This window comes from Euleptes europaea, chromosome 6, assembly GCF_029931775.1.
Source record: "Euleptes europaea isolate rEulEur1 chromosome 6, rEulEur1.hap1, whole genome shotgun sequence".
NCBI classification, from domain to species: Eukaryota; Metazoa; Chordata; class Lepidosauria; order Squamata; family Sphaerodactylidae; genus Euleptes; species Euleptes europaea.
In genome coordinates, this window is record NC_079317.1 from 8,336,986 (window position 1) to 8,408,506 (window position 71,521).

Below are 71,521 nucleotides of genomic sequence, written 5' to 3' on the forward strand. Positions count from 1 at the left end.
TGTTGCTTTTCCTATTTCCCTTTCGAGAGCCACCAGCGACTCCTGGGCCTTAAAGGGAGAAAGCAGTAGATGGACAAACAGGTTAGAAAGCAAAGTTCCTAGGTGGCTGTTTAAGCGCTCATCGGTTCCCCAAAGGGAAAGTGACCCTCTTAAGAAACCAAAGCTTCACCTAGATCAGGATTGTCAAACTCAATTGTGATGAGGGCCGGATATGACATAAATGTCACTTGGTTGGGCCGGGCAGTGCCTCGCCGGCCCAGATCGGGACTGTGGGTGGGTGGGTGGTGGCCAGATGCAACCGAATGGACAGAAAAATGGCAGAATATGCAACTATGGCTAAGTTAGCGTCTTTAGTGAATAACAGGTCAACCTCTGATTTTTTTAAATGAAAAATGGAAAGTATTTCTTGACTATATAGCTATTAACAAATCAAAATAATAGAATGTAAGAATTTGAGTAAGATGTGTATTGTCAGTTACACAGATATCACAATTCAAAGAAGGTATATTAGAATGGGGGAGGAGCCGAGGCTCAGTTTGTTGAGCCTCTGCTTGGCATGCGGAAGGCCCCAGGTTCAATCCCCGGCTTCTCCAGTTAAAGGGTCCAGACAAGTAGGCGATGAAAAAGACTTCTGGCCTGAGACCCTGGAGAGCCGCTGCCGGTTTGAGTAGACAATACTGATCTTGTTGGACCGAGGGGGCCTGATTCAGTATAAGGCAGCTTCCTATGTGTTCATATGTGTTCAATAGAAGTTATAAAGCAAGTTCCAGTGTAATATAAGAATTTGATGTGTATGTTTGAATGTTTTGCTTTACTTGTTGGAAAAATAAAAACGTTTAAATAAAAATAGAGTTGGTGGGTGGTGGCTGCCTCGCAGACCAGATCTCTCGAGGGGCCGGATCTGGCCGCCGGGCCTTATGTTTGACATCCTTGACCTAGATATTCTCTGCCTGCAGGCCAGCCGTGAAGGCCACCAGCTGATTCTGCATAGATTTGTGTCTGTTGCTGTGATGGGGGGGGGCACGTATGTTTGTTGCTTCCATATTGAAATGTCCGGGAGGGGGGCAGTGTGATCCAATGCATTTTGTGAACGAAGACACACGCAAACACACGCTTGTCAGGACCTCTCCTCTGCAAGAGCTGGCACACCCGGAGGATTGTTCCCTCCCTGCAATATAGATCCAGTGTTTACTTTTGCCCAGAGCAAGAAGCAAGATTCCTGCAGATTCGGCTGGCAAGCAAAGGCGCTTTCCTCCAGTGCAAAAGAAGCATTCCCATCACTCACGAGGTTCTCAAATCTTGCGAGAATCCTTGAGAGGAAGGAAAGTGCCAACCCGGCTTAGGTGGCAGCAGGACCCATATGTGGCTCCGGAACCACCAGCTGGGCTGCATTTCTATTGCCAGCCCAATGATAAGTGTGCCAGTTCAGCAGCATGAACTACAGAGTATCCATGTTCACACTGGCTCTGTCTCGCTTCCCTTTTTCCTCTCTCTGGGTCCACGCAGAGCATCTTTCAGGCATTTAGTTATCGCAACAGCCAGGAACATTTCTGTTCAACTGGGAAGAGCAGAAGCGTGGGGGCAGAGAAAGAGAAGAAGACGTAGAGGCTCAGTTCAGAGGTCACGCAAAACAATTTCGTGGATTTTTAACCAGGGTTAGTTTGTGAAAGTAGGATTCCGCTTGCAAACGATCACTCAAATCCTAGTTTGCATCAACAAATGATGGTTTCTTCACCTTCTGAATAGCAGCCTGAATAGCTAGCTTGTCAGAGCTTTGGAGCTAGGCAGGGTTGGCCACAGTCAGTGCTTGGAAGGGAGACCACCAAGGAAGTCCAGGGTTGGTACACAGAGGCAGGCATTGGCAAACCACCCTTGTCTCTTACCTGGAATGCCCCATGGTCGGGGCGGCCATGAGTCAATTGCGACTCGCTGGCACATTCTTCTTCCCCTTTTCTTTCACCCTGGCGGGTGTCACCCAGGAACAAAGCCAGGATTAAACATTAATAGACCACATGTTCCTGACTTGGATAGCTCAGGCTAGCCCAATCTTGTCAGGTCTCAAAAGCTAAGCAGAGTCGGCTCTGGTTAGTATTTGGATGGGAGACCTTCAAGGAATACCAGGGTCATAACGCAGAGGAAGGCAATGGCCAACCGCCTCTGAACGTCTCTTGCCCTGAAAACCCTACAGGTTGCATAAGTCAGCTGTGACTTGACGGCACTTTAAAATGTAAAGGTCCCCCGTGCAAGCACTGGGTCATTCCTGACCCATGTGGTGACATCACATCCCAACATTTACTTTGTTTACGGGGTGGTTTGCCAGTGTCTTCCTCAGCCATCTTCCGTTTACCCCCAGCAAGCTGGGTACTCATTTTACCGACCTGGGAAGGATGGAAGGCTGAGCCAACCTTGGGCCGGCTACCTGAAACCAACTTCCATCGGGGTCAAACTCAGGTCGTGAGCAGAGCTTGGACTGCAGTACTGCAGCTTACCACTCTGTGCCACGGGGCTCCTAGAACGGCACTTTACACACACAATAAACCGACTTCAGATCCTGGTTTGATGTACCCTAACTAACCAGAGTTAGTGGACTCACCTATATCCTGACAATCACACTACCCACAGCTGGTTTAGACAAACCAGTTTCGTGTGATGTCTGAACTGAGAACAGAAAGTCACTGCAAGTTGCTGGATTTTGTATTGGTTGTGTGGTGCTCTGGGGAACCTTACAACCGAAGGGTGGGGTGGAAAAACACTTGGTGGGCACCAGGAAAGGTGTAGGCGTTGGGGACCCCTGACTTTATTCGCACAAGGTTGAAACAAGTTTCCGTTTAAGCGAACTGCTCACCTTCGGCAAGTCGACAGCTACGTTCTGCCTCTCACTCTGATCAACTTTCAGCTTGGATAACGTCTCGTTCAACTGGGTTTTCAGCTGCAAAAGACAAGACAGGGCCAGTTGAACGCAACCTCTGCGGGTCACAGCACTGCTCAGGACACATTCAAGAGGACAGTTTAAAATGGGGATTAGTAAGATAAAAAGGGAAAAAGTTTGGTGGAAGGAGGTTCCACCTGCAGAGTTGACGAAAAGGACGAAAACAACTACAGAAGTCTAAAATAGGGGGGTTAGAAACAGTGAGAGGGAACGTAAATGGCTTCCAAATGCCTTGCTGGTGTCCCCGGAGAAATCACATGAAGCTTTTTCGCAAGTATTCTTCCGCTGCACTAGTTTGAGGTCCTATTGGCCCACAGAACGGCCAGGTGACTCAAGCCAATGACATTCACTCTCTGAGACACTCTTCCCAGGACCTGGGCAGGCTCCCCAATTAAAAAGAAAATTGAATCATAGAGTTGGAAGGGGCCATAGAGGCCATCTAGTCCAACCCCCTGCTCAGTGCAGGATCAGCCTACAGCATCCCTGACAAGTGTTTGTCCAGCCTCTGCTTAAAAACTGCCAGTGAGGGGGGAGTTCACCACCTCCCTAGGAAGCCCATTCCACTGTCGAACAACTTTTACTGATCCTGAAGAGAATAGGTATGCATCATGACTAGTATCCATTTTGACTAGCAGCCATGAATACCCCTCTCCTCCATGAACAAGTCCACTCCCCTCTTAAAGCCTTCCAAGTTGGCAGCCCTCACCACATCCTGGGGCAGGGAGTTCCACAATTTAATCATGCGTTGTGTGAAGAAACACTTCTTTTTAATCTGTTTTGTATCTCTTGCCCTCCAGCTTCAGCAGATGACCCCACCTTCTAGTATTATGAGAGAGGGAGAAGAACTTCTCCTTGTCCACTCTCTCCATACCATGCATAATTTTATAGACCTCTATCGTGTCTCCCCTTAACCGCCTTCTTTCCAGGCTAAACAGCCCTAAGCGTTTCAACCGCTCCTCATAGGGCAGCCGCTTTGGCCCCCTGGTCATTTTGGTTGCTCTTTTCTGCACCTTCTCAAGCTCTGCAATATCCTTTTTTTAGGTGCCGCGTGCCGTGAAAGCTGTTTTCCGGAAGAAAGCATTGAGGCAAAGAAGGGGAAAAGAAAACGTAAGCGTTTGTTGTTATTATTCAGCATTGATTGTTATTATTGAGAGGCAGACAGACTGAAGAAGTATTTTGAATTAATGATAAAAAGGAGCCGAAGCAGTTAGCAGACAGAGAGGATTCAGGAAGGTTTCTCCACTCAGGAATATAACGTGTTCAGTGGAGGGTGGAGGCCTCTTACCACATTTAACTCTTCATTCTGCCTTACTGCTTCAGAATAAGAATCATCAAGTTTTTTCTGCAATTCAGTCAAGAGATCTTTGAGCTGAAATGAAGTTGTCAGAGGCTTTAGGACCGGCTGCCCTGCGTCCCGCCCCCTTTCCCCGCATCCCGACTTCCGTTCGGATCACTACATCCGTCTGCTCTGATGTCACAAGCGCAACCACGTGCTAGTTACTCTGCCAAGCAAGCATTTGATTACCGGGCCGGCCAAGTTCACACTTGAATTTGGTGGGGGGGGGAGAGAGAAAAGCAAAACGGCTGCTGCATCTGGACATGGTGTTTACCTCTCGGACTTCTGAAACGTATGTTGACCGCTCAATTTCTGCTTTGTCCAGTTCCTGTTCCAAGTGTTCTCGCTCCTTTTTAAGCTACCAACAAAACCCCCAAAAAACAAAACACCACAATTTACACATGTGTTCTCTTTCAGATATTTTCATCTGTCAACTGCAGGTGAACCTTTTTGAACAAAGCTGCATCCCTCTCTAACTCTGAGGCCTAAATTTCTAGTTAAACTTTACTCATTGATCAGAATCTGAACCAATGGATTACACTCCCTTATGTTTTTAAAAAATATATTATTTGATTTATACCCCGCCTTTCCTTGCAGCTGGTGGGAGTTGTTAGATCTGACACCAACCTCCCTCTCATCAGAATCAGCATTGCTGACTGATCGTGTTGCGACCCTGCCGGAGCCGCTGCGCCGGTGAGCGGGACTTCTCCTGTCGATGCCCCGCCCGGCTGAGCCCAACCTTTTGCAGGTAGGGTGTCCTCGGCCTCAGACCACTCAGAGGAGAAGGATGTCCCTTCCTCCCCTGAGCTGGCCAGCTTGCTAGCTCTCTGGAAACAGGGAGCGTCAGTCACCAGCCATCCTCATTGGCCTCCACCCATGCTGCTTTATTCCCTGCCACCACCTGTGCTCCCACATGCGCCTCTAACCGAGGCTATAAATGACCCCTCCCTCTTTTCTCTCTCTTCCCCCGCCCTAACCACGACCTTCCCCCGGCTGCTGGGGCGGGAGTCGAGCCGGTTCGCCTGCCGTCCTGGAGCCGCTGGCCCCCTCTGCCCTCCTCCCAGCCAATGGGCGGGGCCTCTGGAGCCTTCTCGGAGCTCCTGGTCGCCAACCAGCCTGGGTGTCCCGTAACTCTGAGGCTGACGTTGCGCCCCGCTTGCTGGGCATGGTGCGCCCCCGCCTCTTCTCCCGCTCGTCAGCTGGCGAGCGGGGCCGTCGGCGGTCACGGGGGCCTCCAGCCCGTTCGCCGGGCCGCGTGGAGGAGGCTCGGGCCTGCCTCCGCTTGCCGCCCCTCCCGACGCTCTCCCTGGTGCGTGGGGTTTTCCCGGGCCCTTTCCCTCCCTCTCGAGGGCTGGGGTTGGGGAACTCGGGGCGGAACGGGAGCCCGGGCGATCGGGACAGATGGCCATCTAACCTCTTCTTTAAAACCTCCAGGGAAGGAGAGCCCACCACCTCCCGAGGAAGCCTGTTCCAAGATTTGGGGTGAGAAATACGTTACAGAGTAGATGTTAAGTCAACCCTAAATAAAACGAAGCCAACTTACCAAATCAACTTCTTTGATTTCTGCCTTTAATCTTGCTACCTCGTGCTCCAAAAAGCTGACCGATGAGCGCATCTGCAGTTAGATGAGCGGAAGAGACACATTTAATCGTGGCTCACCCAAACTCTGGGCTAACTAAAGCTCAGACTAGCACAGGGTCAGGTTGGAAGGTCCACACAGCAATGAAGGGGTGTCGCTTAGAGGAGGACAGGGAGCTGTTCCTGTTGGCAGCAGAGGGTAGGACTCACAAGAATGGGTTTAAATTGCAGGTGGAGAAGTACTGGCTGTATATTAGGGGAATTTTTTTACAGTGAGAGTTGTTCAGCAGTGGAATCGGCTCCCTAGGGAGGTGGTGAGCTCCCCCTCACTGGAAGTCATATGAACACATGAAGCTGCCTTCTACCGAATCAGACCCTTGGTCCATCCAAGTCAGTATTGGCTGCTCAGACCGGCAGGTGCTCTCCAGGGTCTCAGGCAGAGGTCTTTCCCATCACCTACTTGCCTAGTCCCTTTAACTGGAGATGCCGAGGATTGAATCTGGGACCTTCTGCATGCCAAGCAGATGCTCTACAAACTGAGCCACAGCCCCTGGTCTTTAAGCAGACTTTAAGCAGAGGCTGGACAAGCACTTGTCAGGGATGCTCTAGGCTGATCCTGCATTGAGCAGGGGGTTGGACTAGATGGCCTGTATGGCCCCTTCCAACTCCATGAATCAATGATTCCATATCTGACTGTCTGCTTCACATTCTGCAGCAGTTTGAACAAACTCAGCATTTAAACCACCGGGGAGGGGGGGCATTTTCTGTCAGCAAAGGACATCCCCTGGATTTGTGAGCATCTTCCTGCAGTGGGAGGCTGGCAGGAAGCCATCCCTCTGAAAACAGGGGTTCCCCTTTCAGTAAAATGGCTAACAGCTGTGGAGACACCTGGTAAAACATGCAGAAGGTTCCAAAGTTCAGTTCCCGCCTCCTCCACTTAGAAGCTTCTACAGCTTTTAATGTTTAAAAAGCCTCCCCCCCCCCGCTTCTCTGGGAGTTACACGTGCTTTATGATATTATCACACGACACTCAGAACGAGATCGATCCTAACGTCACAAAGACTGCCGACGCAAAACTGCTCAATGCCATTTGCGGAAGCTAGAGAGACAGAGAGGATTATATTCGGTGCTTTGGAACACAGGCAGGATAATGCTGCCGCCGTCGTCTTGTTTGTGGGCTTCCTAGAGGCATCTGGTTGGCCACTGTGTGAACAGACTGTTGGACTTGATGGGCCTCGGTCTGATCCAGCAGGGCCTTTCTTATGTTCTTAACTCTGCAGGCAAACTGCTTGAGGGAGCCGAAGCAGCCACTGGGATGCGCCAAAAATACCTGCTGGAGTTCCTTCTGTGATTCTTCAATTTTTATTTTCCATTTGCTCTCCTCCTCTTCCACGCTCCTTTGTAGCCTTTGCAAGATGCCCTCCTGAGAAAAAAAAGAGAGAGAAAAAAAACAGAATTTCAGTTAACTTGATGCTCCCAGGAAGCTGGAGGATGACAATTTCACTGGGTACCCAAGGCTTTGCCCTACCGTTTCCGCAAGAACGGCTTTGTACTTTTCACATTCCTGCTGCAGCATGATATGCAACTCATCCGCTTCCTTCAACTTCTGCTCCATTATCTGTTAAAGAGGAAAAGACAACATCTGAGCAGAGGACACACTCTGGCAGTCTTCAAGCAGCGGTTGGACAAACACTTGTCAGGGATGCTTTTGCACTGAAGCAGGGGGTTGGACTAGAGAGCCAGCGTGGTGTAGGGATTAAGAGCAGTGGACTCTAATCTGGAGAACCGGGTTGGTTTTCCCACTCCTCCACATGCAGCCTGCTGGGTGACCTTGGGCTAGTCACACTCTCTCAGCCCCACCTACCTCACAAGGTGTCTGTTGTGGGGAGAGGAAGGGAAGAAGATTGTAAGCCCGTTTGAGTCTCCTTAAAAAGGTAGAGAAAATAGGGGTATAAAAACCATCTCCTCTTCTTCTTCTAGATGGCCTCTTCCAACTCTATAATTCTGTGATTCTAGGGCAAAGTCCCCATAATGGGAAAGGGGCTTCATAGGGCTTCTCTGTGCGAGCAAGTTCCTTAGGGACCAAAGAGCATGTAAATGTTAAGTGCTCGATTTCCCTCCAATCTTTTCATTTGGTCAATAGCTCGGATGAGCGGCAGGGAGTATTCATGGAATCTGAGACCACTAAATATAGGATGATGATGATGATAAAGTTTATTGTTTGTGGTTGAAGGCCATCACAATCTATCATACAACACTAAATAAAGGAAGAAGATTCCAGTCCAGTAGCACTTTAGAGACCAACAAGGAGCTGTGGCTCAGTGGTAGAGCATCTGCTTGGCATGCAGAAGGTCCCAGGTTCAATGCCTGGTATCGTCAGTTAAAAAAAAAGGATCAAGTAGGAGGTGATGTGAAAGACTTCTCTGCCTGAGACCCTGGACAGCCACTTCCAGTCTGAGTAGACAATACTGACTTTGATGGTCTGATTCAGTATAAGGCAGCTTCATGTGCTCAAAGATTTTTGGTGTGTAAGCATTCAAGAGTCAAAGCTTCCTTCATCAGATATGAACAGGAATGCAGACCCTTGGGATGCATCCCTGGGGTATAAGGGCTTAGGGAATCACCATTCCTATTTGGATCTGATCTCTAAGGTGCTACCAAACTTGAATCTTGTTCTTCTGCTGCAGGCCCACATGGCAACCCACCTGAACCTAAATGTGGGAAGGAGAGGATAAGAGGAATTATTTAGAAGAAGAAGAGTTGGTTTTTATATGCTGACTTTCTCTACCACTTAAGGGAGAATCAAACCGGCTTACAATCACCTTCCCCTCCCTTCAACTGACACCTTGTGAGGTAGGTGGGGTGAGAGAACTGTGACTGGCCCAAGGTCACCCAGCTGGATTCGTGCGTAGGAGTGGTGAAACAAATCCAGTTCACCAGATTAGCCTCCGCCACTCACGGGGAGGAGTGGGAAATCAAAGCAGGTTCTCCAGATCAGAGTCCACCGCTCCAAACCGCCGCTCTTAACCACTACACCACGCTGGCTCTGTTTTTTTTGTGTTTTTTTTTTTTTGCTGTTCTTATTTGAAATAAACAAGGCCCAAGGCCCCCAAAGAGGAACCCTGCTGATTTCAAAGGCAAAAATCATCCTGTGCTTAATTCTCCTCCGCTGAAACTGACCAAACTTGAAAAATGCTTTGCTTTGGCTGGGTCGTACCCATAATATTCCAGAGCACCCCATCAACCTCCCGATGATACGAATTCAAGGTGTACCTTCCCACGACAAACAAATCCTACAGAGACAACACTGCTCATCAATCGTTTCTGATTTGGAAGCAATGTGGACTATTCAAATCTGTGCTATAGTATCTGGTTTCTTCCCATCTCACCAAGACAGGGCTAGAGAATGACTGAGCCATGGGGCCTCCTCTCTGCCTCTCACGTCTTCTTCTTGCAGTGACAGGCTCATCTGGGCAAAACAGGCACAGCTCTGTTTCCTCTCTCTCTCTCTCTAACGCCAGCTGAATTCTTACTGCTACACAGAAAAGGCCTTTCTGCTTCTAATGGGCCCACACAGCCCGTTTCTTTACCCATTGGCAACCGCTACACCAACTCCAATGGCTCAGGGGTCCCCAACATTTTGAAGCCTGCGGGCACCTTTGGAAATCTCACACAGGATGGTGTGGGCAACCACAAAGTGGCTGCCACAGGAGGCAGAACCAACCACAAAATGTCAGGAAGTGAGGCTATGTGTAACGCTTCAACACGTCAGACACAAGCTCTGCTTATTAGGATGCCTTTTTAAATGAACCTATTGTTAACAAAGATTTCCTTGCACACACGCAGCTTACCTTCAGTCAAGCAGTGAAGTTTCTCATGTTATGGCAGCTGCTGCCAAAAGCAATGTGGTTTTTTAAAAAACTGCTCAATCAGATCTCCAACAGCCAATCAGAGGTCCGACTGAGCAAAAGCCTTTCTCAAAACACTTGGCCGACACCAGGAAAGATCTCAGTGGGTGGCATGGTGCCCATAGGCACCACTCTGGGGACTCCTGCCACGCCTATTCCAAGCTAAACAGTTATTGATCAATAGTCTGGGTGTCAAGCAAAATTTCAGCTTCTGCATCTCTGGGCTTTTGAGGCCATTCCCCCAAGTACAGAATTAGCTGCTTCCTCTGAAAAAAAACTTTCACAAAAGGTTTATTATATATACCTCCTTTTTTATATATATAAAAATGCAGTTTGCACCGACCTTCACATCCTCCGATCGAGGCGCCTCCTGCTCTGCCACTGCCTTTTCAAACCCTCGCATCCATTCTGTGTGGCTCTGCAGAAGACAGAACCTGTCAGTGAAAGCCAGCAGAGACCGCCTCTGCGGCCTTGCCAAGTTTAGAAGAAGGCAAATTAACTAGCTGTCGACGGCAGAACCCTAGTCAGCAACTCCCGTCTAATAGCAGCCCAAGCTCTTAGACCTGTGTTGCCTGTCTGGTGTGTTGCCTGTCTGGTCTCCAAGCCATAAAATAAAATGTGGGCTTCTTTGCTGTTACAAGCCCCCTGAGCTCACTTCTTTTGTTTGTGCACTGAGGACTCGATCCGGCACTAAAATATGATTCTGTTAACTTAGGCAGACCGTCAGAGGGATGGCAGGAAAGGATAAATCAGTGCTTGGCTCTCGTGGCCCTTTCTTACATCCCCAGGGTATTGCTGATTGTCACTTTGAAGAAAACAGAGTTTCACTTACTTGTAACTGTTGTTCATCTGGTGGTCTTCTATGCAGGCACACATTGGGACTGCGCAGGCGCAGGCCAGCCACGGATAAGATTTGTCAGCTTCTAGCAAAATCGAAAATGAGAGTGCTCCCCCTCCCCTCGGGGCATGCAGCCTTCCCGCCCAACGGTCACATGACCCAGGGGGAGGGAGCACTCTCCCCTCCAGTTCTCCAACCTGCCGCCACGGAACCACCCACGTGTATTGCGGAGAGGTCCCACAGCGGGGAAGGAGGGAGGGGTGTGTGCCTGCATAGAAGACCACCAGATGAACAACAGTTACAGGTAAGTGAAACTCTGTTTTCATCTGCGTGGCTTCTATGCAGTCCCACATTGGGAGAGTAGCAAGCTCGGTTGCCCGGATGGTGGGTGTGGAACAGTCACCGAAAGAATGACTGCAAGACGGCACGTCCCACTGCTGCCTCTCTAGGTGAATCCACGTCGACTGCATAGTGCTTCATGAAAGTGGAAGGGGTCGACGAAGTCGCCTCTCGACAGATGTCTCGGAGGTCAATTTTAGACTAAAAGGCGACGGAGGCAGCGTAAGCTCTTGTGGAGTGCGCCTTGATCATGTCTGGGCAATCCACGTGTGCTCTCTCATAAGACAGTCTAATGGCTGAGGTAATCCACCTGGACAGGGTCTGCTGGGAGGCTCGGTGACCCTTACGGTGGTCGCTACAGCAATAACATATTAATGTTTTCCCTGCAAACAAGGTTCTTTGTAATAAGAAGGGAGGGCCCTCCGTACATTTAAAAGTTTAGAGCCCTCTCTGCATCGGAAGAAGGGGTCGGCAATAACACGGGTAAGACAATACCTTGTGTAGAAAGAAAGCTCGGATTTCAAAACCACTTAATCAGCGTGAAACTTAGTAAAACGGTGAGGAACGACAAATAGCCGCTAAATCTCTGACATGACTGGCCGAGGTGATTGTGACCAGACAGGCAGTCTTATAGGATAGCAAAGAGAGTCCCCTGGTGGCCAAAGGCTCAAACAGTGCTTCATGAGTTGGGACAACATGAAGGGAAAGCTCCACTGAGGAACAGGTGGAGATACCCGGGGATAGAGGTTGATATGTCCCTGTAAAAAAACTTTTGTGAGTCTGGGTGTGAAAAAAACTCAGCGTGAAGGGCTGAACAGTAGCTGAGGGATTGAACAGTCCCGCATCGTTAAACATACGAGGTAGTCAAAAATTGACAACAGGAGAGAAGCATCTCCGGACAAACCATTGTCAGCAGCTCACAGGGAAAACGTTTCCGCTTGGCATCAAGAAAAATGTCTCGTGGACAACTTAATGGGGTGCAGCAGCACCTGAGCCACCCTATCTGACCATAGATTACATAGAATTCTCCATGCTGCCAGCTTGATTCTGGAAGAAATGTGAGAAATATCTTGAGGAGGAACAGTACTACCTTGAGTCAAGGCATTAGAATCGTGAACTGAGATCTCCTGGGCCGGATGGTGCCACCAGGATGCCACTTGTCCTGTCTGTTCAGATCTTGGCCACAACCTTGCCCAGCAAGGGGAAGGGGGGGATCGACCAAGTCATTTGGAATGCGTCCCCCATGGAGCTTGGGCTCTCCCCCGCTCTGGAGCACAATTGAGGACACGCTGAATTGTGCTGAGTTACAAGAGATACATTTGCAGGGTGCCCCAGATTAGGGAGAGATAACGAAGACAATGTGGGCCTACAGTGAGTTTGTGACAATCGTCAGGATGATAACTTACGAAGTCTACGAAAATGTTACTCGTGCCTGCAATGTGAATGGCAATGTCAGCGGAGCCATGTGTTATGGCCAGTCCAAGACTGGAATGGCTTCTGTGCACAGCAATGGACCTTGTGCCGCCCTGTTTGTGCTGGGCGGTGCTGTCCGTTGTGACCTGAACATGTCGATCCTCGAGGATCCCTGCAAAGGAACAGAGAGCAAGCCTAATAGAATGAAGCTCAAGAAGGTTAATGTGCAGGGTAGACTCTTGAGCAGGCCATACACCATGGGCCTTAGGAGCCGTACAATGAGCTCCCCATCCTGATAAGGAGGCGTCAGGAACAAATGAGCCTGTGGAGCAGGTGTTTGAAAAGGCAACACTGGCCAAGAGGACCACCAGTCCAAAGAGGTAATAACCGATGTAGGAATAGACAGGTTTTTGTATTGAGGGTCAATGTTCAGCTGGAATGCTGTCAGAAAACCGAGTGTGCAAGGGGAGCATCCGCAGACGAGCAAAGGCAACAACTGCAGTGGAGAAAGCCATGAGTCTCAAGTAGTGAATTTTAGGGGTCGTTTGGAACCTTTTCTAGAACAGGTGAACTAACTTCCAAATGGAGCGTATTCCCTGTAAGCTCTAGCTGTGGCCAAGTGCAGGTGGGTACCATGAATCTATGGCCTTAGAAGAGGTCAATGGAGACTTTTATAGTTGACCAGGAGACCCAGGTTGGTTAGGACAGAAAATAAAAACTTCCGCCTGACTAGAAAAGGCAAGCTCTGAGTAACCGACTATCGGCCAGTCATCTAAGTATGGAAAATGACACATCCCTGCAGGGCCAGGTGTGTAACTCCCACAGATAAGCACGTCATGAAGGTGTGAGGTGCCGTAGCATGACCAAGGGCAAACTGCATATCCATAGTGCTTGCCCTTGCAGAGAAAACGCGACAGAGTCCGCAGTCTTTGTGGATTGCAATGTGCAATATGCATCACACAAGCCCAACGGCAAACCACATCTGCTCATCTGGGAGTGGCAGGACCTTGGGTATTTAACCTATGAGCAACATATGAATTTGTGGATCTTGACTGCGTCGTCAAGTCCCCAGGTCTAGAGAGGGGTGCTCCCCCTCTTTTTGTCAACTAGGTAGAAATGGGAATAGTACCTGTAGCCCCAACCCTTAGAGGGGACCTCCCGGATGGCCCCTTTTTGTAGAAGTTCCCGAACCTCCTGTAGGAGTTGGGCGGGAGCCGGCAACGTAGTGCAAGCCAGAAAGAGTTAGGGAAGCAGAGTGTCGAGCTCAATAAAGCATCCATGCTTTATCATTTTGAGAACCCAATTATCATCAGTGATGGACATCATATACTGTAACAATCAGACAACCGGTCTGTGAAACGCACCTGAGCCACGCCTGCTTAGGTTTGTAGGGCGCTTGAGAGATGGGCTAGGACCCTTCCTGGGTCTAGGTGTGCCCAAAAACTCCCTATCCTGCTGGGAAGAAATGAGATTGGAGGTGGAAGGTACCTTGGTACCTGTATAGGCGGGATGGTTGAGACTGGCTGCCAAAGTATTTTGGCTATAAGCTGGCACAGTGGAGGCGATGCCCAAGGACTTAGCAGTTATCCTTCTTGAGACGATCAAGAAAGGCATTGTTTAATCACTGAAAAGCGAGGTGCCCTCAAAGGGTGGGTTCCCAATACGCGACAGAGGTGCCCTCAAGGGCAAAGTACTAGATACATAACCGAGTGTCATATGGAAGGGTGGACTGGTTAAGTCATGCATGCCTCCGAAGGACTATGGACAAGGCCATGACCTTGCTGGAAGGGTCCACAACGTGACTCGCTGCAATAAACTGCTGTCTATCAAGGGTCATGTTTGTGCTCTGAGCAGTTTAGTCTGATGGGCGTTGATCCTCCGGTAGGATACTAAATTGGAATGAAATTCCATCCCAGAAGGCATATTAGTATCTGGCCATGATTGCCATGAAATAGAAATGTGAAAACCAGTGGCACTGGAAGTATAAACTTTCCTGGGTAAAGCATCCAACCTACGTCCCTCCCGGTTTAGGGGCAAGGAATGTGAACACGATCCATATTTGCCCGACAGGGCTTCGACCATCATAGAATTTGGGACAGGCTACTGGTACGGAAAATCACTGTCCTCACGGCGGATCTTGTAAAGGTTCTCAACTCTTCTGGTGAAGAGGGAGCCGAAAATTGCCTTGGTCCGATTAGAATCGACGACCTCCAAATGCTTGTAACCACTGGAAGGGCCACCGGACCTGCCTCTGAGGAATGCAATATACCCATGATGGTCGTCATGCGAGACGTCAGGGAAGGAATATATTTTAGAACCTTAGCCAGACAGATCAATTCTACATATAATCTCACATCCCCCGGAGGGGATGTGATTTAGTATCCCCCGCAATGTCCCCAGGTGAGGGTTGCGAGGTGCGGGATTCCAAGTCAGAGACCTGAGTAGCCGTCGCATCGGACTCAGAATGGACCATATCCTTTAATGTAGGCGGAGATCTTGGTTGGGAAAGTCTCTAGGGGGAGTCTTGCCTTGGCAACGCACAGTTCCGAGAAGGGTCTCGGCGCCGAGAGTCATTGCGGTGTCGCTGGCAATGCCGATGCCAAGGGTGATGGCGAGAGTCATCGCAGTGCCTATGTCAGAGGCAGCAAGGCGACCGAGTTTGACGACTGCAGGATCGTGTAGAGGACGAGCTGCTATGACGGGTCCCTATACGCTGCCTGGACCCAGAGTAAGAGGTCGACAAGTGACTAAATGGGTTAGTGAGAGCTTAGGCGCTGAGAACACAGGCGTCGAGAAACAGATCGGCTCCGAGTTGTGGAGCAACTGCCAAGGAATGACCGGCGTCGATGACCGGACGTGACAGGCGGAGGGGTCTTGACCGGTGTCGAGAAATTGTTTGGTGCCAAGAGGGTGAACAGCTCCGGCCGTAATGGAGACAGCCCCATGCCTAGACTCCGCGCCGACTTCGACATTTGGAAGAGGCTTGTCTGGAGTCGGAATAGCAACACCCTTATGCGGATGCAAAAGGAATTGAGTGCAGAGCTGTTGCTCATCCTGGGACCCACTCTGAACAGGAGCAGAGGGGCTAACCAGGGCATCCTGGGACCAGGGCCTCCTGGGACCCGCTCTGAACAGGCAGAGGGGTTAACCAGGGAATGATGAGAGGTATCCTCAAGCTCCGTAGACCTCGTCGTTCGGCGCCAAGAGACATCGATGACGACGGATGACAGATGCCGAGGTGAGTTAGATGCAGATCGGTACCGAGGCGGTGTCGGCGCGGCGCCGAGGCGATTCCACATTCTGAGTGACGGGGGCAAGAAAACTTGGTCGGTTTAGTGAGGGTTTTCACTGCTTAGAGGGCCGAAGGATTTGTCTCGCCCAGACGTACCTTCGATGTCTTGCCGAGTGTCCCGACAGGGAATTTTCTTCAAGGTGGAAGCTTTCGAGGTAACCTCGCCGAGGATTCATGTAAATGCGATCAGTCCGAGTCTTCAATGCCCTCTGAGTGATCTAGCACAGGTCTTACATGAGGAAGGCAGTTTTTTGTGACAATTGGACTTAGTTATTTCTGAAGAGAGGAGCCTTCATAGACTCCATAATGAAGAGAAGCTAAAGACACGTTCTCTCTCCGTGGCGGCAGAAAGAGAACTGGAGGGGAGAGCACTCCCTCCACCTGGGTCATGTGACCGTTGGGCGGGAAGGCTACATGCCCCGAGGGGAGGGGGAGCACTCTCACTTTCGATTTTGCTAGAAGCTGACAAATCTTATCCGTGGCTGGCCTGCGCCTGCGCAGTCCCAATCTGGGACTGCATAGAAGCCATGCAGATGAAGAGTTGGTTTTTATATGCCGACTTTCTCTACCACTTAAGGGAGACTCAAACTGGCTTACAACCACTTTCCCTTCCCCTCCCCTCAACAGACACCCTGTGAGGTAGGTGGGGCTGAGAGAGCCAAGGTCACCCGGCTGGCTTCATGTGGAGGAGCGGGGAAACAAAACCAGTTCACCAGATTAGCCTCTGCCGCTCATGTGGAGGAGGGGGGAATCAAACCCGGTTCTCCAGGTCAGAGTCCACCACTCCAAACCACTGCTCTTAACCACTACACCACGCTGGCTCTTTGGGGTCAGGAAGGAATTTTCCTCCAGGCCAGATTGGCCAGGGATCCTTGGAGGTTTTTTGCTTTCCTCTGGGTATAGAGCAGGGGTCACTGGGAGAGTGTGTGTGTGTGGGGGGGAAAGGTAGCTGTGAATTTCCTGCGTTGTGCAGGGGGTTGGACTAGATGACCCTTGACGTATCTTCCAGTTCTATGTTTCTATGAAAGTGTGTCCCTGGAAAACCAAGTCCCCTGGAGCTTGTTGTTATACGGCAGCTGCAACCTATACTTTGCAGAGTCTGTTGACAGAATGTAGAATTCTTAAAAGGAGAGGGCAAACAGACCAGGATTATCCAACAGGGAAACCAGACCAGAGCTTAAAAGGTTAGCTTATGTAGTCAAGTGGTGGGTGGCCACACCAAAGACACTTTGTTGGTGAGAACGAATCAAGCAGCGGAAGAGAACGGGGGGGGGAGGGGGGGCTTCCTTCCCAATTGGCAAACTGTTTCATCAGCTGTCAGAACTAAGCAATGGAAGGTCGCGAAGGAGAGCTCTGGACGGCCAGAAGCAAAGTGCATTTCTTTTGTGATGGCTTTGACTTGATAAGCTCTGGCAAGGGCAATCGGATCGCCTAGAGCCAAGGATGTTCTTCCAGTGCTTAGAGCTGAAACCAAGCAGGGAAGAAATGCCAAGGACAATCTCCGTATCTAAATTTGGGGGGGGGGATCCCTGCCCCAGGATGTGGTGATGGCTGCCAACTTGGAAGGCTTTAAGAGGGGAGTGGACATGTTCATGGAGGAGAGGGCTACCCATGGCTACTAGTCAAAATGGATGCTAGTCATGCTGCATGTCTGTTCTCTCCAGGATCAGAGGAGCATGCCTATTATCTTAGGTGGGCTAATTTTTTTGTTGGTGTGATGGCAATTCGCTCTTCCTTTTAATAAGTTATGTTATGTCCTTACTGTACTTGGATGAATGTTGGATATGCCAATAAAGGTATCTGAACTGAACTATTATCTTAGGTGCTTTGGAACACAGGCAGGATAATGCTGCTGCAGTCGTCTTGTTTGTGGGCTTCCTAGAGGCACCTGGTTGGCCACTGTGCAAACAGACTGCTGGACTTGATGGGCCGCATGGCCTTTCTTATGTTTCTTATGATACGGCTTTAAGAGGGGAGTCGACATGTTCATGGAGGAGAGGGCTATTCATGGCTACTAGTCAAAATGGGTGCTAGTCATGCTGCATGTCTGTTCTCTCCAGGATCAGAGGAGCATGCCTATTATCTTAGGTGGGCTAATTTTTTTGTTGGTGTGATGGCAATTCGCTCTTCCTTTTAATAAGTTATGTTATGTCCTTACTGTACTTGAATGAATGTTGGCTATGCCAATAAAGGTATCTGAACTGAACTATTATCTTAGGTGCTTTGGAACACAGGAAGGATAATGCTGCTGCAGTCGTCTTGTTTGTGGGCTTCCTAGAGGCTCCTGGTTGGCTACTGTGCAAACAGACTGCTGGACTTGATGGGCTGCATGGCCTTTCTTATGTTTCTTATGATACGGCTTTAAGAGGGGAGTCGACATGTTCATGGAGGAGAGGGCTATCCATGGCTACTAGTCAAAATAGCTACTAATCATGATGTATACCTATTCTGTCCAGGATCAGAGGAGCATGCCTATTATATTAGGTGCTGTGGAACACAGGCAGGATAATGGCACTGCAGTCGTCTTGCTCGTGGGCTTCCTAGAGGTACCTGGTTAGCCGCTGTGTGAACAGATTGCTGGACTTGAGGGGCCTAGGTCTGACCCAGCATGGCTTTTGTTGTTCTTATGATAATTTTTTCTTTGAATCTAGAAGGTATCCACAAATATTAGGAGCCAGATCCCTATTTCAGCCTTCATGGTTACCTAGGACTGTATTTTCAAACTACTGCTACCACCAACAACAAAAAAATCCTAGGCACCACAATGAAATTTCTAGGGGCCACGGCATTCTGGTGCCCGGGATTTGTTAAGCCCTGGTCTAAATGGAATTGAGATGTCCAGCTCATCCATGGACAAACCAGGTGAACACATGAACACTCATGAAGCTGCCTTCTACTGAATCAGACCCTTGATCCATCAAAGTCAGTATTGTCTACTCAGACCAGCAGCGGTTCTCCAAGGGCTCAGGTAGAGGTCTTTCACATCACCTCCTTGCCTAGTCCCTTTGACTGGAGATGCCGGGGATTGAACCTGGGACCTCCTGCATGCCAAGCAGATGCTCTACCTCTGAGCCAGAGCCCCTCCCCTAAAAAAGAGGGAACTCATTAGCTCTTGGGTCCCCAATCTGTAAAATGGGAGTGATGGTGAACACACGAAGCTGCGTTATACTGAAACAGACAATTGGTCTATGGAGGTCAGTATTGCCTACTCAGACTGGCAGCAACTCTCCAAGGTCTCAAGCAGAGGTCTTTCACATTACCTGCTGCATGGTCACTTTTACTGGAGATGCCAGGGATCGAACCTAGCAACTTCTGCATGCCGAGCAGATGCTCTAGCAGCGAGCCATGGCCGTTTCCCCATGGTGACCCCTCCGCTCCCCATGAGAGGGAGGGCAGGAAGAGTTGCGTCAGTGTTTGGCTCTCGTGGCCCTTTCTTATGTGCCCAGCATAATGCTGATCGCCACTTTGGGGTCGGGAAACAATTTTTCTCTAGGCCAGACAGGCCTAGAAAAAGAAGAAGAGTTGGTTTTTATATGCAGACTTTCTCTACCACTTAAGGGAGACTCAAACCGGCTTATAATCACCTTCCCTTCCCCTCCCCACAACAGACACCTTGTGAGGTGGGTGGGGCTGAGAGAATGTGTCTTGCCCAAGGTCACCCAGCTGGCTTCACGTGGAGGACTGGGGAAACAAATCCAGTTCACCAGATTAGCCTCCGCCACTCATGTGGAGTGGGGAATCAAACCCGGTTCTCCAGATCAGACTCCACCGCTCCAAACCACTGCTCTTAACCACCACACCACGCTGGCTCTCCTCTAGGATCCTGGAGGGATTTTTTTGCCATCTTCTGGGCATGGAGCAGGGGTCACTGGAGGTGTGGGTGGGATGTAGTTGTGAATTTCCTGCATTGTGCAGGGGGTTGGACTAGATTGCCCTGGAGGTCCCCTTCAACTCTATGATTCTAAGAGCCTGAAGCTGCTGGGTTCTAAAAGAGAATAGCACACGGCAGACCAACCAAGCAGGATCTCCCTGGAGGGTTTCCCCGACAAGTCTAAGTCTTCGAGCCGAGCCACCCACGCTCTTCAGCCATGCCTACAAAAGGATTAGCTTCACACAGCTTGCAGAAGCATCAGCAGAGGGATCTGACCACTAAGAGCCAGCACGGGTTTCTCAAGAATAAGTCATGTCAGACTAATCTTATCTCCTTTTTTGAGAAAGTTACTACTTTGCTGGATCAGGGGAATGCTGTAGACATAGTTTATCTAGATTTCAGTAAGGCTTTTGATAAGGTTCCACATAGTATTCTAGTTGACAAATTGGGAAAATGTAGGTTAGATCCTATTATTGTTAGGTGGATCTGCAACTGGTTGACAGATCGTACCCAAAGAGTGCTAGTTAATGGTTCCGGAGAGAAGTGACTAGTGGAGTTCCTCAGGGATCTGTGCTGGGCCCTGTGTTGTTCAACATCTTTATACATGATTTGGATGAAGGAATAGAGGGGATGCTTATAAAATTTGCAGATGTTACTAAATTGGGAGGGGTAGCAAATACAGTAGAAGACAGAGCCAAGATGCAGGATGATCTTAACAGGCTGGAGAAGTGGGCTAGAACTAATAAAACACACTTCAACAAAGACAAATGTAAAGTTCTGCATTTAGGTAGGAAAAATCAAATGCATAATTATAGGATGGGGGAGACTTGTCTGAGCAGTAGTGTGTGTGAAAAGGATCTTGGCGTCTCAGTAGACCAAACACTGAACATGAGTCAGCAGTGTGATGCAGTAGCTAAAAAGGCAAATGCAGACTTGGGCTGCATCAACAGAAGTACAGTGTCCAGATCACGCGAAGTGATGGTATCGCTTTACTCCACTCTGGTTAGACCTCAAGTTGAGTACTGTGTTCAGTTTTGGGCACTGCAATTTAAGAAGGATGTAGACAAGCTGGAACGTGTCCAGAGGAGGGCAACAAAGATGGTGAGGAGTCTGGAGACTAAGTCCTATGAAGAAAGGTTGAAGGAGCTGGGTATGTTTAGCCTGAAGAGGAGAAGACTGAGAGGGGATATGATAACCATGTTCAAGTACTTGAGGGGCTGTCATATTGAGGATGGTGCCGAGTTGTTTTCTGTTGCCCAAGAAGGTCGGACCAGAACCAACGGGTTGAAATTAAATCAAAAGAGTTTCTGTGAGAGGGAGGGCATCTTGGCCATCTTCTGGTCACTAGGTGTGGGGGGGAGGTAGTTGTGAATTTCCTGCATTGTGCAGGGGGTTGGACTTGATGACCCTAGTGGTCCCTGCCAACTATGATTCTAACTGCCCGTCTTACCAAAGTGGAAGAAAGAGACACGGCGGGAAACAGTTTCTGAAGGGCAGCTCGCGTCTCCTTTTCGGCCGTCTCCACAGACTGCTGCCTCTCCTGGATTGACACAGCGGGAAAGAAAAACAGGACCAATAAGTACGAAAACACCACTGGAAAAATAAGGTCTATCTTGCTGAAATACTTTCTCCCTGATTCGGTTCTAGCAAATTCTGAGCAACAAAACAGTTCTAACTGCTGCCCTTCTTGCATTCCTAATATAGAATTCCCTTCAGGGCACGGGCTTCATATCATTTTGGACTCTGGTTGCTTTTCCAGAAGCATCCATTAAAAAACAATCAATTTTTTACATGCCTTTCTGACCCTTTTATAGTTTCAGGTGAGTAGTCGTGTTGGTCTGCAGTAGAGGAGCATGATTCAAGTCCAGTGCCATCTTAAAGACCAGCAAGATTTCCAAGGTATATGCTTTTGAGACCTTTATCATCTATGTCGAAGGTACCTGACAAAGGCCCTGACAGCGATGGCCCAGGCTAGCCTGATCTCATCAAATCTCGGAAGCTAAGCAGGGTCGGCCCTGGTTAGTACTTGGATGGGAGACCACCAAGAAAGTCCAGGGTGGCTACACAGATGCAGGCAAGGGCAAACCACCTCGGAACATCTCCTGCCTTGAAAACTCTACGGGGTCGCCATAAATCAGCTGTGACTTGAAAGCACTTTTCACACACACATCTGTCAGCCTTATTGGCTAACGCTGTAGAAGCCTAAGAAGAAGAAGAGTTGGTTTTTATATGCTGACTTTCTCTACCACTTAAGGCATGTTTGAGGGGAAATTCAAGAAGATACCCAGGACAGAGAGACATTCCCCCTGCAAATCCGGTAATTTAGAAACCACTGAACATATTCTCCTGAACTGTAACTTTTACACTATACCCCGTTCTAAGTTTATTGAGCCCCTCATACTGAGAATGGAACCCGACAGGGAAAGAGAAAAGATAGAAAAGCTCCTACAGTGCGAGACTGTGAGAGTGCGACTGTGAGTGCATGTGAGGCGGTGTGAGATATTGTGACGGAGAGTGTGAGAGAGAGAGGGAGAGAAAATGTGAGGATGAGAGTGTGTGTGAGTATTTGTGAGACAGAGTGTGACTGAGTGTCTGTATGAGACTGAGAGTGTGACTGTGAGTGCGTGTGTGTGAGGTGGTGTGAGGTATTGTGACGGAGAGTGTGTGTGACAGACTATGAGACAGTGTGACTGTGAGAGTGTGTGTGTGACAGAGAGAGAAAATGTGTGAGGCTGAGAGTGTGTGTGTGACTGTGTGTGTGTGTTTGTGAGAGAAAGAGAGTGACTGAGTGTGTGAGAGACTGTGAGTGCGTGTGTGCAAGATGGTGTGAGATACTGTGACTGAGAATATGTGTGTGTGAGAGAGAGACTGTGTGGAAGAGGGTGGAGGGGGAGGGTGGGAGAGTGTGTACACACACCAACCATTATCCCCAGTGGTTTCTGCTGGGTCCTACATAGGGAATGGCAAGGGAACCACCATTCTAACCCTCCTGTGATGGAACATCTGCCTGCACCAACGGTCACACGCTGGACTGGGAACACAGCACATGGACAATTCAGACAACGGTCACCACTTAAAGGACCCGTTCAGCTCTGAATGCAAGGACCGAGAGGATGAATTCTCCCCCTGAAAATGAACAGAACTTATAAGAATCTGACTGGATTGTGCCCTGGATGCCTCAGGGTAGGCAAGCTTTTTTTAAAAAAGGTAAAGGTAGCCCCTTGTGCAAGCACCAGGTTATTCCCGACCCATGGGGTGACGTCACATCCCGACATTTCCTAGGCAGACTTTTTTTGTTTACGGGGTGGTTTGCCAGTGCCTTCCCCAGTAATCTTCCCTTTACCCCCAGCGAGCTGGGTACTCATTTTACCGACTTCGAAAGGATGGAAGGCTGAGTCAACCTTGAGCCGGCTACCTGAAACAGACTTCCGGCGAGATCGAACTCCGGTCATGAGCAGAGCTTGGGACTGCAGTACTGCAGCATTACCACTCTGCGCCACGGGGCAAGCTTATCTCACTGCAAAGTACCCCTCTGGCCATTTATTACCTTAGCTGAGGTCTCTATGTCGTTATGATTTATTTAGAGAAAGTCCAGGGTACCTGAAGCCTATTCTGTCTTCAGCATACCCAAGTGGAAGGCGAGCACCTTTGCAGGGACTCCCCCAAGGACCCTTTCCTTTGGGGAGGGGCTGTGGCCCAGTGGTAGAGCATCTGCTTGGCATGCAGCAGGTCCCAGGTTCAATCCCCGGCATCTCCAGTTGAAGGGGCTAGGCAGGTAGGGGATGTGAAAGACCCCTGCCTGAGACCCTGGAGAGACGCTGTCGGTCCGAGTAGACAATACTGACTTTGAGGGAGGAAGGGTCTGATTCAGGATAAGGCAGCTTCATGTGTGTTCATGTGTGTTCCTGAAGCATCCCCCCCCCCTTTGCTGGTTTTCTGACATCTCATCTGCTCATGTTAAACTCTCCCCAGATTCAGAGGAGAAAGCACTTCCCACGAGCCAAGTGGTATCCCTCGCAACCAGGGGAGCTGAGGGCATAGGATCTCTTCCTCAAATCTCTGAGTCTCCCGGGTAAATTGGGGCAGACATTTGAGAAGCTGATCCCCCCTGCCCTTTCAGAAAGCCTAGTTCCCATCCCTGAAGATGTAAAGAGAAACAGCCTTTGTTCTATGACACGCAGGAGGAAATGAGAGCCAACTGTTAGAGCCAGGGAGTGATCTACTGTTCGTCACGGGCAACGCAGCGAAGGCTGCTCAGGGTTTTCTGGTGAGATTAGGTGGCAGCCAGCCAGTGTGATAGTGCTATTATGTTCTAATTGAGTGCCAGCTACTATTTTAACACTGTAGTGTAAAATTGTTGCATCTTGTTTTGATGATATTGGATGTTTATTGGTTTTAAATGTATATGTATGATGGTTTTATGGGGAGGGGCCATGGCTCAGTGGTAGAGCCTCTGCTTGGCATGCAGACGGTCCCAGGTTCAATCCCCAGCATCTCCAGTTCAAGGGAGCAGGCAAGTAGGTGTTGGGAAAGACCTCTGCCTGAGACCCTGGAGAGCCACTGCTGGTCTGAGTAGACAGTACTGACTTTGATGAACCAAGGGTCTGATTCAGTATAAGGCAGCTTCATGTGATTTGGGGAGGGGCCGTGGCTCAGTGGTAGAGCATCTGCTTGGCATGCAAAAGATCCCAGGTTCAATCCTCAGCATCTCCATTTAGAGGGACCAGGCAAGTAGGTGATGTGAAAGACCTCTGCCTGAGATCCTGGAGAGCCGCTGCCAGTTAAGAGTAAGTACTTGACTTAGATGGACCAAGGGTCTGATTCAGTAGAAGGCAGCTTCATGTGTTCATGTGTACGTGACTTTATTATTGTTGCCCGCCCTGAGCCTGGCCTTGGCTGGGGAGGGCAGGATAGAAATTTAAATAATAAATAAAATAGCCACTCCTACAGTCCCTTTTGTGGTTTCTGAAATGACACAGCAGAAGGCAAAGTAGGTGGGAATGGCCCTCTGCCATCTCTACACAGGATCCTACTTTCAGCAGTACACCTCACGGGTCAACCCTAGGGTTGCCAACCTCCAGCTGAAGCTTGAAGATCTCCCGAAATTGCAACTGATCTCCGGAAGACAGAGGTCAGTCCCCCTGGAGAAAATGGCTGCTTCGAAGGATGGACTCTATGGTCTCTCCCCTCCCGAAACCATCCCCTCCTCAGGCTCTATCCCCCAAATCTCCAGAAATTGCCCAACCTGGAGTTGGCAACCCTAGTCAACTTCCCCCCACCCCAACAAGATGACACGTTTTGAGGTCTACTACAGACGCACATTCCTGAGGTGCTAAACTTCTATTCCCCCCACACATTTGCTGGAACATGAAACTCTTTCAAAGTCATTGCAAGATTTTTTTAAAAGCATTGCCTGGTTTTGATAGAGCTGATCACAAAACTGGAATCAAAGGCTGAAGGAACTTAACAAGTGGTAGGGCAGAGAGATCTCCCTGCTGATGATATCCTGGGTGCTAATACCAAGACCTGAAACAGACGTTTGTTTAAACTTTTCTTGAAAATTCATAGGAAGGACGCTATTCCTCCCCCCACCCAATGTTTTTCCTCCCCTTCCAACACAGAGGTTATTCTCATGTGGACCTACTTCGCAGTATCTTAACTAATTCTTAATATAAAATTATTAAAAGTGCAAAATACTAAGTAGAGTTACGTCATTCTAAGCCTATTGACTTCAATGGACTTAGAAAGTTTATTTATTTCATTAAAACGTTTACATCCCACCTTTCCTCGTGGTTCAAGGTGGCTTACAAATTATAACTCCGCTTAGGATTGCACTGCGAGGTATTTGGGTTTCTTCCTGAAAAATGTAAGGTATTTTTTCTGGAAAAATGTCAGATATCATTTTTTCTTTTAAAAAGGATAACTTCTGCAAGGGAAAGGAATTGTTCATTAGGGTGAGAAAACATCACAGAGGGTTTACCAAGAGAAGAACCAGCTTACTGTGGGCAAGAGAAACATGTTTTATGAAAGAAACTTTTTTAAAGCAAGGGACATCTTCCTGCCCTTTAAACAAATGGTTTCTGGTGCTAGGGTATTTAAAAAGATTTCATACGTAAGTGCGTAGGACTCATTGAGAGTCAGTGTGTTGTAGTCTGGCAGGACGGTTGTGGGAGGGGACATGACATCCTCTTCACTGCTACATTACTTCCAGTTAAGAACCCGGAAGTGACTTAGGGTAGGCTATAGGAAATCGCCACAAACTCTATGGTAAAACCATTGTTTTTGGCAGTTTCTAGAACTACCCCATGGCACTTCTGAGTTTTCCCTGGAAGTGGCGTAGCAGCATAGAGGATGCCAACTTTTTTCTGTTTCTCCTGCTGCCTAAGGATTATTAATTCCTTGACTGGCAAGTTAATTTAGCAAACAAGGAAAGAAAGGTATGGGTGGTCAACAAGATAGTTTTAAAGATTCCTCCTCTGTAGAGAGAGATCACACAGGCCTGCAGCTCCAACAACGGTTCGAGCAAAACAATCAAAAACAGAAAAATCAGCATGCTCACAAATCAAACTACAAATAAAAGTAAAAAAATTGAGAAGACTAAGGTGACAGGCACAAGCGGAAATGAGAAAGAGAGAGGGCGTGCAATTCAGAAGAGAAGTATCTTTAAACTGCAGTAAAAGTTAAAACGCTTCCGCTTGATTTTTAAAAAAGGCGGCTGCAGAGTCGCTTCTAGCTCAATGCAATCATTTCCTAGCAGTTAAGTTATTACAACCTTGGCCGTCTTGGTCTCTCTGTCCTGCAGCAATTTTTCTGTCGAGGCCAATGCTTCCATGGCTTTCCAGTTTTTCTCCCGAAGGTCCTAATCGTTTTTAGAAAGAACGGGTTTCAGTTCAGCCAAGAATCAAAAACTTTGGTCTGCTTTCACTTTCAGAGAAGGTGAGCATTATTATTAGCAACACTGAAACAAAAAAAACACCCCGAGCAGGTGCCTGTTAAGGTAAGGCACAACAGCGAGAGAGAAGCGTGTTGTTTTGCGTGGGACATTTTCAAAAAGTGAAAAATAAAATAATTTGCTAATCGTTCCCTAAACACTTCCCCACATCTATATCTGGCTCTAGGGCTACAAAGGCGTTGGAACCAGAAACCCCACACTTTGACTGCACTTTTCAGGAAGAAAAAAGGAGACGTATTCAAAAGCCAACACCACATACAGTCACATACGCGCACCCTAAACCGGGAAGCAACACCCTTTGGAGTCCCATTTAAACTGGCTGCAGAAATCTAGAATCCACCGGAGCAGCGTTGGAAATGGCAAAGGGAGCAACTCACTGGGTGCTTGTGCTAGAGCAGGCCACCTAAAGCAGCTCGCCACCCCAGTTAAGACCACAGACTCTTTCCATCTGGTGCTGCAGTCCCTGGGGGCGGGGCCGTGGCTCAGTGGCAGAGCATCTGCTTGGCATGCAGAAGGTCCCAGGTTCAATCCCCAGCATCTCCAGCTAAAGGGACCAGGCAAGTAGGTGATGTGAAAGACCTCTAACTGAGACCCTGGAGAGCCATGGAGAGGAGCCGTGGCTCAGTGGTAGAGCATCTGCTTGGCATGCAGAAGGCCCCAGGTTCAATCCCTGGCATCTCCAGTTAAAGGGGCTAGGCGGGTAGGTGATGTGAAAGACCTCTGCCCGAGACCCTGGAGAGCAGCCGTGGCTCAGTGGTAGAGCGTCTGCTTGGCATGCAGAAGGTCCCAGGTTCAATCTCCGGCATCTCCAGTTGAAAGGACTAGGCAGGTAGGTTTGTGAAAGACCTATGCCAGAGACCCTGGAGAGTCGCTGCTGGTCTGAGTAGACAATACTGACTTTGATGGACCAGGGGTCTGATTCAGTACAAGACAGCTTCATGTGTTCATGTGGGAGCCGTAGGGTTGCCAACCTCCGGGAGGGGCCTGGAGAAGTAGGGGTGGCCACAGGCATAAACGGATTTAAAAGTTGATTAAGCAGATTCATGGTAAAGAGTTCTATCGGTGACTACTAGCCCTGGTTGCTAAACAGAACCTGCACATTCAGAGGCAATAAACCTCTGAAAACCAGTGCCAGGAGGCAGCATGGGTGGGGGAGCAGGCCTTGGCCTCTATGCCCTGGGGTTGGCCCTCCAGAGGAACTGGTTGGCCGCTGTCTGAGACGGGATGCTGGACTAGATGGACCACTGGTTTGATCCTGCAGGGCTCTATTGTTCTTATGCTCTTATCAGGAGAAGGCCTCAGCCTCTATGCCCTGTTGTTGGCCCCTCCAGAGAAACTGGTTGACCACTGGTGTGAGAACAGGATGCTGGACTAGATGGACCCGTCGGTCTGATCCAGCAGTGTTTTTCTTACGTTCTTACAGAGATCTCCCAGAATTACCACTGATCTCCAGACAGCAGAGATCAGTTCCCCTGGAGAAAATGGCAGCATTTGGAGCATGGACTCTATGGCAATATACCTAGCTGAGGTATAATAATAAAATGTACGTGTAGCGTGTGTGTGCGCACGTGGGTGCGTGTTATGTGCCATCGAGAACTCTTTGACTAAGGGCAACCCTATGAATTAACAGCCACCAACCTGTCTGATCCTTGACAACTTTGTTCAGATATTGCAAAATGAGGGCCGTGGCTTCCTCGACTGAATCAATTCATCTCATGTTGGGGCGCCCTCTTTTCCTCCTGCATTCAACTTTTCCTAGCATTATTTTTCCCCCCAGCAAGCCTTATATTCACATGCACAGCATGTGTGTGTGTGTGTGTGTGTGTGTTAAGTGCTATCAAGTCGCTTCCGACTCCTGCCGACCCTATGAATCAATGTCCTCCAAAACCTCCTATCTTTGACAGCCTTGCTCAGGCCTTGCAAAATGAGGGCTGTGGCTTCCTTTATTGAGTCCATCCATCTCTTGTTAGGTCTTCCTCTTTTCCTTCTGCCTTCCACTTTTCCTAGCATGATTGTCTTTTCCAGTGACATGCATAGCATGTAGCAAGTTCAAAATGCTTTCATGCCTGTCATCTCACGGTTGCAAATTCTAGTGGGGAAAGCCATGCTAGTCTGCTATAGCAAACACAAAATGGAACTTTGAGCACCTTAAAGACTAGCAGATTGAATGTAGCACCAGCTTCTGTGGGCTTGTGAAGAGGGGTGTAGCCCATGACCGCTCATGCTACAGTAAATGTGTGTCTTTACAGTGCCTCAAACTCCTTTTTAGACCTCATCTCAATAACCAATACAATCTTCTTGTACCACAGTTTTCTAACACTTAGAGCGGTTCCTCAGTGGAACAGGCTTCCTCGGGAGGTGGTGAGCTCTCCTTCCCTGGAGGTTTTTAAGCAGAGGCAAGATGGCCATCTGTCATCAAGGCTGATTCTATGACCTCAGGCAGATCATGAGCGGGAGGGCACCTTGGCCATCTTCTGGGCATGGAGTAGGGGTCACTGGGGGTGTGTGGGGGGGGAGGTAGTTGTGAATTTCCTGCACTGTGCAGGGGGTTGGACTAGATGACCCTGGTGTTCCCTTCCGACTATATGATTCTATGATTCAATGCATTTTGAAACTGGATTTTACTGTGAGAAGTGGCAAAATCCACTTGCAAACGATCATTAAAGTGTACTGAAAGTGGATTGAAAGTGTATTATTTGGCATGTTAGAAAGTGCCCAGTGTCTCCTTGAGAGGCAACCACACAAAATTAACAGAGGTGCTTGCTGACACAAAGGCAGAAGTGCTATCTGCAAAACAAAACAAGCCTCCCACCCCCGCAGCTTGCAATTCTTAAGCACAGTTCCCAGAAGTTCCTCCGTACAGGAAACAACCGAAGGGGTAGAGGGCTGGAGAGAAACGAAAGCGAGAACAAAGAACAGCTTCAGCTATGCAGAGGCGGCTCACAGCTTTGTTTTGGAAACCACATTCCCCTTCTCACTTCAAATGGAGTTGACGGTCCCCTAACCAATTCGACCTACACTTTTTAACTCCGTATGCCTAGCCCAACTGGAGGAATTTTATGGTTTGCGGGCCCTACAGGTATGAAAGGATAACGCAGCTCCCTAAAAAGTTTTTTTGGGGGTGGACAGGCACCCATCGTTTTGATTTTGTGCATCTATTCCCCCTCACCCCCCCAATAAAGCAACGCTTTAGTGAACTTGCCCAAAATGCTATCAGTTTGTGCAATCGGAAAGTGATGCAACACACATGTTGAGAAAAAGGCAGGCGCCACGCATCTTTGCAAAAGGGAAGTAAGCTGACCACAAGCAACCCCTTGAGAATGGGGTGTTTGATTGCCCCAAATGTTCCGGCCCAAGGAGTTAAAAGAAAAAAAGGATGCAAGACAAAGAATCTCTGGAGCGGGTGAAATGGAAATGCATGAAAATCATGCGCGAGGCAACAAAAGCCGGCTTCCACGGACTGAGCCGTGACTTCCTATGGTCCTGGCAGCGTTGCCACTAGAACAGACATCCCATAAATACATGCGCTACGCACAAACGGTTCAGTTCTCTCCTTCTAGGATTATCTCCTAACCAGAGCGGAGCCCTACTATTGGGTAGGAGAAGAGATGCCAGATTCATTCCCTGGGCATTTTCAGCTCAAGGATCCTGGGGAGGTGGGTGATGAGACTTAAGACCCCCTGGAGAGCCACTGAACCAATCAGAGGCAGCATAGAAGGACTTTGGGGCGGGGCTGTGGCTCAGCGGTAGAGCATCTGCTTGGCATGCAGAAGGCCCCAGGTTCCGTCCCCAGCATCTCCAGTTGAAGGGACTAGGCATGTAGGTGATGTGAAAGACCCCTGCCTGAGACCCTGGAGAGCTGCTGCCAGTCTGAGTAGGCAACACTGACCTTTATGGACCAGTGGTTTGATTCAGTATATGGCAGCTTCATGTGTGTTTATGTGTGTACGCTTTTAAGGGACTGGCTGTGGCTCAGTGGTGGAGCATCTGCCTGGCATTGCAGAAGGTCCCAGGTTCAATCCCCGACATCTCCACTTGAAAGGACCAGGCAACAGGTGATGAAAAGACCTCTGCCTAAGACCCTGGAGAGCCCCTGCCAGTCTGAGTAGACAATACTGAGCTCGATGGATCAAGGGCCTGATAAGGCAACTTCATGTCTGTTCATGTGACCAGGGGCTTCCTGTTCCGCAGCCTCTAGAAGCTGAGCTGCTTCTGAGCCACCATCTATAGCAAACAGAGCTCTTCCCTCCCCAATATATTTTGGAAGTGACTTACATTGTTTTTTTGCCTCTGCTGCTCCACGGCCTGCTTCATGATGCCCAACTCCTTCTCTAGGCCAGCGATCTCTCGCTCTTTCCCTGAAATGCTGAAGAAGTGACAAAGTCACAAGTCGCCAGGTGCTGAAAATCCCTCTGCTCTTCCAGCTTTGCCACAGAAAAGGCGGCAGAGACTCCAGAGTTACACGGCCCTCCATCACCGCCCGTTTGTTTTCTTTCCCAGGAAAGTGCTTGCGTTCCTCTCAAAGCCGCGAGGACAAAGAGGCTTCTTTAAGAGCTCTGTTTCAAATTTCTGCTCGTTTTCCGATTTCTGCGACCCAAATTCCGCCATCCAACCTCTAGCGAACTGTTTTACGGGATGTCCAACGCTACTGAGTGCATTTGGCTTTCGTGATGTAATCCACCAAGGCGGACTATCTATACATCTAATTCCAAATTGTACCCCCTGCTTAAACCCACAGATAGAACATACTACAAGGAGGCCAGATTAAAATATCTCCAGCCAGCATTAATTGGGCTTCTTCGTGAATCTGATGTGGCTGAACTGGAATACATGCTGTCTGATAGAAACCATTGGGTATCCAGGCAAGTAGCCAAATTCTGTCTAGGGATATGCAAGACAGGGGGAAATGATATTAAAGTTGACGCAGAGTTTTAAACCCATTTGACTAGCTCAAATGTTCATGCAGCTATTTTTGTTGTTGTATTGAACTATTGTTGTTTTAATGATGTTTTAACTTTGTAATACTGGTCAAGGACCGCAATAAATTATAATGAATGAACCCACAGATAGGGGGTACACTTCTCCCCCAAAAGGTTTTTCGGCAGACTGATTCAATATAAGGCAGCATCATGTGTTCAAGAGGCAAGATTCATTCCGGCTGCATCATTAATCTGAAAGATGTTATTTCCGTTGGCTTTCACTGCCCTGGGACTTGGGTCCAGGATGCAGCTGAATGGCTAATGTAAGGCTAACCACTGGGGAAGGGATCATTAATGTTACAGCTCCCCCTGCAATGATGTTTTTCCTGCTCAAATCACACTTTACGTGCGGCACAACTATTCTTACCAACAAATGCTCTGTGCAAAGGACAGACCAAGATTTTAGTCAGGCTGCCGATACTTACAGCTGCAGAAGCTGTTCGTTCTTGCTTGCCAGAGATTCCTGAAAGAGAGCATCACACAGAAATGGGAAGGAGACCCGCAAACGACTTCCTGATATTGTAACAGTTAAGTAGGCATCGGTTTTCTGCTTCGTACTGTGCCGTGTGAAGGAGACACACTGTGCTTTGTGATCTGGTGCGGCGTTGTGGTTACGAGCCTGGCTTACGAGCTGGAAACGGCTGGTTCAAATTCTCGGCCAATAAAGACCGAGTAGACAATGCTGACTTTGATGGACCAAGGGTCTGATTCAGGATAAGGTAGCTGCAGTGTTCACAAGGTGCCCAGAACCCTGGTCCTTGTAGGGAGGGGCCGGGGCTCAGGGGCAGAGCCTCTGCTTGGCATGCAGAAGGTCCCAGATTCAATCCCCGACATCTCCAGTTAAAGGGACCAGGCAAAGAGGTGATGTGAAAGACCCCTGCCTGAGACCCCGGGGAGCTGCTACCAGTCTGAATTGACAAGGCTGACCGTGATGGACCCATGGTCCGATTCAGTATAAGGCAGCATCACGTGTTCGTGTGTCTGCGGGAATCTTGCTTGCTTCGCGGAAGACCAAATTTTATTTCACGGGCCAATTCACACCACGAGACATGTTTGGATAACCTTTCCACGCAAGAGGTTACAAGGGGGGGCACCCAAGATGAGAAGAACAACTGTCTGCCCAGCAATGACTCTCCTACCCCCACCCCAAAAATCCATCTGTATAGGAAGGGCCCCAAGGGGCAGCTAAGTGCCCAGATTTGACATTTCAAGCAGGGAACCCAACTTAACTGAAGACTCCTTTTTACTCTCATTTGGGGATCTCTCTGCCCAGGAACAACAAGACATAATTGAGAGATTGGAATGTACAAAAAACCGTTTATTGACACTAAAAATGAAAAAGTCTGTTAGTCCTTCTACTACATCGGAACCTCATTTCACCCAGGAAACAGATTTGACAGACATTGATGACCCTTATACTGCTTCTCTGCAAAAACTGACAAATATATCTCCATCTTCCCCATTGGATGCAATTGAGCCTACTATCGTCTTGGAATCGTTAGGAATGCCCATTGGTACTCTAATCCCTCCTCAATCAAATGGCTGTATTTTTAATGACCCTCTGAAAAAGCTTGATCTGATAGAAGAAAAGGATTGACTATCTCCAGACTGTAATAACAGAGCTTTTAATTTCTTATCATGGAATATTGCTGGGTGGAATAACAAAAGACAGGATACTGATTTTATTAATTTTCTTAAAGGGTTTGATGGTATATTCCTACAGGAAACTTGGGAAGCTACTGACTTGAGTATAAATGGTTTCCAAACTTTTCTCCTCCCAGCCTATAAAGTGTCCTCAATGGGTCGCCCAAAATGCGGCCTAGCCAGTTTGATCAGGAACAATAGCTTCTTTAAGCAAACCTTTTTGGGAAATTGTGATTGTTTTGCTCAAGCAATATTACTCTCCTCTCCTACTCTGAGCCTTATTATGATTAATACCTATCTGCCACCCTCTAATAATATTAAGGACTTGGACACTATGTGGTCCAACCTCTCTAAATTTACTTTTAAAATAGCTCAAAATCATCCGTTGGCTCAAATTGTTTTATTGGGAGATTTAAATGCTCGAATTGGGTCAAACCAGCAGGAATGGTCCTCCTCTATGGGTTTTGATGGGGAAGACTTGTTACCTCCCCAATTAAGTTTGCCTCATTACTCTACTGATAAAACTTATAATAAGGCTGGAGTTAGACTGATAGAGTTCTGTGTGACTCATAGCTTAATAACCCTAAATGGACTACCACAATTCCCTTCATCAACAAACTCCACCTTTATATCGACAAGAGGCTGTAGTGTGACTGATTATAGTTTATGCTCTTTGAACTTGTTGCCTCTTGTCAAGTCAGTGAATATTGAAACCCGTACTGAAAGTGATCATCTCCCCCTTTCATTTCTATTAAACTTGCCAATAAAGACCTTCAATTTTTTAAATCCCTCCCCTGGTGAGAATAAGGTTCTAATCCTGACAAGGATTAAATGGTCAGAATCTACAGAAATTGAATTGTTCAATATCCTCCAATCTGACTTATTGTCCAAATTAAAGATGTCCATAATTGGCTCTTCCTCTCATGAGGAGGTGCTAATAGCCTTTTCTTAAGTTATAGAGCAATGTAGCTCTATAGCCAAACCGATACGTAAAACTACTTTTGAAACATCGACCTGGTTTGATCATGAATGTTTAACTCAAAAAAGGAATTTGCGATTGGTTTTTGGGAAATCTAGGAAAGGAGGCCAAACAATCGATATGGAGCAATATTTATCGTCAAAAAAGCTTATCAGGAATTAGTGGTTAATAAAAAGAAAGCCTATTATCAAAAAAGATGGGACCAGCTCTTTTTATCTCTGAAATCAAGTGACAGTAAAATCTTTTGGAGAACAATTTCTTGTCTATTAAACAACAAACCCTCTCCTGACTCAGGTATTATGCCTCAAGTATGGGTTGATTATTTTTCTAACGTCTTTGGCCATGCTGTGGTCCCTCCATCTGATAATGAGGAAATTATTCCCGCAAATATCCCTCCATGGCATGCAGTAAGTAGGGAAGAAATTATGACCCTAATTTCCAAACTAAAAAGCGGTCGAGCACCAGGTCCCGATGGGCTCCCTGTCGAACTTTTTAAGAAATATGCTGACTGGTGGGCTCCACTACTAGCCAGTCTTTTTACATCAATTGATCATTATGGTATCCTTCCTGATTCATGGCTGAACTCAATATTAATGCTAATCTATAAAAAGGGAGACCCCAATCTACCGGGAAATTATCGTCCTATTAGCTTGCTATCAGTACTGGGCAAGTTATATGCTAGACACCTTGAGACCCGCCTTTCGGAGTGGTCTCAAGCTAAATCCATTATTGGCCCAGAGCAAATAGGATTCACTAAGAAAAATCATCTTTAGATTACTGTATCGTTTTATCCTTTCTTGTGGAAAAATACATGAAGATAGGTGGGGGGAAATTGTTTGCAGCTTTCATAGACCTAAAAAGTGCTTTTGACTCTATTCCTAGAGAGAAACTGTGGGACAAATTGTCAAATCTAGGAATTGACCCCAGGCTGCTAATACTTTTAAAGAAATTACACTTAAATACCACCTGCCAAGTTAAATACTCACCTAATGGTGGACTGACTAAGAAAATCTTAATTCAAAGAGGCGTTAAACAAGGGTGTGTTTTAGCTCCCCTACTTTTTAATATTTTTCTTTCTGATCTAGCGCAGTCATTGGGTTCAGTTAATGGTCATCCACCTAAATTAGGGTCCCAGTCTTTACCTCTACTTCTTTATGCGGACGACACCGTCATTCTTTCTTTCACTAAAGTAGGCCTCCAATGATATCTAGATGCTTTTAATAATTATTGCCATTTTAATTTACTTTCTATTAACTCCTCCAAATCAAAAGTAGTGGTATTTTCCAAAAAATGGTCCTCATACAAATGGCACATTGGGTTCAATTGAACAAGTTAAAAGCTATAAGTATTTGGGAATTACTTATAACTATAATCTCAATTGGTCTATACATCGACAAAATACTATTAAAGCCACCAAGATTTCCTGAAATCAACTCAAGCAGTTTTTCTACGCGAAGGGGAATCAGTGTGTTCCTGCAGTGATAAAAATCCTGAATTTGAAAATATTCCCCCAACTTCTGTTTGGAGTTCCCTTATGGCTTGGAACTCTTAATCAAGAAGTGGAGAACATCCAAGTCATATTTCTTAGACAAATATTGGGGATACCTAAATGTGTCTCATATTTCACAATTTGTTATGAAACTGGGCAAAACTTGATTGCCACCAAAGCCTGGATTCAAACAATAAGATATTGGCTCAAATTATATTTTCAAACTGAGCCAGGTTCCCTTTTATATTTCTTGAAAAGTGAACTTCATTATTTCTCATGGGACATATTGATTAGATCTAGACTCTGTCAAATTGGAATTGATTTAGATAATCTTGCTCTGGCCAATGAATCTTACATCTTTAAAAGAATCAAGCAACGTCTCCTTGATGTAGAATTGCAGAATTTTAACCCAGCTCTTCCCCACATCTGCTCTCCGGCGGCCCTAGGCCTTAATAATGGATCGGGTAAAATGGCTAGGTATCTAGATAACCTAGAGATACCTTCTCAACGCCGCGCTTTTCTATTAGCTAGGGTTAATGCATTCCCATCTAGGATGCTCTTAGGCCGATACCTCCAAATCCCTAGACATGAACGCCTATGCACATGCGGTTTAAACTTGTTAGATACAATTGACCACATCCTTTTAGATTGCCCCTTCTATGTGACTCAGTGGGATAAACTGCTATCTACTTTGCTCCAATACAAGACATACAGGAGTAATGAAGTGAAATGCAAATTTCTTTTGAGTGACCATGATCCCAAAATTACTGCTACCGTGGCTGAATTTCTTACAGGAGTTCTTAAAGAACAAGAAAAGTTTTATTAACCCGACTGTAACTTATATGTATTGCCCTTTGGAGGTATTTTGTTGTTGTTTTTTCTATCTCTGTCTTTGGTATGCCAATAAAGGTTAATGAAATGAAATGAAATGAAAAGCAGGGAACCCACCAGCTAGGGTTGCCAACCTCCAGGTACTAGCTGGAGATCTCCCGCTATTACTATGGATCTCCTCCGCTTTTTTTTGTTCAGTGACCACTGGTTTAAACCATGATTGCATCAGCATGGCCCCATCAAGGCAACACACCCATATTCGGGTACCCCACCAGTCAGCCGGTGTGTGTGTGTGTGTGTGGGAAGAATACCTGTTCTCCATTCTCTTGCTTCATTTCCTGAATCTGTGCTCTTAACAACCGATTCTCCTCCTGTATGGTCTACAAGGAAGGATGATATGTTAGACACGGCTGCCCAGTTCGTAACGCTGGGCTCCCCCCACCCCCGCAGCCACCGTAATTCACCTGCAACTCTTTCTGCCGCTGAGCCGTTTCCTTCCCCCTCTCGTCCAACAAGGCCTCCATTTTGTGTATTTCCCCTTGCTTCCCTTTCAACCTGAGAACAAAGTTTGGGAGTTATTCGCACACGTTATTTCACCGGGGATGGGTCAGACCCATGGTTTACGACACATGGAGCCTCGATTTCCTCGCACAGCTGGTCTGCAGAAGATACAAACTGTGTGCTTAGTATACGCAACAGCTGATTTAAACAGCGACTGAGGGGAAAAAGCCCCCTCCAGCGGGCAGTAGTGTTCTCTGGTTTCGTAGTTCTGGATTTGTTAACGATTGCGGTATGCAGTGCTTATATACAGTTGTTCCACATTTCAAAGACGGAATTCCTTTTGCTAGGACGAAAATGCATGGGAGGTTTTGCCTTGGATTTGCCACTCTCCCGATGCACATTTTCCCCATCTGAATTCTCAAAACTCTGCATGGGGGCTTATTGTTTTGAGAATTTGGCTGGGGAAAATGTGCATTTAAAGAGGGGCAAATCCTAGGCAAAACCTCCCATGCGTTTTTGCCCATAGTGAGCAAGGAGCCAGGGCTCGATTGTGCAAACCTCTTGCTAGGATGGGATTTCCCAGGCTGCCCTTTCTATCAGAATTGGTAACGTCTTACGTGCAAAGGAATGAGACGACGACCCTGCAGGGGGCGGGCAAGAGGGAAGCTAGATAGGACAGTGAAGTTAGGGATCTTTCCGTCCTTCTTGCCTGCCCTCAGACTGATATTCTCAGGGTCAATCACCTCCTTCTTCTCGGAAATGCTTCTCTCTCTGCTCTTAGCTAGTTAGGCAGCGAGAGGCTCTCTCTATCTCTACGCTTCCCTATCTATTATGTGGTTCATTCATAAACATTTACTTTTACGCTTAATCAGAGAGTGTGGAATTTTGCTTTGTGACCTGCACTCTGCAAACGCCCTCTTTTTTGACTGAAGCCAAACAAGTGGCAAAGGAATAGGAGTTTTACATCTGGGCAACAAAAATCATAAGAATGTATACTAGATGGGGGATACACTTCTGGGAAGCATTGTGGGTGAACAAGATCTTGGGAAATGGGTGGACAGTAAGCTATATATGAGTAGCCTGTGTGATGCAGCAGCAAAAAAAGGCTAAGGCAGTCTTGGGGTGTATCAACAGAGGCATAACATCTAAATTGCATGTCATAGTACACTGTATTGGTCAGGCTGCATCTGGAATACTGTGTGCAGATCTGGAGGCCTCACTTCAAAAAGGATGCGGACAGAATCGAGCGGGTGCAGAGGAGAGTGACGAGGATGATCAGGGGCCCGGAGACCAAGCCCTACGAGGAAAGGCTGAGGGAGTTGGGAATGTTTAGTCTGGAGAAGAGGAGGTTGAGGGGGGACAGGATTGCTCTCTTGAAGTAATTAAAAGGCTGCCTTTTAGAGGGGGCAGGGAGCTGTTCCTGTTGGCAGCAGAGGATAGGACTCGCAATAATGGGCTTAAATTATAGGCGGAAAGGTACCGGCTGGATGGAATCAGCTGCCAAGGGAGGTGGCGACCGTCCCCTCACTGGCAGTCTTCAAGCAGCGGCTGGACGAACACTTGTCAGGGATGCTCTAGGGCTGATCCTGCATTGAGCAGGGGGTTGGACTAGACGGCCTATATGGCCCCTTCCAACTCTATGATTCTGTGCTTAATTAGCTTTAAACCATGGATTTGGATACTAGTTTGTCAGACCCTACTTTTCCATCGTTGGCCTGGAATGCCTTTAGGCTACCTGTAGTTTGTTTTAATTACATGATGATTTTGCGTGACGGCTGAAATGAGCCACTGGGGGCCAGGCTCTTTCCAGCATCCGTTTCCGCTGGTGCAGGCAGCTACTCTAGCCAACAAGCACCAACAAAATGACCTCTTGTTCCACCCCGCTCCACACACAGCCCAAGAGAACCAACCCCAGCGTGAAGGCGGAAGGCTTGGCTTACTTACAGAGTTTCCAAGTCCTTATTGGCTGACGCTGTAGAAGCCTAAGAAGAAGAAGAAGAAGAGTTGATTTTTATATGCCAGCTTCCTCTACCACTTAAGGGAGAATCAAACCGACTTGCAATCGCCTTCCCTTCCCCTCCCCACAACAGACACCCTGTGAAGTAGGTGGGGCTGAGAGAGTGTGACTAGCCCAAGGTCACCCAGCTGGCTTTGTGTGGAGGAGTAGGGAAACAAATCCAGTTCACCGGATTAGAGTCTGCCGCTCATGTGGAGGAGTGGGGGATCAAACCCAGTTCTCCAGATTAGGGTCCATCACTCCAAACCACTGCTCTGAACTACTACACCACGCCAAGGCATGAAGCAAGGACTCCCCAAGCTCACGTCAACAGCTCCCTCAGGCCATACCCATTTGTCCCTTTCTGGGGGGGAGGGGCAGATGGCTGGCCACAGTGCAGAGCAGGAGGTAGGACTAGATGGGCCGTCAGTCTGATGCAACAGTGCTGCTCTTAAGTCAACCCCATATGTGATCCCCGCACCGTGATGGCTGTTTGACGCCCAAAGCAGACGGGAATAGGGTGCTCTGCTGGCAGTTCACGCGTCTGCTTTGGCCCTTGGACAGGCTGAAGCGTTTCCCTCACAGAACTCTGTGAAGAATTCTTGAAAGGCGCAGCAGAGTCAGCCAGTGAAGCCCACCTTCCTTGGCCTGCTGACCCTTTGGCCAAACAAAAAGCCAAACAAAAAGCAGGAGGAGGAGAAGAAGAAGAGCTGGTTTTTACATGCCGACTTTCTCAACCACTTAAGGAAGAATCAAACCGGCTTACAATCGCCTTCCCTTCCCCTCCCCACAACAGACACCCTGTGAGGTAGTTGGGGCTGAGAGAGTTCAGAGAGAGCTGTGACTAGCCCAAGGTCACCCAGCTGGCTTCATGTGGAGGAGTGGGGAAACAAATCCAGTTCACCAGATTAGCGTCCGCCGCTCATGTGGCGGAAAGGGGAATCAAACCCGGTTCTCCAGATCAGAGTCTACCACTCCAAACCACTGCTCTTAACCACTACACCAAGGTCACCCAGCAGGATTCATGTGGAGGAGTGGGAAACCAACCCGGTTCTCCAGATTAGCCTCTGCCACTCGTGGAGGAGTGGGGAATCAAACCTGGTTCACCAGATTAGAGTCCGCCGCTCTTAACCACAAGACCACGCTGGCTCGTGCCAAACATGAGCTCAGACGTTCTGCCCCTCCCCTTCTGACCCCGAAGGGCTTCTCCACTGGACTTACCTGAAACTGCTCTGCCATCTTTGCAATCTCTCTCTCCTTCTCTTTCAGTAACAGCTCCATATTTCTCACCTGCTCCTCTTTCCCTTTCAACCTGCGACAGGAGTCATAAATGAGGGGAAGCGCGGGGGAGAAGGAGGCTTATTGGTCTAGAAAATAATTCTTCTGGGAAACGGAGTCTGGGACATCCTCAATGCTCCAATCCAGACTTTTCAACCTTTTTACCCTTGGGGAACTCTTGAACTAATATTCATGTCTCAGGGAACCCCTACACAAGATCACATATGATTAGCCCATTCATCACTATTTCTCGCTGAACCCCTAGCGATTTCTCACGGAACCCGAGGGTTGCGGGGAACCCTGGTTGAGAAACACTGCTCTAATTGATCCATGCATGATTTTGCCATAACTCAAGCAGGAGGATTTTTTTAAACTTATAGTATAAGAAATTTTGGATACAATTCATCAAGAAATGCAGAGAATACTCAAAATCAAATTTCCTTTGAGTCCAGAAATGATGCTGCTAGGGATTGAGCCAGAAAACCTGGAAAACAACCACAGAGAACTATTTGGCTACTTGACAACCGCGGCCAGATTAGTACTGGCAGCATCCTGGAAATTAGAGGACATCCCAGATTTAGAAAAGTGGCAACAGAAAATGGATGAATTTGCGGTGATGGCCAGACTGACCAGCATAATGGAAGAAAAGATGATTGAAGAATCACAGAAGAAATGGGAATGTTACTTTGATTATGTTAAATGGAAAGGCTAGATTGACATATATAGACAACGCATATAGATAACATATATAGTGAATAGTTAAAAACTGTTATAGTATATGAACATGCTAAGCAAATTATAAGATGTACATGATGTAAGGTAGAATAGTTCAAAACTGTTATAGTATATGAACAAGTTAAGCAACCTATAAGATGTATATGATGTAAAGTGAACTCCCCGAAGGAGTAAAACCTGATTGAATGTAAGTGTATGTATTTTTCTTTTTTGCTTTGGAAAATAAAAAATATTTTAAAAAAACCTTATAGTACATAATGGTTACTTAGGACAGTTACAGCACCAAGCAGAATGTTGTGGGGACACAACTAAAGCAATTTAATATACTGCCAGTGATCAGTTTTTTCTAAAAAAAATTCGTTTTTAGAGTAAACAAATACCAACAAATACTTATAAATGACCAATATCCATAAAAAACAACAAACAGCACAACCACACTATGAAAATAAACAGGGTTACACTTACCAAAACTGTTGTTCATCGAGTGCTCTCCTGTGCAGGCACACATGGGAACTGCGCATGCGCGCACAGGCCGGCCTGCGCATGTGCGGTTCCCATGTGTGCTGCACAGAAGCCACGAAGATGAAAGAACAGTTCTACATAATAAAATGCCCAGGTTGAGGATAAACATTGTCCAACAAACAGTTGACCCAACGCCATTATGGAGAAACATTCTATCAATCAGTGCAGTGCCAGAGGACTCTAAATATTTTGTTAATCCCCAAATATTATGACTGGTCGGTAAACAATTAGACACAGCTAAAAGCTATGAGCTTAGTGACTTTCCTCCGGCCTGGTTTTATTCCAAAAGTTTATAAATAAAGACCATTTTTGTTCAAACAAAGTCTGTGCATTTATAGGAACACATCCCTTACTTCAAACTTTTTGTTAGAATGGGCCTTTCCCCTCCTCTCCTTAAGAAGATGGGTTAAAATGCTTCCTGCTTTTATGTGCCAGGCCAAAACATCTGCGATCCCTTAGATTTTAAATTTAGGGGTTGATTTTTAAAATACTTTTAAAAGAATGGAAACAGTTATTTTAAGATGCCAGTGGTTTGTTGTTATGAACTACGTTTTTATGCTGGGCTGGACTTTATTTTTAAATGCCGGATTTTAATTAATACCTTTTAATGCTTTGGTTTTAGTTTTTTAAAGCTGCCTTGGGCAGGCTCCTGGAGAGACTAAATAAAAAAATTTCTGGACAAGTGAACAAACCCAGGACCAAGTGTGATGTGTGATGGGGAAACTGGGATCGGGACCCTTTATAATTCGAAGTGCCCAAGTTGACAGGGGAAGCGCATCTTCCAGAATCCAAACCCTTCTCCCTGAAGCAAGTGTTAGCCCCGCAGGGAATCGCTAGATAAGGGAAATCAGGCAGGGGAACCCCTAACCATGAATATCCCACATCATGTTTCCTTCGGCCCTCAGTATAAGAAGCAAACTTTATCTTGTAAACAATGATCACTTCAAGCAAGGCACAATGTCTACCTTCAGCTATACTTACAGATTCTGAAGATCTTTGACTTCTTGTGCAACTGATATCTGAGGGGAAAAGCATATAATGGATTGTCAGACGGGAAAGAACCATGGGAGAAATACAGATTAGCCACGCTGACAGTTAAGTCTCAAGGCAGCAAGCCAATGAACCATTCACTGTAGGGTTGCCAGCTCCGATTGGGACATGCCTGGAGATTTTGGGGGTGGAGCCTGAGAAGAGTGGGGATTGGGGAGGGGAGAGACCTCAGCCATGGAGTCCACCTCCGAAAGCAGCCATTTTCTCCAGGGGAACTGATCTCTGTAGGGTTGCCAGCTCTGGGTTGGGAAATATCTGGAGATTTTGGGGGCGGGGCCTGAGGAAGATGTGGTTTTGGGAGGGAAGGACTTCAGTGGGGTATAATGTCACAGGGTCCACCATATTCTCCAGGTGATCTCTGTTGGCTGCAGGCCGGTTGTAATACCAGGAGATCTCCAGCGCTGTCCCCAAGGCCTCCCAGAAAATGCAGTGTGAGGACTAAGAGCTGAGAACACCAGTCCCTCTTCTCTGTCCCTCCTCTGAATGCCCCATTTTGCCATTTATCTTTGGGGACTCAGGAGAGGGAGGAGGCGACAGTTAAAATTGTCTAGGAGCCGACAGCGAAGCACCAAAAGAAGGAAGGCCGGCAAAAGAAGGGCCTGGCTGTCACTCGGTTGCTCAGTCTTTGAAAAGCAGCCACAGCCTGTTGCTATCTTTTGCCTTTAGGGAAACTGCAGAAAAAGCGTCTTTCAAGATTCTTTCCATTGCCTCAACCACCTCCTGGGGAAACAGAGTCTTTGCACAACACGTAGTTGAATTGTGGAACACCCTGCCCCAGGATGTGGTGGTGGCTGCCAACTAGAAAGGGGAGTGAACATGTTCATGGAGGAGAAGTCTATCCATGGCTACTAGTCAAAATGGATACCAGTCATGGTGCAGACCTATTCTCTCTCCAGGATCAGAGGAGCATGACTATTAATATCAGGTGCTGTGGAACACGGGCAGGATAATACTGCTGCAGTCGTCTTGTTTGTTGGCTTCCTGGAGGCAACTGTTCGGCCACTGTGTGAACAGACTGCTGAATTTGATGGGCCTTGGTCTGACCAGCATGGCTTTTCTTATGTTTCTGATGCTTTTTATGTTAAGGCTTTAAGAGGGGAGTGGACATGTTCATGGAGGAGAGGGTTATCCATGGCTACTAGTAAAAATGGGTACTAGTCATGATGCATACCTATTCTCTCCAGGATCAGAGGAGCACTAGCCATGGTGCCTGAAGGGAACCTCCGCATTCAGAGCAGTCAACCTCTGAATATCAGTGCCAGGAGGCAACATCAGGGAAGGCTCTCTCCTCTCTAGTATCAGAGGAGCATGCCTATTATATCAGGTGCTGTGGAACACAGGCAGGACAATGCTGCTGCAGCCGTCTTATTTGTGGACTTCCTGGAGGCAGCTGGTTGGCCATTGTGTGAACAGACTGCTGGACTCGATGGGCCTGGGTCTGATCCAGCAGGGCTTTTCTTATGTTCTTAGCATTTTGGAAAGTGATGTTCTATTTAAATATCAGGTGGCCAACACCTGTGCCCTACATGAAAAGTCTCAATAGCTCATGTGTCACATGAGCAGGCTTGAACCACAGTCCGCAAGTTTTGCCACTCCCAAATTCAAGAGCTACTGGCAGGCAAGGTCAGGCAGCGCCCCTCCCCCCAATATGCCTCTTGAGCCTTGGCAAGGATAAATCATGAGTTTTTTGAAGTTAGAATTTGTGTCACTGATACCCTGAATCAGGTACAAGTACAATTAAAAAAATCCACTCCGCCAGCAGGCAGAGGATGATGCGATTCATTGGTTTTACAGCACTCTACTCCAGGGGTCCCCAATGTGGTGCATGTGGGCGCCACGGCACCCGCTGACACCATTACTGGTGCTCGCCAAGTGTTTTTTAGAAATTGGGTAGGCCCAAGTGGGGCTTTTGCGAATCTAGGCTTCTGATTGGCCCCAGGCGCTTTGATTGGCTGTGCAGACTTTTTAAAACGTTGGCTTTGGCAGCCGCCGCCACCACAACACACCTTCACTGTGGCAGCCATTCTGCGGTTGGCCCCGCCTCCTGCAGTGGCCATTTTGTGGTTGCGGCCAAGATGCTGTTATCAGAATTCCAAAAGTGCCCGCTGGCCCAAAAGGTTTGGAGACCCCCTGCTCTACTCAACAGCGACACATGAAAAAATGCCCCCCCCATCTCTCCTATTAAGAGCTCTCCCATTAGACAAGTCTTGCTGAATCCAGCTGCCCCCTGTAAGCGTCCCACCGGTCCCTGGCCTGCTTTACCTGGGCGTCCTTCTCAAGCTGGGCCTTCCCTACATCTTCTCTCAGAGCCTCTACTTCCTGCGACAAGGCCTTTTCAATGACAAAACAGACAAGGTTGTACAATGGAGACGACAAACACGTCAGGCACATGATGAAAAAACCAAATGGAGGCACACACTTTAGAACAGAGGTTCCCAAACGTTCTGAGTCATGGAGCACTTTTCAGGAGACAAATTTGTCACGGAGCACTAAGAAGAAGAAGAGTTGGCTTTTATAGGCCGACTTTCTCTACCACTTAGGGGAGAATCAAACCAGCTTACAATCATCTTCCCTTCCCCTCCCCACAACAGACACCCTGTGAGGGAGGTGGGGCTGAGAGAGCCGTGACTAGCCCAAGGTCACCCAGCTGGCTTCGTGCATAGGAGTGGGGAAACCAACCCGGTTCACCAGATCAGACTCCGCCGCTCATGTGGAGGAGTGGGGGAATCAAACCCGGTTCTCCGGATCAGAGTCCACTGCTCCAAACCACCGCTCTTAACCACTACACCACGCTAATTTTCACCTAGCACCTATATACTAAACCAAATGACAGTAGTATTTTTCTTTCCAGTCTCTTCACGGAGCACTAGGAGATGCTTCATGGAGCACCAAATGCTCCAGGGAGCACATTTTGGGAACCTCTGCTTTAGAAGAATGCAACCACACACGAGACACCCCGTTAATGTCACACAGGAGGAGGATGGGGAGCGCCCAGGGCCTACCTGGACTGTCTTCTCCTTGGTCGTCACCTTCAGGACTTCGGCCTGCAGGAGCTCCTCCACGGACCTGATCTTCCCATCCTTTTCACTGATTCTGAGGGGGGAAAGTAGGGCAAGGGAGTCAAGGCCCGAGTAGGGACAGAAGCAAAGAAGCCCGTCTGGCGGGCACACAAGGGAGGGCCTTTTCGGTGGCAGCCCCACGGTTATGGAACAACCTTCCGAGGGAGGTGTGCCTGGCCTCCTCATTTTCGATCTTCCGGAGGTAGTTGAGGATGGTTTGATGACATTACTAGCAATCCTAAACTGTTATTTTAAATTTGGGGTTTTATGTATTTTATCAATATTGTAAGCTGTCGAGCTCCATACAGAAGAAAGGCAGCTAATAAATGTTTTAAATGAATAATAAAATAGCTTCAACTAGCTTTATCTTAAAACAGAACATCTAAGGCATTGGGTACGTACGGCTCTCTAGAAACTTGAGAACAGGTGGCCGTGGATTAGTGAAGGCTGGAATTGCTGCCGTAACTAATTTGAGGAGGGTGGAGAGCAGGTGAAAATGGAAAAGAGGAATCAGGTTGATACTTACACTTTTTGCAGTTCTTCCACTAACAATGCAAAGGAACCCTTGGAAAGAAAGAAAAAAAGATGCAAAAGAAATTACAGTTAGAGGGATAGGAATACCATGGGGACGGCCATTAAAATGGAATTATTTACTCTTGGCAGTTCTTTGCCCTCATTCACAAAGCCCCAATCCAGCCTTGGGGGGGGGGGCAGAACAAAAGACCCCGGGGGAACCAGCTCTCAGTAGCTTTGCATATGGAAAGGAGCCGTGGCTCAGTGGTAAAGCATCTGCTTTGCATGCAGAAGATCCTGAGTTCAATTCCCCGAATCTCCAGTTAAAAGGACCAGGTAGGAGGAGTAGGAGTTGGTCTTTATATGCCGACTTTCTCTACCACTTAAGGAAGAATCAAATCGGCTTACAATCACCTTCCCCTTCCCCTCCCCATAATAGAGACCCTGTGAGGTGGATGGGGCTGAGAGCTCTAAGAGAACTGTGACTAGCCCATGGTCACCCAAATGGCTTCATGTGTGGAAGTGGAGAAACCAACCCAGCTCACCAGATTAGCGTCCACCACTCATGTGGAGGAGTGGGGATTCAAACCCGGTTCTCCAGATTAGAGTCCCCCACTCATAACCACCTCTCTTAACAACTACACCCTCTGTGCCCCTTCAGCAGGGTTTCCCAACCTTTTCGAGCCAGCAGGCACCAAAGTCACGACAACGAACGTGTTGTCGTTCTACGTCCTCAATCCTTTGTTTAACTAAGCTTCTTGCTTGTTCATACTCTAACTTCAGGAGCGGAAAGTGGACCAAAAGTGAATTATTTCGTGTGTGCCTGAAAGCGGCTGCTCCATGACTCCTAGGGGTTTGCAATTAGCAGAGACCAATCGGAAGACCGTTCTGAAACAGAGAAACATACCTGTTCTGTTTGCATCCTCTGCAGTTTCACCACTTCATCTTTCAAGGACGAGTTTTCCAACCTTAATGCCTTTCAAGAAGGAAACATTTTCACTGTTGATGAACTGGAATAGGTGTGTAGTCCACGCCATACCTGAACACTTCCAGGAGTTTCTCCTTTACTGTGCAGTCCCTACCAGTGAACATCCCCCTTCGTGTACCTGGTCCTTCTGAACCTTGAAGGCAGACAGAAGAGTCAAGAGGAAATTCTTGGCTGATCTGAGCAAAGGTCACAGGCAGACCTCCCAAGGTTTGAAGGGCACAAGACATTCGGCAGAAATACTAATAACTATCTACAAAAAATGAGTGTGTCCACGTTAGAATTGGTGGTGGAACATGCTGACAAATTGCAGTAACCACGTAGGGTTTTCAAGGCAAGAGACCAACAAGAGGGATTTGCCATTGCCTGCCTCTGCATAGGAACCCTGGACTTAATTGGTGATCTCCCATCCAAATACCAATCAGGGACGACCCAGCTTAGCTTCGGAGATCCGACAAGATCGGGCTAGCCCAGGCCATCTCGGTCAGGCCCACAGGGCTCTAGTCAGATATACATTTCTGTGGAAAGGCACCGTATACATTCCTTGAATGAATAAATAGGGGCTCACAGAAGAAGAGTTGGTTTTTATATGCCGACTTTCTCTACCACTTAAGGGAGAATCAAACCGGTTTACAATCGCCTTCCCTTCCCCTCCCCACAACAGACACCCTGTGAGGTAGGTGGGGCTGAGAGAGTTCAGAGAGAGCTGTGACTAGCCCAAGGTCACCCAGCTGGCTTCGTGTGGAGGAGTGGGGAAACAAATCCAGTTCACCAGATTAGCGTCTGCCGCTCATGTGGCGGACGGGGAATCAAACCCGGTTCTCCAGATCAGAGTCTACCACTCCAAACCACTGCTCTTAACCACTACACCACCCTGGCTCCTTTCCACCAGCACAAGTGTGTTCACAGCACTGTGAACTGTGCAGCACTGTGAACTGTGTTCACAGCACTGTGGTGGTGGAAAGTGCCGTCAAGCCACAGTTGACTTATGGTGACCCTGTAGGGTTTTCAAGGCAAAAGATGTTCAGAGGTGGTTTGCCTTTGCCTGCCTACACATGGGCTGAGAGAGTTCTGAGAGAACTGTGATTGGCCCAAGGTCACCCAGCAGGCTTCATGTGGAGAAGCGGGGAATTGAACCTGGTTCTCCAGACTAGAGTCCACCACTCTTAACCACCATGCCACGCCGGCTCTCTGAACACACTATTAAATAGAGTGCTCTATTTAATGTATCTGTGGCTGCAGTGTATCGATGAATCGGACGCTGGTATATGCAGCAGCCATGGTAACACAAGCAGTTACTGCAAATCCGGGAATGCAACTCTCACACAGCGGAGGAAGCACGTCTGTGATCCACGGCTCGGAGTGCAAGTTACTCTGAAACATTACCTTCAGCTCATCTTCCTTATTGGCCATCTCTATGAGTCCCGTTTCAAGGAGTTCTTCAACCGTCTTGATTTTATCATCCTTGTCTGTAATACTGAAGGGAGGGGAAAACATGCTCACTCGATAGCAAAATTAGCTTGGAGCAGCGTTTTTGTACTCGCAATAATGGGTTTAAATTACGGGTGGAAAGGTACTGGCGGGATATTAGGAAATGATTTTTTTACAGGAAGAGTTGCTTGACAGTGGAATCAGCTACCTAGGGAGGTGGTGAGCTCCCCCTCGCTGGCAGTCTTTAAGCAGAGGCTGGACAAACACTTGTCAGGGATGCTCTAGGCTGATCTTGCATTAAGAAAAAGAAGAAGAGTTGGTTTTTATATGCCGACTTTCTCTACCACTTAAGGAAGACTCAAACTGGCTTACAATCACCTTCCCTTCTCCTCCCCACAACAGACACCCTGTGAGGTGGGTGGGGCTGCGAATGTAACTTGCCCAAGGTCACCCAGCTGGCTTCGTGTGGAGGAGTGAGGAAACAAATCCAGTTCACCAGATTAGCCTCCGCCACTCACGTGGAATCAGCTAGGGAGGTGGTGAGCTCTCCACTCACTGGCAGTCTTCAAGCACAGGCTGGACAAATACTTGTCGGGGATGCACTAGGCTGATCCTGCATTGAGCAGGGGGTTGGACTAGATGGCCTGTATGGCCCCTTCCAACTTTATGATATTACTTGGGTGTTTCATGTGCTTAGCCATGTTGGTCCGCAGTGTGGTAAAGCAGAAAAAACACAAACACAATACTATAGCACAAATCTGAGTCGTCCACATTGCTTCCAAACTGGAAGCGGTGGATCACCAGTGTTGTCCTTCATAGGATTTGTTTGTCTTGGGAAGGTACACCTTGAATTCATACCGTAGGGAGGTTGATGGGGTGCTCTGGAATATTATGGGTACAACCCAGCCAAAGCTAAGCATTTTTCAAGTTTCGTCAATTTCAGCGGAGGAGAGTTAAGCACAGGATGATTTCTGCCTTTGAAATCAGCAGGGTTCCTCTTTGGGGGCCTCGGGCCTTGTTTATTTACATGTTTATGCCCCATCCTGCGCTTTCGGGGGTTGCTTTCAAGCAATTTCAGAAATTCCCCAAAGGGCTGGCAATGCGAGTAGTGGGCACAGATTGCTTGAGGAAGCCAAAGTAAGCAAATAAGAACAGTAAATAATTCCTCTTATCCTCTCCTTCCCATATTTAGGTTCAGATGGGGAGCTATGCTGACCTGCAGCTGAAGAGGAAGCTTCGAGTTTGGTAGCACCTTAGAGACAAAGATCTCCAGGATACACACTTTTGAGAATCACAGCTCTGATCTGACCTGACGAAGGGAGATTTGACACTTGGAAGCTTGTACTCTGGAAAACCTTTTTGTTCTTTAAAGGTGCCACCAGACTCAAATCTGGCTTGTGGGAGTGTTACTAAACTCAGAGACGTTTACTACTGGAGCACTGAGAGATTCAAAAGAGATAAAAGGAAGTATTTCTTCACACAACGCATAGTTAAATTGTGGAACTCCCTGCCCCAGGATGTGATGATGGCAGCCAACTTGGAAGGCTTGAAGAGGGGAGTGGACAAGTTCTTGGAGGAGAGCAAAAGCTCCGGTCCTTTCTACTTCAAACCTCACTTAGTTTTGCTGAAACTGCCACCCACTCCCGTAACTCTTACCTTCTTTCCATCTGTTCCAACAGCTCTGTATTAGCCTGAAACGAGAAAGGAAGAGGTCATCCTTCTGCGACTGCAGCCAAAAATCCGCCTACTGAAAATCTAGCTTCTGGTGTTTGTGCTTCTCACCTAGACCCCAGGGGCACGACTCTGCGCCCTGTTGGATGCATCCCACAGCCACCAGGATAACGGGACTCCCTCCCATCAGTCCACAGCCTCAGGACACTTTAGCAGCCTTGTCAAAGCTGGCCGCAAGTCCCGCCAGATGCGGCACCCTGCGGAACTTCTGCCTCCCTCAAACACAGGAAGGTTGAGTCTTGACTCCCTCTACCACTTAAGGGAGAATCAAACTGGCTTACAATCACCTTCCCTTTCCCTCCCCACAACAGACACCCTGTGAGGGAGGTGGGGCTGAGAGACTGTAACTAGCCCAAGGTCACCCAGCTGGCTTCATGTGGAGGAGTGGGGAAGCAAATCCAGTTCACCAGATTAGCCTCCGCCGCTCATGTAGGAGTGGGGAATCAAACCCGGTTCTCCAGATCAGAGTCCACCGTTCCTAACCACCTCTCTTAACCACTACACCATGCTAGCTCTCTGGAAAGGACAGCCAGGCTTCCTCACTTAGGTGGTAAGCAGTACAAGAAGGGGGGTGGGGTAGGGAGGCCAGCTCTGATGGAAAAACTGTTGCTGCCCTCAGCCACAGGCCTGGCGGGAGATCTCGGTCTTACAGGCCCTGCAGAACGGAAAAGATCTGCCTACCTGTTCAGAGAAGAGAGTGTTCAGCTTCTGGATTTCCGACTGCAAGCTGGTGTTTTGATCCTTTAGGTTCTGGAATGGAAGAACACACAGTCACACTTTGGGACGCCATTACCAGCATGAGCCAGGGTTCTGGAGCGGTTGCAGCATTTCTCAACCTTTTCACCCTTGCGGAACCCTTGAAATAATATTTATGTCTCAGGGAACCCCTACATATGATTGACATAAATATTTAGTCTGGAGAAGAGAAGGTTAAGAGGTGACATTAAAGCCATGTTTAAATATCTGAAGGGATCCCACGTTAATGAGGGAACTAGCTTGTTCTCTGTTACTTCAGAGACTAGGACACGGAGTAATGGATTTAAACTAAGAGAAAAGCGATTCCACCTAAATATTAGGAAGAACTTTCTGATGGTGAGGGTGGTTCGACTGTGGAATGCGCTGCCTTGGGGGGGGGGGGTGGAGTCCCCGTCATTGGAGGTCTTTAAGCAGAGGCTGGATGGCCATCTGTCGGGAGCGCTTTGATTGTGGGATCCTGCATGGCAGGGGGTTGGACTGGATGGCCCTTGTGGTCTCTTCCAACCTTGTGTGATTTGTGATTTTGTTATGATTAGCCTAGTCATCACTATTTCTTGCAGAGCCCCTAGCGATTTCTCGCGGAACCCCTAGGGTTCCAGGGAACCCTGGTTGAGAAACGCTGGGTTAGTATTGGACTAGTATCTGGGAGAACCAGGCTCACCCCTCCTGCCCTGCCATGGAAGCTCACTGGGAGACCCTGGGCCAGTCACACACACTTTCGGGCAGGGAGCTGTTCCTGTGGGCAGCAGAGGATAGGACTCGCAATAAAGGGTTTAAATTGCAGGCGGAAAGGTGCTGGAAATTAGGGGGAAATTTTTTACAGCAGTGGAATGGGCTGCCTAGGAGGTGGTGAGCTCCCCCTCACCGGCAGTCTTTAAGCAGAGGCTGGATGAACACTTGTCAGGAATGCTCTAGGCTGATCCTGCATTAAGCAGGGGGTTGGACTAGATGGCCTTTATGGACCCTTCCAACTCTATGATTCTATAACCTGAAATAATCGGACAATGAAAAAACAAATGACTTATTGTATCTATACTGCCAGACCCACAAGGGCAGATCCTATTGGAACATGGAACGTTACTAAATCTGCCCTTCAACTCGGGTGACAGCCGAGCATTTAATTGGGCCTTCATATCGGATTTCCTATACTCGGGAAAGGTTAATGGGTTTAAGTACTCCAGCGTACTTTGTGGGAAAATGCACCCAAAAAGGGTGGAGCAAACTCTCCACGCTCTATCATGCACACTATTGCATGAATAAAATCAAGCTTTTTAAAAATCTGAGTTGCTGCCCTCCTTTTCCCAAAAGCAAATAAATAAATATCCAAAAAGGAACCGACAACAATTCCTGCCTGGTCAATGTTCAATGTGCATGGGCAGACAGACACGTCAGATGAGACAGTGACTCTGAGGAAGGGGCTTCCCTTGGCTTAAAGGCAAAGCTCACTGGTTCCAGAGGGCCAAGACCCTTTTTACTAAAAAACAAACAAAACAAAAAAAACCTGTAGCACTAGGCTTTTGAGGGACACTTCATACAGGATTATAGAGATTCTATATACGAAGTGCTCTAGAAATCAGGAAAGCGTTTTGTAGAAGACGTCCAGAATCCATGAAGCAGAAGGAATGGACATAAAGGAGGAGACTGAAAAGCACTTTGGGTGCCCCAGGGCCTTCTGAAGCACACAGAAGGAAGGAGTCCGCTTTCATGGCCAAATAAAACAACCGGAGGAAGGACTGAGCAAGGAAAGAACTGAACAGGGAGAGTGACATGGGGGTACAGTACATGCTAAATAGCACCCAGGTTCAATCCCAGGCATCTCCACTTAAAGGGACCAGGCAAGTAGGTGATGTGAAAGACCTCGGCCTGAGACCCTGGAGAGCCGCTGCCGGTCTGAGTGGACAATACTGACAATGATGGACTGAGGGTCTGATTCAGTATAAGGCAGTTTCATGTGTTCATGTAAGAAAGGGCCACGAGAGCTAAATACTGACACAACCTTTCCTGCCCTCCCTCTCATGATCTGCCTAAGTTCACAGAGGTCACATCTAAGTTCATAGAATTATAGAGTTGGAAGGGATCACCAAGGTCATCTAGTCCAGCCCCCTGCACAATGCAGGAATTTCACAACTACCTTCCCCACACACCCCCAGTGACCCCTACTCCATGCCCAGAAGATGGCCAAGATGCTCTCCCTCTCATGATCTGCCTAAGGTCATAGAACTAGCCTTGCCTACAGATGGCCATCTAGCCTCTGCTTAAAACCCTCCAGGGAAGGAGAGCTCCCCACCTCCCGCGGAAGCCTGTTCCACTGAGGAACCGCTCTAACTGTTAGAAAGTTTTTCCTAATGTCTAGATGGAAACTCTTTTGATTTAATTTCAACCCGTTGGTTCTGGTCCGACCTTCTGGGGCAACAGAAAACAACTTGGCACCCTCCTCTATATGAAAGTTCACATCTGCCTAAGTCATCCCCACTTTGGGAAAGCTCGTCCCAGGTGACCAGGTACCTGGAGTTCATCCTGCACGCCGGCAGCCTTGGAATGCTGCTCTTGAAGCTGCTCCTCCAGCATTCTTATTTTTTCATCTTTGACCTGAGAACTGAGAAACGGGGGGGGGGGGGAGAAAAGTGGTTAAAAGGAGGAGGGGGTTTCCCCCTGGAGTATAGGCGTTGCTAGCTGGACCAGACGCCTCTCTCCGTGCCCAGCACATGATGGTTTATCGAAGGCCGCTGTTTACCTTTTCTGCATCCTTTCCAGCTCAAGAGTAGCCGCCGCCTAGGTACAAAGAGAATTGGAGACACTGAAGTACGTCACATCACAGCTGGACTCTGTGAACCCCCCTGCCTGCCGGCCTCGGAAACCGAGCTGGTGCCTTTCAGCTTCTTGCTGAGCCCGCCGTCCTGCTGTGAGCAAAACGGAGCAGCAGTGTTCTTTTCCTTCCCTGCCTCCGAAAAAGAACTACCGCTTGCTTGGTATCTGCTCAACAGGACTGCGTTCTGCTTCAGTGCTTGCAAGCGGCCAGATCGAGGAAGGAAAGCACTTTATTTCAGACAAAGGCATGGCTCAGGCCGACGTTGCTCGGGATGGAAAAAACATGTGCCCATTAGGAAGGATCGGAAAGGACACACAAGGCAGCTAAAGCTCACTGGCATCAGAATTTCTGTACAACGGGGTCTCAGACGTGGTGCCTGCAGGCACCACAGTGCCACCATCTTTTCTGGGGCCTGCCAAGTGTTTTCAGAAAGTGAGTGGGGCCTGGTGGGGCTTTTGCACAGCAAGGCTTCTGACTGGCCATTAAGAGATTTTCTCAGCTGTGCAGATATTTAAAAACATTGCTTTGACAGCAGTTGCCACCATAGCACGTGTATCTTCACACAAGAACATTAGAAAGGCCATGCTGGATCAGACCAAGGCCCATCAAGTCCAGCAGTCTGTTCACACAGTGGCCAACCAGGTGCTTCTAGTAAGCCCACAAACAAGACGACTGCAGCAGCACCATCCTGCCTGTGTTCCACAGCACCTCATAGAATAGGCATGCTCCTCTGATCCTGGAGAGGACAGGAATGCATCATGACTAGTATCCATTTTGACTAGCAGCCATGGAGAGCCCTACCCTCCATGAACATGTCCACTCCCCTCTTCAAGCCTTCCAAGTTGGCAGCCATCACCACATCCTGGGGCAGGGAGTTCCACAATTTACTATGCATTGTGTGCCCAATTTCTGAAAACATTTGGTGGGCACCTGGAAAGGCATCTGTGGGCTACATGCTGCCCAGGGGCACCATGTTGGGGCACCCTGCCCTAGAACAGGTGACAAATGCTTTCTAATGGGTACAGAGGAACCCTACCCAGTGCCTACAATTCTGCGATTGGGGATTCAAGAGGGATTCCAGGTTGGAGGGCAAGACAGAACTGTAGGAACTCTTACCTTCAAAATTAAGACCGGGGCAAAGAGTTTCCTTGGCAAAAAGGGAGAGATTTGCACCAGGCGGCTGTGATGGCCATGCTAGTCTGAGCCAGCTCCGTCTCTCTTACCCTTGGCAGGATTGCTCTCCAAAATCCTCGCCACTGAGCAGGCACAAATAATTTTCCGCCTCGCTAACGGAGAGGCGTGGCCCCCTCAAAGAACACAAAGGGTTTATTTACCTGTTCGTTCGTCAGAGCCTGAAGCTTCTGCAGTTCTGCCTTCAAGGACATGTTCATGTTCTGTAGGGCCTGAAGACATAAGAAAAAAAGGACACATGTTATGGATGGACATTTCCAACCATCTGCTTCAGGCCACAAGGGCTAGCAACACTCACAGGCACTGTTCGTGCCCTCCCAAAGCACCTCCAGAAGAGCCAGGTCTGGAAACATTAGGTGAAACAGAGAGATTCTCCCACAATGCATTTCCTGGCTGCAAGTTCCTCCCCTTCTCCTGGGGAACTGAAGGCACGGCCTTGCTCTGAGCACCATCCTTCATCAAGAGGAAACTGACAACGATGTGGATCAAGACTTTACCTGTGGTGGCCCCCACTTTATGGAATAACCTCACTCAAGGAGACCAGCTGAGAAACATTCTTCGTCTCCTTCTGACTGGTTAGAAATCTCCGCCCCCAAGGTCTCTCGCCAAGTGACCGAAGCCCAAAGTTGCTACTATTTGTAGCAGATACGTATTATTTTGCTCTTACTGCGCTGCTTCTACTGTAGTACAATTCTTTCTTTTTTTTTGTATTTGTTTAGGATATATTTGATTGCATTGTCTTATACTTAGCTCCTTCAGGTACTTTTTAAATAAAAATCATACTTTTGAATAAAAAACAGCCCCTGAACAGGAAAACTAGCAAAGCTACAAGGGCTGTAGTGGAACCCAATGTTTTCACATACAGAGATTTTTTGTTGTGGGGTATGCAGCCAAGAAATCAGAAGGCAATTGAGACTAGGAAGGGCAGCCATGAAGGAGCTAGAAAAGATTTTGAAGTGTAAGGATGTGTCACTGGCCACCAAGACTAGATTAATTCATGCCATAGTATTCCCTATTACCATGTATGGGTGTGAAAGCTGGACAATGAAGAAAGCTGATAGGAAGAAAATAGATTCCTTTGAAATGTGGTGTTGGATGAGAGTGTGACGGATACCATGGACTGCCAAAAAACCAAATCAGTGGGTCATAGATCAAATCAAGCCTGAACTGACCCTGGAAGCTAAAATGACTAAACTGAGGCTATCGTATTTTGGTCACATTATGAGAAGACAAGGGTCACTGGAAAAGACAGTCATGCTAGGAAAAGCTTAAGGCAGCAGGAAAAGAGGAAGAACCAACAGGAGATGGATTGACTCAATAAAGGAAGCCACAGTCCTCAATTTGCAAGACCTGAGCAAGGCTGTCAAAGATAGGACATTTTGGAGGACATTGATTCATAGGGTCGCCATGAGTCGGAAGTGACCTGACGGCACTTAACACACACACACGTGTTCAAAAATAGCATCCTCCCCAAACAAAGACATGACCACAACCCACCCACCCATCTATCAGGATGCTCCTTTGGTAATTAACTCATTGTGCCTTTCCCCACATAAGGTCTTAGCTTTTACTATACCAACAGATCCTCTTCCTTGCTGGTTAGCTTGATGCGTTCGTCAGCTAAGGAGTCCTCAGCTTGGCTGATTAATTTATCTTTTTCTGTAATTCTGCAAACAAAAAACAACAACGACTGATCACATGCTAGGGATGCTTCATCAAGACTGAGGACGCTACGCCGAGTCTGGTCTTGCCAGGTATTATACAGTGAGGCATCCATGCTTTGCTGATTAACAGTGCATTCCTGAGCTCTAAGGGCGAAAGCTCTTGGGAGGCCAGGAAGGCGCTGTGCCAGTGGTCGGGCCGCCCGTGCTGGCTTCCGGGCCACTTACGCCAGCGTAAGTGGCCAGGACGCCGGTGGGAAGGCCCGGATGCCGGGCACAGGCACAGCAGCACCACCCTGGGACGCTGACAGGGCTTTCTGCCAGTGTCCTACCGCCGTCAAAGCCTGCGCCGGCGTCCCGGGAGGCATTCCCAGGGCATTCTGGAGCCGGGCTGGGGGAGGAGCCGCCTTTAGGTGGCCTCCAAAGCCCTTTCGAGCCAGGAACGTGCCTTTTTATTTTAGAGAGATATGCCCCCTTTTGGTGGCGTATCTCCCGTGCAGCCCTGATCTGGATGGCCCAGGCTAGGCTGATCTTGTCAGATCTCAGAAGCTAAGCAGGGTCAGCCCTGTTAGTATTTGGATGGGAGACCACCAAGGAATACCAGGGTTGCTGTGCAGAGGAAGGCACTGGCAAACCACCTCTATTAGTCTCTTGCCATGAAAACCCCGAAAGGGGTCGCCATCAGTCGGCTGCGACTTCACGGCACTTTACACACACATACATATCCCGTGCAACCCTATGAAGGGTTGCACGGATTTTTAATGCTGCAAGAAAGTTTCGGGGGGAGGGGGAACCTCCTTTGTAGGCAGCGCGGCCGTGCTGCCTCCTATGACCAGTGCAGGCGTTCGTCTCAGGAATACACTGTAAGTTAACAACAACAACAAAACACGCACGCACACAAAAAACACAGGACAGTTGCGACCGAGCATCAGTGGTTATCAGTTTTAGTAAGTCCAACATTGAGAGCAAACGTGGTGCTGTGGTTAAGGTGTCCGACTAGGGCCTGGGAAGATCCAGGTTCAAATCCCCACTCGTGCCGTGGAAGCTCACTGGGTGACCTTGGGCCAGCCGCACACTCTCAGCCTGGATCCTGGCCAGTATTTGGATGGGAGACCCCCAAGGAATGCCAGGGGCGTGACGCGGAGGCAGGCAATGGCAAACCGCCTCTGAATGTCTCCTGCTTGGAAAACCCTGAGGGGTTGCCATTGGTCAGCTTTGTTGGTAGTTAACTTTTTTGTGTGTGGAATATGATGGTTGTTCTTTGTTGTTGTGTGAGTGTTTGCTTGTTTTTTACATTTGGATGGGAGACCACCAAGGAAGGCTCTGCAGAGGAAGGCAAACCACTTCTGCTTCTCAATTCCCTTGAAAACCCCATGCTGAGCTCATAAGTTGGAAGCTAAGCAGGGTCCGTACTTGGATGGGAGACTACCAAGGAAGGCTCTGCAGAGAAAGGCAATGGTAAACCACCTCTGCTCCTCACTTGCCTTGAAAGCCTTGCAGGGGATTGACGTAAGTCAGCTGCAACCTGATGGCACTTAAGTAAGTATACACCTCCTTGCTGCTTATGTGATACTTCGCAGGAAATGTTCTGCGGGGGTTAGAATTTATATTCACCATTCTCAAAAGCCAAATTCGGCCTCTCTAACAAGACAAAAGAGATTGTAAGAGGACAGGGAGTTACTTACTCTTTAAAATATTATATACATTATATATATGTGTGTGTATGTGTGTGTATGTATGTATGTGTGTGTATATATATATATATGTATATATATGTGTGTATATATATGTGTGTGTATATATGTGTGTGTATATATATATATGTGTATATATGTGCGTGTGTTTGTGTATATATATGTGGGGGTGGGGGCTTGCCTGGGCTTGAAAGTAGAGTCAGCCTACAGCCGTGTTGGCGAACCTATGGCACGCGTGCCACTTCCGGCACGCGTAGCCCTCTCTGCCGGCACACGCGGTTCCTCCAAGCCACTGGCCTTTCCGGCTCTGCCCTGCCCCGGGTGATCTCCAACCAATAGAGATCAGTTCCCCTGGAAAAAATTGCCACTTTGGCAATTGGATTCTATGGCACTAAAGTCCTTCCCCAAACCCTGCCCTCCTCAGGCGCCACCCCAAAAACCTCCCACTCATGGCGAAGAGGAACTTGGCAACCCTAGCCTCTCCCTCTGGGCCCTTTCTGGGGGTGGTATTCAGGTTAAATTGCTGCATTGGCACTCTGCGATAAATAAGTGGGTTTTCGGCTGCAGTTTGGGCACTCGGTCTCTAAAAGGTTCGCCATCACTGGCCTACAGGGACAGTTCTTAATCAAGGTGCATTCCTCTCCCTCTTTGTAATGACCGGGTATGGAGAGCAAGACCTTGAGGGAAGCAAAAAGCCTTACAAAAATAGCATCCTCCATGGAGTCTTGAAAGCACACTGCAGTATCCGTGTGGTTTTGTTTGCTCCTAATACTTTCGAGCCTCTCATTCAGGAAGAAGAGAAGGGTTGGTTTTTATATCCTGCTTTTTCTCTACTTTTAAAAAGTCTCCAAGTGGCTTACAATCACCTTCCCTTCCCCTCCCCACAACAGGCACCTTGTGAGGTAGGTGGGGCTGGAAGAGTTCCGAGAGAGCTGTGACTGGCCCAAGGTCTCCCAGCAGACTGCATGTGGAGGAGTGGGGAAACTAACCTGGTTCTCCAGATTAGAGCCCACTGCTCTTTAACCACTATACTACACAGGCAGAAGCCTACTAGACCCACATGACTTGCACTTTCCTTTCTATCTGCATGGGCCAAACCTGAGCCATGGTGCCACACATCGTTTTTATATTAAAACAGAGACCACAGCTCATGTTGTCTGCTCTGTTCAGCCCGCAGCAGCTCCAGTTTAAAAAGACCACGTGATAGGGGATGTGGAAGACCTCTGCCTGAGACCCTAGAGAGCTGCTGCCAGTCAGAGTAGACCATAATGACCTGGATGGAATGATGGTTTGATTCAGTAGAAGACAGCTACATGTTTGCGTGTTCATGTGTGAATATTTTGAATTGTTTGTTGGGGCGGGGCTGTGGCTCAGCAGTAGAGCATCTGCTCGGCATGCAGAAGGTCCCTGGTTCAATCCCTGGCGTCTCCAGTGAAAAGGACCAGGCAATAGGTAATGTGAAAGACCCCTAACGTATGGTTAACCCATAAGGTTTTAAAGGCAAGAGACAAACAGAGGTGGTTTGCCATTGCCTGCTTCTGTGTAGCAACCCTGGGCTTCCTTGGTGGTCTCCCATCCAAATACTAACCAGGTCCGACACTACTTAGCTTCTGAGATCTGATGAGACCTGGGTGGTTTACAATGTGCGTGTAAAGTGCCATCGAGTCACAGCCGACTTATGGCGACCCAGTAGGGTTTTCAAGGCAAGAGATATTCAGAGTTGGTTTGTCATTGCCTGCCTCTGCGTAGAGAACCCTGGACTTCCTTGGTGGTCTCCCCTCCAAGTACTAACGGGCCGACGCTGCTTAGCTTCCAAGAGCTGACAAGATCGGTCTAGCCCAGGCCATCCAGGTGAAGGCAAGAGACAAACCGAGGTGGTTTACCATTGCCTGCCTCTGCATAGCAACCCTGGACTTCCTTGGTGGTCTCCCATCCAAGTACTAACCATGGACAACCCTGCTTAGCTTCCAAGATCGGGCTAGCCTGGGCCATCAAGATCAGGGGTTTTTCTCCAGGTTGCTTACATCACAGGAAGCCAAAAAATGAGAATGCAGAAAAAACCCCTCCAAGCCTCACCAACACAAACTAAGTAACCAGGAAATCTCATGATCATGGCCGACAACAGAACATTTCATGATCTTAAGCACACGGGGGCAAAGTTCATTTCTCCTGCTAAAACAACATGCAATACAATGCGCTGCCAACTTTGAGCAATCCTTATAGAGACCTTTAGAGCTTCCAAAGGGAATTTGTAACAATGGAAGGTATAAATACTGGAGATGACAGCACTTCCTGCCAGAACACCTTTCCTCCTCTGAAGTGCCCTCCCACCCTGCCACACAAAATTAAGTCATACATCCTGAAGAAACCCGGGGTGGGGGGACTTACACTTTGTGGAGTTCTTCTGCGAGGGCTGAAGCAGAGTTCTGAAAGACAGAAGGCACACAGTTGAAAGGCACGACTCTAAATTTATAGGACCTGTTTGAAGACCTGACTAGGAACAGTGAGGTTTAAAGGAAAATTTTTACAGCAACCCATTTCCTAGCCCAACAGCAGAAATCAATCTAAGAGACATAAGAAAAGCTCTGCTGGATCAGACCAAGGATCATCGAGTCCAGGAGTCTGTTCACACAGTGGCCAGCCAGGTGCCTCTAGGAAGACCCCAAACAAGACGACTGCAGCATTATCCTGCCTGTGTTCCACAGCACCTAAGATAATGGGCATGCTCTTCTCATCCTGGAGAGAATAGGCATGCATCATGACTAGTATCCATTTTGACTAGTAGGCATAGATAGCCCTCTCCTCCATGAACATGCCCCATGTGCTAAGCCCCAAGTTAATTACTTGATGTCAGCCAGTTTCATTTACTGCATTTTTATCCTAACCTTCCTTCAGAGGGCTCAGGGCAGCAAACGCCGTATGCCCCCTGCCCGTTTTATCTTCACAACAACCCTGCAAGCCAAGCTAGGCTGAGGTGGACTGGTCCAAGAGCACTGGTCCAAGAGCACTGTCCTTCATGACAGGAGGGGGGGCAGTATCTGAACTGGAGTTTTCCTGCTCCTAATCCAACCCTGAATCCCCTGCAGCAGGGTTCCCCAACATGGCGCCTGCCACTACATCCCATCACCTGCCAAACTAATATTGGGCCTCGTTGAAAGGAAAAGTTTCCACAGTGGCAGGTGCAGCCAATTTGGGTTTGGCTCCGCCTCCTCTGGCAGCTGTTTTAGGGCGCCGCCGCCCACCCCCTTGCAAAATTCCAAAGCTGGCTACAGGCTCAAAAAGGGGTCAGACACACACACACACCGCTGCGCTGCAGAAAACAAACAGCCACTCCCCTGACTGCGTACCTGGACCGCCATCTGCGAATGGAACTTCTGGACCTGAGATTTCAAAGCCTCGTTCTGTTCCATCAACTCCTTCCGGGAAGGGAAAATGAAAAGAAAAACGACCCAGTGAACGAGGCTGACAGGAAATATTTCATTCTGACAAGAAATATATTTCACTCTGAAATGTCACCATGTGCAAAAAACAAACAAAAAGCCTAATGCGGCGCAGTCTCTCCCCCCCACCCGACCCCCGGCTTCAACAGTTAAGATGTCCCACAATGCACTGAGGCTAGGGAAAGAGGCAGCCATTACATATGTAGAAACCAAGTGTCCAAATGCTCCCTTAAGATAACTATTGGCTTATACGCAATACAGACCATCAAGGCCAGTATTGTCTCAAAAAAGGCCATCAAGGCCAGTTTTGTCTACTCAGACCAGCAGCGGCTCTCCAGGGTCTCAGGCAGGAGTCTTTCTCATCACCTACTGCCTGGTCCTTTTAACTGGAGATGCTGGGGATTGAACCTGGGACCTTCTGCATGCCAAGCAGATGCTCTACCAACCAAGCTATGGCCCTTCCCTACAATGAGTAACATGTAGTTTGGCCATTAGACTGGTACAATAGGGTTGCCAAGCCACCCGCAGTGGCACACATGAACACACGTGAAGCTGCCTTCTACTGAATCAGAACCCTAGTCCATCAAAGTCAGTTTTGTCTACTCGGACAGGCAGCAGCTCTCCAGGGTCTCAGGCAGGGGTCTTTCTCATCACCTACTGCCTGGTCCCTTTAACTGGAGATACCAAGGATTGAACCTGGGACCTTCTATGGTCCAAGGAGACGCTCTGCCACTGAACCCACTCCATCTTAACATGCCTTACCAATCTCACCACACCCAATATAAGTTTTGCTTTAGATTTTGTATGGAAAGGTACTGGCTGGATGTTTTTTTAAAAAATTTTTACAGTAAGAGTAGTTCAGCAGCAGAATCAGCTGCGTAGGGAGGTGGTGAGCTCCCCCTCACTGATAGGCTTCAAGTAGCATCTGGCGAACACTTGTCAAGTAGTGTCGAAGGCTTTCACGGTCAGAGTTCATTGGTTCTCGTAGGTTATCCGGGCTGTGTAACCGTGGTCTTGGTATTTTCTTTCCTGATGTTTCGCCAGCAGCTGTGGCCGGCATCTTCAGAGGAGTAACACTGAAGGAGACACTGTCCTTCAGTGTTACTCCTCTGAAGATGCCGGCCACAGCTGCTGGCGAAACGTCAGGAAAGAAAATACCAAGACCACGGTTACACAGCCCGGATAACCTACGAGAAATTGTCAAGTAGCATCTGGCGAATGCTTTAGACTGATCCCCCGCCCCCAAGTCCTGTTGCGCATTTACCTTAGAGCAGGGGTGTCAAACTCAATTGTTACGAGGGCGGGATGTGATATAAAAGTCACTTGGTTGAGCCGGGGCATGCCTCGCCGGCCCAGATCAGGGGGGAGGTGGCTGCCTCAACTGGCTGGATAAGAGCTCTCAGGGCTTGGATTCGGCCCTCGGGGCACTGTGTTTGGTACCCCTCCCATAGGGTTTCAGGCAATTCCTAGGGCAACCCTGTCGCTTCTGAGGTTTCCCCCAGGAAGTGACGTAACAGTGCACGTGATGTCACAGCACCCCCCCATGTTCCCGCCCCCAATCCTCTCACCGTTTGTGTGACCTGGCAACAGCGGGGTGGGTGGGTGGGGAACCAATGCCAATCCCGCAAGAGCCAGACCTGTGAGCAAGCAACCCCATACCTGAATCTGTCTCTGCATTGTATCTTCGGCGGTGACCCTTTTTTGTTCTGCTTCCATTAGCTGCATCATCCTTTGCTCCAGCTGCTGTTTGGAGACCATGGTGTCGGTCAGCTTGCTGTGCAGGCTCTGGATCTCGCTGTCCTTCGCCACAAGCTTGTTCTGCACATCTGCCGTTGGAAGCGACAGAGGAGAAGAGGAGGAGAAGCAGGAGGAGGAGGAGAAGAGTTGGTTTTTATATGCTGACTTTCTCTATCACTTAAGGGAGACTCAAACCGGCTTACGGTCACTTTCCTTCCCCTTCCCACAGCAGACACCCTGCGAGGTAGGTGAGGCTGAGAGAGCTCTAACAGAGCTGCGACTTGCCCAAGGTCACCCAGCTAGTTTCAGGCGGAGGAACGGGGAATCGAACCCAGTTCACCAGATTAGCCTCCGCCGCTCATGTGGAGGAGTGGGGGAAGCAAACCCGGTTCTCCAGATCAGAGTTCACCGCTCCAAACCACCGCTCTTAACCACTACACCACGCTGGTGGAAAGGTTGAAAAGATAAAAACACCCCCCTGCGCGCACACTTTAGATACTACGTAACTTAGGGGTAAATGTAGTCCTCTGTGCAAACACCGGGTCATTACTGACCCATGGGGTGGTTTGCCATTGCCGTCCCCAGTCATCTGCACTTTACCGCCAGCAAGCTGGGTGCTCATTTTACCGACCTCAGAAGGATGGAAGGCTGAAGCCTTTTAATGCACGCCTGTTTCCTTCATCGTCACCCCCCCGACAACTTCGGGCCTTCGTTTTGATTATGCGTGCCGTTTCCAGCCGTCAGCGGTTGCCTTGCTCTCCCCCTGCATTTCCCCCTGCATTTTTCAGAGACCTGTTTTATCTCAAATTTGAAAACGCGGGCAAAACACAGGGAAACGCAGGGGGAGAGAGAGGTGAACTCTGACGGTCGGAAAACGGCATGCATAATCAAAACAGACCCGAAGTCGTCAGAGCGGTGACTGCGAAGGAAGCAACCATGCATAAAAGGCCTGAGTCAACCTTGAGCCGGCTACCTGAAACTAGCTTCCGTCGGGATCAAAAGGTCGCGAGCAGAGCTTTGACAGCAGTACTGCAGCTTACCACTCTGAGCCACAGGGCTCTATATAGCACATAACTTACACTGACCTCCCCCCCATAGTAGCCTTCAAAGTTCCCTTTGGCCTAAGGCCATTTCACACATTACGCAGCCCCCCAGCCTGCCAAATGCTCATAGCAGCAAACTGCAGCCAATCTCACCCTCCTGGCAAGAGTACCTGAACGCTACGGTTGTCACCTCTGTTCATAAAAATGTACAGTGTAGACTGAAACACCTTCGGCGTTCAGCAAAAACGAAAAGCTGCAAAGAAGCCCTGAAGGAAACTACCTGAGCCACTGATCCCGCAACGTACTGAGCACATGTGTTCTGAGCTTTGATTTCTCTGACCATGAAAGGCCTCCTTTGCCCTATTTTGTTCGGAAAACTGGGAAGCTGGACTGAACTAAAACAAAATGCAATTAGAAGAGTGACTGTCTTGAAAATGCAGGCGTGCGCCTATCAGACCTCCCCATGCAAGGAGGCCCCCTATCTTTCTGTGCATGTGTATAGAGGATGCACATATAGAGGATGGTGCCGCATTGTTTTCTGTTGCCCCAGAAGGTCAGACCAGAACCAATGGGTTGAAATTAAATTAAGAGTTTTCGGCTAAACATTAGGAAGAAATTTCTGACAGTCAGAACGGTTCCTCAGTGGAACAGGCTTTCTCAGGAGGTGGTGGGCTCTCCTTCCCTGGAGGTTTTTAAGCAGAGGCTAGATGGCCACCTGACAGCAAGGTTGATTCTGTGAACTTGGGCAGATCAAGAGAGGGAGGGCAGGAAGGATTGTGTCAGTGTCTGGCTCTTGTGGCCCTTTCTTACATGCCCAGGGTAATGCCAGTTGCCAATTTGGGGTCAGGAAGCAATTTTCCTCCAGGCCAGATTGGCTAGGGATCCTGGAGGGTTTTTTGGACCATCTTCTGGACATGGAGTAGGGGGTTGCTGGGGATGTGGGGGAAGGAAGTTGTAAATTTCCTGCATTGAGCAGGAGGGGTGGACTAGATCACTTTGGTGATCCCTTCCAACTCTATGATTCTATTATTCTAACTATGGAGAAAGCACACTGAAGAGCTAGTGCTTCCCACAGGATGTTTCTGTGGTGGACATAGTACCACCTGTAGAATTTACGAGCTAAATTTATGGCCTCTAGAACTGAAGAGCTAGCGCTTCTAATACTCGCATTCTTATTCTGGATCGGTGTCCTGTGATCCTTGTACGTACAGTCCTTCTGCTGCTGCCCATATACAGCTTCTGGCAGGGACACATGATGACATATACTACATTTTTTAGAACTGCAAGTACTGTGTGCGCGTGTTAAGTGCCGTCAAGTCGCTTCCGACTCATGGTGACCCTATGAATCAATTCACAGTGGGTAGCCGTGTTAGTCTGTCTGCAGTAGTAGAAAACGGCTAGAGTCCAGTAGCAACTTAAAGACTAACAAAAATATTTTCTGGTAGGGTATGAGCTTTCGTGAGCCACAGCTCACATCTTCAGAAGAAGTGAGCTGTGGCTCACGAAAGTTCATACCCTACCAGAAAATATTTTTGTTAGTCTTTAAGGTGATACTGGACTCTTGTCCTATGAATCAATGTCCTCCAAAACGTCCTGTCTTTGACAGCCTTGCTCAGATCTTGCAAATTGAAGGCTGTGCCTTCCTTTACAGCAAGTACTGTACTGCTCCAAAATAAACTTGAAGCCAGTGCGGGGGGGGGGGGGGTTGGTAAAACTTTTGACTGGTAGACAGAACGTGCATGTCGAACAATGCCCGCATCTAAAATGCCCCTTTGGTAATGTACCGTCCTGACTAGAGGAATTGGAATAATCAGATTAACCTATCCCTCATTGGAAGTGGTTCTTTTTAGTCCAAATCTCGGGGGGGGGGGGGTGTTGGCAGCCTGGAACAGAGCTGAGGATAATGTTTTGAATTCTAAAGGTATGTTAAACTGGAGAGAACTAATGGTGGTATCTTTTAGATCTTTCCTCTTAGTACAGTTTCCCTCTCCAAGTAAAGTGTCTCCACCTCTCTGTCCAGCTCTATCTCGGGCATTAAGGCTGAAGCTGAACGGAAGGTTCTTCTGAGCCCACCTAGTAAGTTCAAAGCAGAGGCAAAGCGATTTGAAGCAGAAACTCCCAAACTCACAGCTGACATCGCTGCTACACGATGACAGCATCTGAGAGGGAAAAACCGTAACCGCTTTGTACGTCACGAGGGGAGAAGTGGGAGTGGACTCCGTATGAAGCTGCCTTATAGTGAATCAGACCATCGGTCCGTCAAAGTCAGTATTGCCTACTGTGACCGGCAGCAGCTCTCCAGGATCTCAGACTGAGGTCTTTCACATCACCTGCTACCCGGATTCTTTAATGGGAGATGCCGGGGATTGAACCTGGGACCTTTTGTGCTCCGAGCAGATGCTCTACCGCTGAGTCACAGCTGCTCCCCACCCTTAATGCAGTAAGGTGCAGAGAGGCCCTTTGCTTTGGGAGGCCGTTTTCCCTTCCCACCGGAAGAAAAGAGAGGAAGGAAGACAGTACTCGGAAGCAGGGAAGGCCCCTCTGCGCTCACCCTGCTGGGCGGCCTCATGCTTGCGGAGGTAGCTCTGCATCTCCTCCCATCGCCGTTCGGCTTCCTGCTGCTGCACCTGGAAGTGACAGAAACCAAGAAGGTGTTACCAGGCCATCGCTGCAGCCACCTCGTACACTAAAAGGAAAGCCCCAATAACACCAACAATACCAAAAATATCAAATTGGAAGGACAAACTTTATGAATTTGCTTTACCTGCCAAGCTTACAAATCAAGTAAACATGAAACCTCCTGATTTATTCCAAGAGAGATGGAAGTTGTTCTATCAATATTATTGATTTTATCTTTAAAATGATATTAGAGCTTGTAGTAATATACAGTAATACGTATAGTAAGTCACATCTTAAATTATATTGTAAATATCCACTCGCAACTTTACATTTATAGGTATGTCTCACTGCATTACTATGTTTATCACAACCCGATTTGGGTTATAACTGAGTCTGTGCGTTAAGAAGAAACGAAGAGAAGAAGAGAAGAAGACAGGACAAGAAATGTTGAAAACATCCAATATTATTTTTAATAGGTAGTTTTTAATGTATTAGTGCGTTTACTACAACATATTCTGGGTGCCAAAGAAGAAAAAAAGAAGAAGAAACTTTGAATGTATTGTAAATACGATATTTTTCCGTTTATAAGACGCCCCCATGTATAAGACAACCCCAATTTTTTTGAACCCAAAATTAAGAAATCAGGGGTCATCTTATTCATGGGGGTGTGTACGGAAAAATACGGGTGGGGAAGAGAGCAGGGACCATCCGAAGGCCGGACACCGGCCAGCCAGGGTGACTGGGCTTTTCCCTGCCTGCTCCCTTCCCCACCCATCAGCTGAACACATGAACACAAGAAGCTGCCTTATACTGAATCAGACCTTTGGTACATCCAAGTCAGTTTTGTCTACTCAGACCAGCAGCGGCTCTCCAGGGTCTCAGGCAGAGGACTTTCGCATCACCTACTTGCCTGGTTCCTTTAGCTGGAGATGCTGGGGATTGAACCTGGGTCCTTCTGCATGCCAAGCAGATGCTCTACCACTGAGCTACAGCCCCTCTTTAAGTATTTGATTGCTCTCTTTAAGTATCTGAAAGGCTGTCACTTAGAGGAGGGCAGGGAGCGGTTCCTGTTGGCAGCAGAGGACAGGACTCGCAAGAATGGGTTTAAATTGTGGGAAGAAAGGTGGATATTAGAAAAACTTTTTTTACAGTAAGAGTTGTTCGACAGTGAAATCGGCTACCTAAGGAGGTGGTGCGCTCCCCCTCACTGGCAGTCTTCAAGCAACGGTTGGACAAACACTTGTCAGCTATGCTTTAGGCCTTGAGCAGGGGTTGGACTAGATGGCCTGTAGGGCCCCTTCCAACTCTGCGATTCTACTATTCTAATTTCAACCGCACCCTGCCATAAGTGCTGGGGGGTTCCAGGCAGGGCTCTCAGCCCGCAGAGGAAAACGGCTCGCCTATGTCCCAGTCTTTGCCTTCGCACATAAGGAATGCCTAAAAACAGCAGCCAGAAGCACGGCACCCCCCTGTCAGAACCCACTGGAGGGTTTGAAAAGCTGCCAGCCCCGTGGCAGTAGCTGAACGGGCCGAAGACGACAAGACGGAGGTTTACCTTGAGCTGATTGATGGCCTGCTCAGCGTTCTTCTTCAGGATTTCCTCCTGCTGCAGCTTGCCATTCTTTTCCGTCAGCTCATTCACCAGACGGGCGCAATCCTGGCGCAGTTTGTTGAGCTCCGAGGACTGCCTAGATGGAAAGGAAGAGCCTCGTTGTTCACACTCGGGCAAGGCGGCGACTGGCAGCGTGAAGATGGCAAGTGAGCCCCCGGAGGAGGTTGCCACCGGGAGTTGCAAGCAAGCAAGTATTATTTATATATTTACTTGCTGCATTTGTTGGCCGCCCTCATTCCCAGCAAGTCGGGCTCAGAGCGGGTTACAACATTAAAATTCAAAAAACGTCAATTAAAACATACTCTAAAACATACTTTAAAATTATCAATTCCAGACCGACAGAGCACAATACAAATACAATGAAGCAAGATGGCCCTAATATAAGGTACAATCACAGGTACTGAAGAACCTGGCCAGGCACTGGGCCCTCTGAATCAAGTTGGGGGAGGATGGGGAGAAAAACGTGCGGCTGCCCTCAGATGTAAGCCGAGCGGAACAGTTACGTTTAACAGACCCTGCGGATCTCATTTAGGTCCCGCAGGGCTCTGATGTTACTTGGGAGACTGTTCCACCAGGCCTTGGGCTAGTCACGCTCTCTCAGCCCCACCTACCTCACAGGGTGTCTGTGGTGGGGAGGGGAAGGAAAGGTGATTGTAAGCTGGCTTGATTCTTCTTTAAGTGGTAGAAAAACGCAGCATGTAAAAACCAACTCCTACTCCTATCCTCCTCCTCCTCTGCTGGCTCTCAGAACCCAATGCAAGTGGAAAGAAGGGGTTACCTAAAACCTGCCCTAAAGTCTCAAATGTTTGCCCATTTGCCCACAAAAGTTTTAAATGCCCCTCAACATTGCTAATTGCCTCTCTGGCCTAAAGTGATGAAGGCCCAGGCATCATTGTGGTTCACATGACTTGAAAGAACACAGCAGATATTTCTCGCTAACCTTTATGAATCCTGACTGCGACGCAGAAGGTCTAACGAAGGTGTCCACCTAGCTAGTGCAAAGGCCCTGGGCAGCTAAAATCCCAAAGCCTCCAAAAATACCCAATGTGTCAACCACCTGACTGCTGTGGCCCACAAGAACACTCCAAGGGGCAATTAAAAAACTCAGGGGCGGGCAGTTCTGTGGAATCACCAATAGCGTACTTGCTTTCCATTTGGTTGGTGGACGTGCTGACGGCATCTCTCAGGATACCGTTCTCCTGCTTCAGGCGGTTGATCTCAGCCTCCATCTGCTCACGAAGTTGCTGAAACTAGAGCGAGAGAAAGAGAGAGCAACAGTTTGCTTTCAACACTCAGACGACCAGCAGTACTGCTTCTGTTTTTCACAGGAAGAAGAAGAGTTGGTTTTTATATGCCGACTTTCTCTACCATTTAAGGGAGAATCAAACCGGCTTACAATCACCTTCCCTTCCCCTCCCCACCACAGACACTCTGCGAGGTAGGTGGGGCTGAGAGACTTCAGAGAGAGCTGTGACTTGCCCAAGGTCACCCAGCTGGATTCATGTGGAGGAGTACGGAAGCAAAAGCCCAGTTCTCCAGATCAGACTCCACAGTTCCAAACCACCGTTCCTAACCACTACACCACGATGAAACACACAGAGCTGCCTTATATTGTCAAACCATGACCCATTCACACACATTCCAACTACTCCGACTAAGAGTGGTTCTCCATATACTCAAGAAGAGGCCTGTTTCTCCTAGGGTTGCCAATTCCAGGATGGGAAATTCCTGGAGATTTGGGCAATGGAGCTTGGGGGTGGCGGGGTTTGAGGAGGGGAGGGATCTCAGCAGGGAACAATGCCATAGAGTCCACTCTCTCAAGCAGCAATATTCTCCAGGGGAACTGATTTCTGTTGACTGGAGGTTAGTTGTGATTCCAGGAGATCTCCAGGCCCTGCCTGGGGGCTGGCAACCCTAGTTGCTGCTCTGCTACCTACGATACTGGCGGTTGAACCAGAGGACCCTGGTCCATGCAAAATCATGACTTAAGTTGCAGATCAGACTAAATCTGATTTGCTTCCCCCCCCCACATAAATCTCAGAGAGGCATTTGTATTGCAAATGTGCCCTAGAATAGAATCATAGAATCATAGAGTTGGAAGGGACCACAGGGCTATCAAGTCCAACCCCCTGCACAATGCAGGAAATTCACAACTGTCAAGATCATCCTGCATCTTGGCTCTGTCTTCTACCATATTTGCTACCCCTCCCAATTTAGTATCATCTGCAAATTTAGTAAGCATCCCCTCCATTCCTTCATCCAAATCATTTATAAAGAGGGCCTAGCACAGATCCCTGAGGAACTCCACTAGTCACTTCTCTCCAAGTGGACAAGGAACCATTAACTAGCACTCTGGCCAAGCTAAGTTTTGTACCCCCATGACTAACTCAGCTGAAAGCAGAATGGCTTTAAACCTCATGTGCGAAAATGCAGGAAGTCGCTTTTCCAGAGAAAATTCACATGCTGCCAGGTGACAAATCCTGGTGCAATGCTTTTTGGTGAAATTATCATTTTTTTTAATTAGAGATGCAAAAATTTACAAGCCATTAAGTGAATTCATTATCAAATACCTCCTTGGTGATCATAAATACCTATATCTAACCCGAAGGCTATTTATGCTTGGTAATTAGCAGCGAATTCCAGGCTGAATTGCCCCACATATTTTTGTGTGTGTGTTTTTCACGCTGAGCCGTCACTCAGGAAGTGACTGCGAAGCCGGCACATACCCGCTTCGCATTTCTTAAGAGCCCCGTTAACACAACCTTTTGTGTTTGCTTGGC

General features: G+C 48.2%; 1 protein-coding gene across 1 annotated transcript; it reads right to left on the bottom strand.

The window, feature by feature from the left end:
* Positions 1 to 15,584: 15,584 nt before the first annotated feature.
* Positions 15,585 to 48,490, bottom strand: KTN1 (kinectin 1). The gene is made up of 14 exons (XM_056851177.1): positions 48,404 to 48,490; positions 46,046 to 46,083; positions 45,463 to 45,553; positions 44,723 to 44,791; positions 42,392 to 42,429; positions 40,097 to 40,187; positions 38,824 to 38,861; positions 36,843 to 36,933; positions 36,690 to 36,758; positions 31,861 to 31,898; positions 30,732 to 30,822; positions 26,277 to 26,363; positions 20,955 to 21,044; positions 15,585 to 15,641 (listed from the first exon to the last, which is right to left on the bottom strand). Exons 1-14 carry the CDS (start codon positions 48,428 to 48,430, stop codon positions 15,585 to 15,587), a joined length of 915 nt encoding a protein of 304 aa, XP_056707155.1. The 5' UTR covers positions 48,431 to 48,490.
* Between the last annotated feature and the right edge of the window lie 23,031 nt (positions 48,491 to 71,521).

Bases quoted from the DNA above. Each gene is read 5' to 3' on its own strand.
- KTN1 (XM_056851177.1), bottom strand. From the start codon at position 48,430: ATGGCCAATAAGGAAGATGAGCTGAAG. The intron at 38,862-40,096 runs GTAAGTCCAGTG...TCTTCTTCTTAG, and splicing joins AGATGGCAGAGCAGTTTCAG to GCTTCTACAGCGTCAGCCAA. The intron at 30,823-31,860 runs GTAAGTATCGGC...TCACTTCTTCAG, and splicing joins AACGAACAGCTTCTGCAGCT to CATTTCAGGGAAAGAGCGAG.